Source organism: Dipodomys merriami, unplaced genomic scaffold (assembly GCF_024711535.1).
Source record: "Dipodomys merriami isolate MVZ:Mamm:240054 unplaced genomic scaffold, mDipMer1.0.p SCAF_6, whole genome shotgun sequence".
In the NCBI taxonomy this organism is placed as follows: Eukaryota; Metazoa; Chordata; class Mammalia; order Rodentia; family Heteromyidae; genus Dipodomys; species Dipodomys merriami.
The window spans coordinates 8,352,513-8,424,601 of NW_027206179.1; the positions used below are offsets into that span (position 1 = coordinate 8,352,513).

General features: G+C 37.6%; 2 protein-coding genes across 2 annotated transcripts in view; both read left to right on the forward strand.

Moving 5' to 3' along the window:
- The window catches only part of LOC138814240 (vomeronasal type-2 receptor 116-like), a 19,308-nt gene extending 10,925 nt beyond the window's left edge, over positions 1–8,383 (forward strand). Inside the window, exons 4-8 of the mRNA XM_070003252.1 lie at positions 1,192–1,480; positions 2,359–3,165; positions 4,237–4,464; positions 5,523–5,646; positions 7,461–8,383. Coding sequence (XP_069859353.1) covers positions 1,192–1,480; positions 2,359–3,165; positions 4,237–4,464; positions 5,523–5,646; positions 7,461–8,383 — 2,371 coding nt within the window. The remainder of the gene's footprint in view (positions 1–1,191; positions 1,481–2,358; positions 3,166–4,236; positions 4,465–5,522; positions 5,647–7,460) is intronic.
- Positions 8,384–25,169: 16,786 nt separating this feature from the next.
- LOC138814241 (vomeronasal type-2 receptor 116-like) lies at positions 25,170–55,818 on the forward strand. Its single transcript, XM_070003253.1, has 6 exons — positions 25,170–25,267; positions 40,638–40,926; positions 49,851–50,654; positions 51,729–51,956; positions 53,004–53,127; positions 54,896–55,818. The coding sequence occupies exons 1-6, from the start codon at positions 25,170–25,172 to the stop codon at positions 55,816–55,818; spliced, it is 2,466 nt and encodes an 821-aa protein (XP_069859354.1).
- Positions 55,819–72,089: the final 16,271 nt, after the last annotated feature.

Here is a 72,089-nt window from a genome sequence, read left to right on the forward strand (position 1 = left end):
GGGCAGTTTTTTTAAGGATTTGTTGTTGGGTGATTTAAATCTTTGAGTTCTAGGTGTATTTTAGATATGAGACCCTTGTCTGTTGTATGGCTAGTTAAGATCTTCTCCTGGTCTGTGAGCTTTCTATTAATCTTGCTAGCTATGTCCTTTGCCATTTAGAAGCTCTGCAGTTTCATGATATCCCATTTGTCAAACTTTTCTTTGATTTCTTGTGTTTCTGGGTCTTTATTAAGAAAATTTTGGCTTGTGCTAAGGAGCCCTAGAATTTCTGCTATTCTTTCCTGTAATGTTTGCAAAGTGTCTGTTTTTATTTGGAGTTTTTGATCAATTTGGTATTGATTCTGGTGCAGGGTGTTAGATAAGGATCTAGTTGTCTACAGGTGTTTAACCAATTTTGCCAGCACCATTTACTGAAAAGGCTGTTTTCATACATTCCAATTTTTAGCTCTCTTGTCAAAGAGTAGGTGGCTATAGGTCTGTGGGTTCAATTTTGTGTCTTCAGTCCTACTCCATTGGTCCTCAGGTATATTCTTGTGCCATCTCCCAATTTGGAGGCTCATCTCTTCATGAAGAGTTTCTTTGAATGTATTGGAAGAGAGTAATATGGGAAACCACGTTCTGTTGCATTTTTAAAACATCTCATTTGCTTTCTTACATACCTGAGAATTAAGATCTCTCTTGAGGCTTCAACTATTTTTTTCTGGTAGCTAGTGCAGAAAGAGTTGTTTGATACATTGCGGCTTCAAGGAAAGCCACAGGGCCTTCCTTAAATGACCCTTGTCTGCATCTGAAAGTTGATCTTAAATTGAGACAGTATCTAAATTGCATGGTCTTTCAGATAACCATGGAACTTAAACTGAGTGGCTCAAAAAGCAAATACTTATTTTTCACACATGTGGTGCTAGTTACCCCAACACTAAAACAAAAGAATATTTGGTGTCTCATGAAGATCCACTCCATGCTTAATTGAAGGTATCCTTTTTTTTTTGGTGGGTTACCAATGAAAGTCAGTAAAATCAAGCTCTTTGCGATTTGATATGGACATCCTCCTATGAATACCTCATAAAAGTTGTAGTTTTTCAATGTATTGAATTTGTGGAGAAACAACAATTGAATTGACCATTGTGATTGCATTGATTTGAAGTTAAGTTTTGGATTATTTTTGATAAATTTCTTATGTCTCCTGTGCAGGTTTGTTTTCAAGTACTATCAGCTTGTCCTGGCCTTGGCTTTTGTTGTTGAAGAAATCAACAAAAACTCCAATCTTTTATACAACATGACTTTGGGATTTGATATCTATAATGCTGATTTCAGAGCTTCATCTGCCTTTGAGAATCCTTTTATTTGGCTTTCTGGGCCGAGAAAGATCCCTAACTACAACTGCATAGGAGAAAGTAAGTTTGTAGCAGTACTTGCAGGCACATCAGGAAAGACATCTGTGCAGATTGGAACACTGCTGGAACTCTACAGATTTCCACAGGTGAAGGGGAGAGGGATGTGTAAGATGTCTGCTTTGCTTCCATTTTCAGATGTTTTAAGATAATGTTATTAAAAGTCATAATATAAAAGCATATGTTATTTTAAAATATCCCAAGCTAAGTACTCCAACATACTGGGTTATCCAGACGCTCACTGTTTCAGAAAAAATGGAAAATGTTAGAGAAAACCATAGGATGACCATGAGCTTAAGGCTTGTTGAATAATTTTGTAGAAAGCAATCAGGAAATGGGAAATGACTAAAATGTGAAGTTATTGAGTAAATAAAGTTAAGCATAGAAAAACAAAATGACTACATTTTCTGTAATCTGTGAAAGTTGAATTTAAAATATGAACATGAAATATATAATCAGTATAAGAACCTATAGGTGGCCAGAAACACATAAAAATGATTAAACTGGCTAAATTATGGTATACATAGAAGTGGATTTCCATGATGTAAGCACTTTGGACAATTACCACTAGGAAATTAAAGGTTTAATGTATGAGGGGTATGATACTAAAAGGAAAATGGAGCAGGTTTGAAAAAAAGAGGAATAATGCCAAGTATAGTCAAAATAGTCAAGTATATATGAACAAGTGAAACAAGGAAACAAGGGAACGAGTAGTGTTGGAATAGATGAAGCAAAATAATGGAAATCATGGGATAATTATCAATAGGCATTCTATACATAATTGACATACTCAATTGAAAAATCATTGTACAATGATTTAAAATAAATTTTAATTTAATTTATAAACTTCAAAAATCAAACCTTTTCTTCTATCCAATACCACCTGTTGCTAAATGTAAATCAAGACTGAGATTGTGATATATAGGAAATTTCTGACTTGTAAACCTCCATTTTTCTTTCCCTTTAGCTTACCTTTGGGGCTTTTGATCCTGTCCTGAGTGACCATGGCAAGTTTCCTTCTCTCTATCAGATGGCCCCAAAGGACACATCTCTAGCCATTGCCATGGTCTTCTTACTGATTCATTTCAGCTGGAACTGGGTAGGGTTATTGATCTCACAAGATGAGAATGGCTTATCGATCCTTTCAGAACTGAGAGAAGCAATGGACAAGAACAGAATCTGTGTAGCCTTTGAGCATGTGATCTCTGGCAGTACTGTGACACAAGTACTTAATATCATGGCAATTCAGAACCAGATTAATAAATCATCAGCAAATGTACTTATCATTTATGGGAGTAAGGAATACCTGTTAGACTTAATGGCATTTTTTGGACAATTCTTAATAACAAGCAAAGTCTGGCTCTTGAATTCACAGTGTGATTTATCCATTGGAAGGAAGTATTTCATGTTAGGCTCATTCCATGTGCCTCTCATTTTTTCATATCACCATGCAGATATTTCTGGATTCACAAATTTTATCAGGGAAGTCAACCCTTCCAAATACCCAGAAGACTTTTACCTTGCTAAGTTGTGGTTTCTCTCTTTTAATTGCTCCCATTTTGAGTCTGACTGTGTAATGTGGGAGAACTGTTCACATGATGCCTCCTTGGAATGGTTGCCTGGACAAATTTTTGATTTGGCCATGTCTGAAGAAAGTTACAATATCTACAATGCTGTGTATGCTGTGGCACAGGCTCTCCATGAGATGCTTCTTCTTGAAACAGAAGAGCCAACAATGAGTAATGGGAGATGGAGGGTGCCTTCTCCTGCACAGGTAACATCTTTTCTTTTCAATTCTATACATGAAAACCAAAGTGAATTTTGATACATTCAAATCTTATCCCAATAGCCCAAGTAAATTCTACTTTTAAAAGTATTTATAAGGTTACTACAAACCTCTGTTTATGTGTTTTTAAATGAAAATACCAGCAGAAACTCGTGTCATGTTCCCATCAATTCCTCAAATGACCTCAATAAACTCACTGCTAATGCTTTTACAATCCATTTTTTCACTAGAATCTGCTTAATAGCAAAGGATACTCTGTTCTTTAGGTACCTCTTATTCCAATGATTTTGTTTCTCAGAAAGTAACTTAATAGACTTGGAAGGATTGGAAAAGATGAAGAAGAATGATGAAGGGGTATCATTGAGATGCCTTGTACTCACATGCTGTCTTTGTATGACACATACAGATAAAAAAGAATCATGGACAATTTCCATGTTTAACTCATTAAGAAATTAAGTGAACTGAGTGTCAATGAGTTACTCCTCAAATCTTAGCTACTCAGGAGGCTGAGATGTGAGTATCATTGTTGGAAGACAGTCCAGGAGGGAAAGTCTCTGAGACTATTATCTCCAATTCACTACAGAAAACGAGAGTGCCTTTGTGGCTCAAAGTGGTAGAGCAGTAGAATTGAGTGAACATGCTGGGAGACAGTGCTTAATATCTGATTTCAAACCCTCTGAGCAACAAAAATAAACATTAATTATTAATTAAATGTACATAAAAACAAATGACCTTGTTTATTCTATACCGACTTAGCTTATAAAATTCCTGGGGTATTGATAAAATTATCAGTTCTGCAAAACTCATGTAGCCAACTGAGAATTGTCTTATTCATCATATGTAGAGATGTTTTCTATTGAAAAAATGCCTTGTAGTAACCAGAATTCAGAAGCATGATTTTTTTAGTTCACTATAAATGCTCCTTGGTGATACTTAATGTGATATATGTTAATTTTGAATGATAAAGTAAGGATTAAATGAATGAGGGGTTTGGTTGAATTCAGGATTCTGTTTCAATTCATGAATTCTCTTCACCATGAGATGATGTATCTCTTGTAGCTGCACCCTTTTCTGAGGAACATTCAGTTTTACAATCCTGCTGGAGACCAAGTGGTTTTGGACGAGGAAAGGAAATTAGAGGCAGAGTATGACATTTTGAATATTTGGAATTTTCCAGAAGGCCTTGAGTTCAAAGTGAAAATTGGGAAGTTTTGTCCATATGCTCCTCATGGTCATCAACTGTCTATATCTAATGATATGATAGAGTGGGACATAGGAACTACCGAGGTGGGTTCAAGATAACACAAATGATTGGAATTCAATATAGTAAGCAAAAAAGAACCCATACATATGATGTCCCTTGTGCTCACTAATCATCCAGTATTTTACATTAAATTAGTTTTAACTTTAAATTGTCTGATTCACTGACTCTTGGATGGAAAGAAATGTACTATTTGGACATTGGTAAATGTTCATTTATCATGAAATCTGTATGTCACCTGTTATAATCATATTTTTCTATTAAAACAAAATACATGAAAAGGCAACCATTTCATAAAGTTGAAAAGTTTATTTTGCACCCTCAGTGGATGTTTCAATCCACCCTTAGTTGACCTGTTATTTAGGCATCCATGGTGAGAGGAATCATGTAAGGAGCCTGTACCAGAGGAAAATTCTGAACTCAAATCAGCTGGAAAACAAATAGGAACATACTAGTTGCCTGGGGTCTAGCATGTTATTAAAACTTTCAATAAGCATTTTACTTCTTGTGTCCATATTTCCATATTTCATAATTCAGTAGGATAAAAGTTATTCTATGAGCCAGGCACAGGTTGCTGATGCCTGTAATCCTAGCTACTAAATGGGCTGAGATCTGAGGATCACGGTTCAAGGTCAGCTTGGGCAGGAAATTCCATGAGACTCTTATCTCTAATATACCACCAGCAAACTGGGAGTGGTGATGTGACAAAAGTGGTAGAGTGTTCTCCTTGAGCTGAATAGCTGAGGTACAGTGCCCAGGCCCAGAGTTCAAGCCCCATGCCCAACAAAAAAAAATGCTATGAATTCAAGGTAGTTCCTGCAGTTGGCCAGAAATATCTTACCCTCAGGAACCACCTCTTAAACGTTCCACAATTCTCAGTAGTAGCATGGCGTGAAGTTGAAGGCTATAGCACAAAAGCCTTTGTGGATTGTGTCAGGAAATCTAAAATAGCATCTAATCAATTGATTGGCTTTAAGTATATGCAATAATTATGCTTAATGGTCAAATGTTTAGGAACAACTATTTTTCTTCAATGTCAGATAATAGTCTGAATAGTTACCAACACATATTTGATTTTCCTCAGACACCTCACTCTGTTTGCAGTGAGAGTTGTGGTCCTGGATTCCGGAAATCCTCTCAGGTGGGAAAGGCTGTCTGTTGCTTTGATTGTACATCTTGCGTGGAAAATGAGATTTCTAATGGGACAGGTGAGTCTCTGACTAAAGTAGAAATTCTCTGTCTCATGGTATTATTCCCCAATGTATCGAAGTCCATGGAAAAAGTTTTGTATTTGGATTACAGACCCCGAGTCTTCCATTTTTCAGTACTTAAATTGTAACAATTGATGATACTGTTCTTTGAAATAATATACCTCATGGCCTTAAATGATGTATGGGATTGATTTTGCTATGACATATTACACATATTTATCTAAAGAAAACTCTTTCTGCGCTACTCAATAATGGATTTTTAAATATTTTTATTGTGGTTTTCAAGTTGTTCTATAGAGGCATTACAGTTACATGAAAAAGGTAAAGAGTACAATTCTTTTTCAACCATATCTCCCCTTCCCTTGTCTCTGCCATTTTCTCCCCTCCCATCACCCACCTACAAGATGTTCAGTTAATTTTCCACATAGTGTCTAGTACGTACCACTGTTGTATGTATTTATCTTTTTGTATTTGTTTCACCTTTTCTGTGCCTCTCTACCCTTCCAAATACAAACTAAATAACAAGACAAAAGGAAAAGAAACAAAAATAGAGCAATAACAGCAACTAAAAAAAGCATGTCTTGTTTCCTTTTCTTGGAATTCATTTCATACTACATTGTTTTCTTTCCTTTTTTTCCTGTTGGTCATGGTGCTTGAACTCTGGGCTTGGGTGCTATCCCTCAGCTCTTCAGCTCAAGGCTAGTGCTCCACCATTTGAGCCATATTTCCACTTCTGGATTTTTCTTCTTATCTGGTGCTGAGGAATCAAACTCAGTGACTCATACATGCAAGACAAGAACTCTACCACTGGGTCACCTTACCAGCCCACAATACTGTTTCCTATCATCATTTACACCTAGCTCTGAGCCTTTTTCAGCCACTCCTATGCATATACTCTTTTGACCTAAGTGAATGTCTAGAGTCTATTTAGCTTCCTAAATGAGGTTAAGTATGCATAACTATTAAAGACAGACTCTCCCTTATCTTCCAAATTATATTTATGACACAAAGAACACATAAACCTCGCATATGTTTATTGGCTTATGCAGAATAGTTCTTGCTATAGAACAAGTGCTTAGAAAGCTGAGTTTGGTTTAAGTATTAGACAGAAGTGTTCTGCACAGCATGACTTTAAATCTAAGAGAGAGCCTTGATTCTCTGTTAGCATTGCTTCCCAGGTGGAAAAGGACACAAATAGAGTGTGATGATTTCAAGAATGTAACACGGGTCTCCTTTTAAAATTCCAAACAAACACATACAGCAATGTAAGCTATATTATTCACAATTTTGAATGGCAGTAGCAGAGTCATGCTCACAGTGCTGAGAGCACATATAATAGCAGCATGTAGAAGTCTGGAAATTATTTTTAGTTCATTTGAATTATGTAAAATGGACTATTTCCAACACGTATTTAAGTATGTCTGAGAGAAAGAATGTCTTCTGAATTCATTACTCTTTCTTTCAGGTATTTTGGCCCAGATTTAGAATACTATTAGAACAGATGATGCTTAGATTTTAGGATAAATAAATGAACTTTTAGAAGTGTACAATTAGCATGTTTCTTTCCTACCTAAGAGTCAGCGAGTAAAAATGAGAATGAAAAAACAAAGAATGTGAGCATAAGGATGAAGTTATGGTATATATAGAAAAGGTGCTAAGACCAGTATCAGGCATTTTTATATTACTTAGTAATATGTCATGTTACTAAGGAGTAACATGTCAGAGTTCCTTTTAAGAGGGGAATTACCAATATACATTGAGGCAAAGGAAGTACTGAAGGAAAACAAATGGTAACTCCCCCTTCTTACTAGATATGGAGCAGTGTATGAAGTGTCCAGATGATGAGTATGCCAACACAGAGAGAAACCAGTGCCTCCCCAAAGCTGCAAGTTTCCTGGCTCATGAAGAACCCATGGGAATGGCCCTGGACTGTGTGGCTCTCTGCTTCTCCACCCTCACTGCTGTTATTCTAGGAGTCTTTGTGATGTATCAAGACACTCCCATTGTGAAAGCCAACAACCTGTGTCTCAGTTACATCCTGCTCACCTCCCTCATGTTCTGTTTCCTCTGTTCCTTGCTCTTTATTGGCTGTCCCAACACAGTCACCTGCATCCTGCAGCAGACCATATTCGGGCTTGTCTTCACTGTGGCTGTTTCCACAGTGTTGGCCAAAACTGTAACTGTGGTTCTGGCTTTCAGGGCCACTTCTCCAGGGAGAAGGATGAGGTGGCTGCTGGTATCACGGGCTCCTAACTTCATCATTCCCATCTGTACCCTCATCCAGGTGACTCTCTGTGGACTCTGGCTGGGAACTTCTCCTCCCTTTGTGGACACAGATGCACACTCTGAACATGGCCACATTATCATCCTGTGCAACAAGGGCTCCCTCACTGCCTTCTACTGTGTCCTAGGATACCTGGGTTCCCTGGCCCTAGCCAGCTTCACTGTGGCTTTTCTGGCCAGGAACCTGCCTGACACCTTCAATGAAGCCAAGTTCCTGACTTTTAGCATGTTCATGTTCTGCTGTGTGTGGCTCACCTTTCTTCCTGTCTACCACAGTGCCAAGGGGAAAGTCATGGTGGCTGTGGAGGTCTTCTCCATCTTGGCCTCCAGTGCAGGGCTCCTGTGCTGCATTTTTGTCCCCAAGTGCTATATCATCTTGATAAGACCAGATAGAAATTCTCTGCATGGCTTAAAGGACAAAATTCACACTGGGAGAAAGAAGCGTTCTTAATATAAAACTCAGGTTTGGATCAAATGCTTAAAATGTCCAAACTAAATCCACACTCTTTCCCATTTCATATTATATTATATTGTGAGAATTTCTTCAAAAGTATGTAGATTTCACTGATTTCTCTAGTAGTATTATAGTCACAAAGTTTAACCAAAGCTGCCTAATTTTGAATTATATTCTGCTTGTTTTAGTTTCTCTCTGATCTGAATCCCAATCATTAATCATTCCCAATATTTTTACACCTGTCAATCTCCTCTATTTTCTTTCCAGTCACTTTGGTATATTTTTAGTTATCCTATATCCTGTCTTTGTATCAGTATTGTTTAGTTCTCTAATAAATTTCATTAAATTTTCCTTTTAATTAAGTTCTAGAATGTTTTTTGTGTGTATGCTGCTCATGGTACTTGAACTTAGCCTGCATACTGACCATTTCTTTCTATCTTTTTTTGTTGGTTTGTGGTTTTGAACTGGGCCTGGTTGCTGTCCTTGTGCTCTTCAGTTCAAATTGAGCATTGTACCACTTGAGCCCCTGTGCCACTTCTGGTTTTATTGTTGTGAATTGGAGATAAGTGTCTCATGGCCTCTCCTGCCTAGGCAGGCTTTGAACTGTGATCCTGAAATCTTAGCCTCTTGAGTAGTTGGGATTATAGATATACACTACTGGTGCCCAGCTTACTATTTCTTAAAAGTCATGTGATACACCTACTTCCAAATTACACAAAAACTTTGTCCATAAGGCAGAGACCCAAAATGTTTTCTCAGACTGACTCCTCTTAGCCTTTCTCCATTGGAACAAATTGTATTGTCTGGACCAACTACTTGAAGGCCAAACTAAATTGTTCATGTGTTTATTTCAAGTGTTGTAACACACCTGGAAAAGTAACTGTGATTATAAAGCTCTGATTTCCAAACCATCTTTTTTTTTTTTGCTAGCAAGCATCCTTCCAATAAAGTTACAAGATACCTCCCAATAGACTTTCCAAGTTTTTAATTTTTGCCTTAAAAATGATAGAATCTTTAGAAACAAAATACTTTGAAACTGAATTAGTAAAATAAATGAAAAATAAGAGAAGAGTCTTTTCCTGGAGATCTGTGAATGTTGACTTACCTTAATTCTGGGGTCAACCATTTCATGGACTGGGAGCTGATCTTGCAACACTTGGTCATCTAATACAATCTTTAATTTATTTTGTATTTTTTATTGTGAAAATACCATACAGAGAGGACACAATTACATGGGCAAGGTAATGAGTATATTTTTTTATCAAGCATTGTTGCAGCCTCCTTTGTTTCCCCTTCCCATCCCTAATACAAGTTTAAAAAAAATAAAGAAGCCTAATCTGGGTGCCAGTGGTTCCTGCCAGTTATCCTAGCTAATCAGGAGACTGTTATCTGAGTATTCCGATTTGAAGCCAGACAAGTCAGGAAAAGTCCATCTCCAATAAGTTTCTCAGAAAAAGCTGCAAGTGGCAGTGTGGCTCAAATGGTGATGTGCTAGCCTTGAGCACCCAGGCCCTCAGTACCAAACCTTAAGACAGGCAAAAACTAAGCCTGGAAAGACTGAGGAAATTTAACAGGTCAGAGAGGACAGTGCTTCTCCTCTCACTCCAACCCCATTCACCTACACATGTGTGTCTCTATTTCCAGGAGTTTAGGAAGTCATTAGCAGCATTAAGAAATGGTCTGGGCATAGAATCTACAAATTACAGATCTGACAAATGATTGATAATAGGATGCCATAAAGCTGTGAAAACTCCACTCCTAAAGAATGAAAATGAGCTTTACAACTTTGGTGGGAGGGTGGGGGGAAATGGGAAGGGAAGGGGAAACAAAGGAGGAGACAACAGTGCTTGAAAAGAAATGTACTCATTACCTTGCCCATGTAATTGTAACCCCTCTGTATGGTATTTTCACAATTTAAAAAAAAGCACAGTGACACCCATCCTAGCTACAGATTTGCAGCCAAAGGACTTTTAGACACAACAGTCCACATCATTTCCACGGCAACGACATCTGCATCCACTTTGCTTTCCAGGGATGACACTGATCTCTTTGTATACAGCCTGATTGTCTTTGAGTTTATTAAAATTCTTCCTCATTAAACAAAGAATGAACACCCAATTAACACACTGGCAAAAGAGCATAAAAGATTTTTTTCAAAACAAGAAGTACAATGACCAATAAATACATGAAGAATTGGTCATTTCCCTGGACATGAAAGAAATATAAGCCAAAATGCATTGAATTTTATCTCACTGCATGCATAATTTACATCACAAAGAACATAAATAACAAATGCTTGTCAGGAAAAGGGAACACTTATACACTGTTTTGGGAATATAAATTCATACAACTTGTGTGAAGATCCGTACAAAGGTTCCTTAAAAAACTAAAATTAGGGCTAGGAAGGTGGCTCAGTGGTAGAGTGTTTGCCTTGCATGCTAGAGACCCTAGGTTCAATTCCTTAGCATAACATAAGCAGAAAAAGCCTGAAGTGGTGCTGTGGCTAAAGTGGTAGAAGAGTTGAGGGACAGCGCACAGGCCCAGAGTTGAGGCCCCACAACAGACAAAACAAACAAACTAACTAAAATTAGGTCTGTGATAAGAGCTGAGGGACATTGCGCAGGCCCAGAGTTCAGGCCCCATGACCGGATCAAAAAAACAAAAAAAAAAGATGGTTTAACTCATCTTGGCTTAGTTTCAGCATGTCAATATTTGCTAGGAAAATGTCTATTTCTGCCAAGTTCTCAAACTTATTAACATAAAGTTTTGAGAAGTATTCCCTTAAAATGTTCTGAATCTTGGTTGTTTCTGTGGTGATGTTTCCAGTCTCATTTCTGAGTTTATTTATTTGGGTGTGTTCTCTTCTTTTTCTGATAAGATTTGCTAAGGGTCTGTCAATTTTGTTAATTTTTTTGAAGAACCAACTCTTTGTTTTGTTGATTCTTTCTATGGTCTTTTTTGGATTCTAATTCATTTAATTCTAATTTAATTTTAATTATTTATTTCCATCTACTGGATTGGGGTTTATCTTGCTGCTCTTTTTCAAGGAGGTCCAGATGTCTCATTAAATTGTTACCTTCAGATCTCTCTAATTTGTTGATGTAGGAACTCAGAGCTATAAACTTGCCTCTGAGTACTGCCTTTGCTGTGTCCCAGAAGAGCTGTAATTTGTATGTTCATTTCTGTTGAATAGAATGAACATTTGAATTTCCTTTCTAATCTCTTCCATGACACACTGGTGATTCAACAGTGTGTTATTCATCCTCCATGTGTTACAGTGCTTTCTTTGGTGGCTTTTGGTGTTGAGTTCTAATTTTATTCTATTGTGGTCTAAGAGAATGCAAGGTATAATTTTAATATTTCTGAATTTGGACAAGTTTGTTTTGTGACCTAAAATGTGGTGTAATTTAGAAAATGTACCATGTGCTGTTGAGAAAACCGTGTATTCTGATGCTGCTGGGTGAAATATTCGGTAGATGTCTGTTAAATCTATTTGAACTATGCAGTTGTTTAGATCTGAGATTTCTCTGTTGAGTTTTTGCTGAGTTGATCTATCTAGTGGGGACAGTGGTGTGTTAAAGTCCCCAACAATTAATGTCTTTGCATCTATGTGAGATTTGAGGGAAAGTAGTGTTTCTTGGAAAAATTTGGGTGCTCTGTTGTTTGGCAAATAGATATTTAGAATTGTAATATCCTCCTGAGGGAGAGATCCCTTAATTAGTATGTAGCGACCTTCTTTATCTCTTCTCACTAATTTTGATTTGAAGTCTATTTTATCTGATATTAGGATTGCAACTCCCACCTGTTTATGGAGGCGGTTTGCTTGGTAGATTTTGTTCCAGCCTTTCACTTTCAAAATGTGTTTGTTTTTATGGTTAAGGTGTGACTCCTGAAGGCAGCAGAGAGAAGGATCTTGCTTCTTAATCCAACTAGACAGTCTATGTTGCTTCATTGTAGCATTAAGTCCGTTTTCAATCTTTTCATTCACCTTGCTTAGCTGTAGTGTTTGTAGAGCTTTTGGGGACCTCTCCTCTGGATTATTCATTATCTGTTCTGTCACCTGATTATCATGAGTGGAAATTGAGATACCCGGACTTGCCATTTTTCTTGTGTTTTTCTGGCTTGTTCTGCCAATTTTGTATGAAAGTAACACCAATTTTTCCTAGATCACTATTTTAAGGCACGCATCAACCAGAGCCCTGTAGTTGCACAGTCAAAATGGCTGCAGATACAATCTAGTTCAAAAGATACAATCTATTAGCATCAAATAACTATGTTATTAATGGGCTATGAACAGCAAAGAGGAATTTGGCAAATCAGAAATTATTAGGTTTAGGGAGAAATGTGGGGAAAAATAGGATTAGAGGGATGTGGAGAGGTAAAAGGAGAATGAAATTAACCAAGTCCTAATCTCAAAGAGGGAAATGGATTGGACAGACTATAAGGGAAGAGAGAAAAAAAGAGACAAGAAAAAATGGAAAAACAAAATTTAAATTTCAAAAGTGAAACTTAAAAATTATCTAAGTTTAATGATGATATTGAGAGAAGAAAGGGATAGGATGAGAGGAGGGGAGGGATTGAAAGGAGACATGAAAAGCTTAAAAATAAAAATTCTTAAAAATTGCTGGGCGCTGGTGGCTCACGCCTGTAATCCTAGCTACTCAGGAGGCTGAGATCTGAGGATCGCGGTTCAAAGCCAGCCCGGGCAGGAGAGACTGTGAGACTCCTATCTCCAATAAACCACCAGAAAACCGGAAGTGGCGCTGTAGCTCAAGTGGTAGAGCGCCCGCCTTGAGCTGAAGAGCTGAGGTACAGCACCCAGGCCCAGAGTTCAAGCCCCACGACCGACAAAAAAAAAAAAAAATTCTTAAAAATTATATTGGTATAAAGATAATACTGCTATTAAAGAATTTAAGCCTAAGAGGTTTTGAATTGAGTAATAAATTTCTGGATTAAGTGTGTACACAATTGGGGATAAAGTCTAATAATCGACAATGGGTATTTATCTGAGGATGAGCAGAACAGCAATTAAGTCACGTAAAAAAGAACGAAAGACTCTCTCTTGCTGTTCTTTTCTAGCTCTATCTCTCTTGCTGTTCTTTTCTATCTCTCTCCAGCTCTCTTGCTGCTCTTTTCTAGCTCTCTCTTTCTCTCTGCTCTAGCTTCTTCCTCTCTTTCCCAGCTCTCTCTCATTCCCAGGCCTTTCCCAGCCACGTGGAGTGCCAACCTTGCCTGGTCCCAGCAGGTCTACTGAATAAACCTACCCCTTACCTGAATACCAAAAAAAAAAAAAAAAAAAAAAAAAAAAAAAGAATGAAAGAGAAGAAAAATGAAAAGAATGAAAAAGAAAAAGGACCAAAAGGTCAGTAGAGATTTTAAAAAGCACACACACACACATATACCTAAAATGAAAATTATAAGAGGAAAAAAATTAATAGAAAACAATTTTTTAAATTAAAAATTTTTAAAGGTGCAAAAAAAGAGTTTTTTGATTTTTTTTTGGGGGGGGGAGGAGCGAGGGGATGGGAAGATCCTGTATCTCCCTTGTGTCTGTAACCAGTCTCTTGGTGGAGTATCTTGTCTGCTTGTGGTGCTTGGTTTTCCTGTGGCTTGATTGGTTTCTTATGTCAGTTTGTTTGAGCAGTCAGAAAAATGCTCCACTTGACCCAGGATTTTGTGATTCTCCTCCCAGGCTAGTTCAATGAGAAGGAGATCTGCTTTGAGTATCACAAAAGAGGGAGATGGCTATTTCCTCTAGTTTGGAGATGCTGTGATGAGCCTAGGTTCTGGGTAGTTGAGGCCTTGCAGCAAATAGTAACTTTTCCCTGAGGGGCTAGATTTTGAGATACAGAGCCCAGCCTGAAGCCATTCAATTGATTGTGTAGGCTGATGTAGGGAGGGGCAGCCTCTGGCTCTGTTACCCAGTGTGAAGAAAGCAGCTCCTAGGGCTGGCCGAGCTTGCTAGGCCTGGGATGGGTGACTTTTCCTTGGGTGGAGCTGAGCTTGGCAGGTCAGGTCAGGTTCCTGTAACCTGCAAAATGACTCTTTTGTTTTCTCCCAAGGCCTGATTTTGAGCTAGCTGGGCCTTTGTCAGTATCGAAGATGGAGATCTCCGGTGGTTGTGGGGTGGAGGGGTGGCCTCCCCTTCTGTTCTCCTTGAGATAGGTCAGGATGTTAGGGTTCTACTCACACTAGAGTCTTGGTTCCTGGGTTGTCTCTGGTCTGGATCTGCAGGATGAAGATATCTGCTTCTTGTCAGTTCTTGCTGGTTGAGTAGAATACACTCACCTGCTGTGTCTAGCTCCTTTGTCCCGGACTCTCTTTGTCACAGCCATAGCTACTGGCAAGTGTTGAGATCTGTCTCCTTGCCTGGATTTTTTCTCTCTGGCCAATCTCTCTGTACTGTGATGGCACACTTGATGTAATTCTCTGGCCTAGGACTGTTAACTGAAACACTAAAACTGCTTTCTATGCAGGAGCTTGTTTGGTCTCCAGCTTCTCCTCTACCATCTTCCTTTGACTCCCTCCATAAGACTCTTATCTCCAATAAACCACTAGAAAACCAGAAGTGGCACAGTGGCTCAAGCAGTAGAGCCCTCGCTTTGAACTGAAGAGTGAAGGACAGTGCCCACGCCCAGAGTTCAAGCATGACCAAAAAACAAAAACAAAAAATAAAAAAAACAAGAAGTCAAAAGGGACAATATATACATAAAAATGCTCTATATCTATGGCCATGAAGGAAAGGCAAAACAAAATGACCCTGAATTTTGTCTCACTCCTGTCAGAATGACTATCATGAAGAATACACATAACAACAAAAGCTAGCTAGAATATGTGGGAAGCCAATACTTATAGACTCTTCATGGAAATGTAAGTTCATGCAACCGTTATAGAAATCAGTATGGAGTTTCTCCAAAGAACTAAAAGTAGATCTCTCATGCCAGCCAAATATGTCATCATATGCTGTATATTCAAAAGAATGTAAGTATAGTTACAATAGTCATAATTGGACACCCAAGTGTGCTGCAGAAATATTCACCATAGCCAAACTATGGAAACAGTTCAGATGCTTTCTAAAATATTATTCACAATCAGAACAGGAATATTTTATTGGTATGATAATGCAGATAACTGATGATTATCAAGTTAAATGAAGTAAGCCAGGTTTAGAAAGATAAAGGTCACATGCTTTTTCTAAAATGTGGAAGCCAGACCTAAAAACAACACACACACACACACACACACACACACACACACACACACACACACACTTAAGAAACCCATATACAAGTAAACATTTTTGTAATTATGGGAATCTTTGAAAAAGTTAGGAGGAAGTGGAGGAGGAAGTAGAATTTTTTATAAAATATGTGCAATAACAAAGTACATATGTGGCTGTAGATGACATAACTAAACTTACTACAATCTATTGGTTAAGAGCTGGAGGAAAGATAAGGAAAGAGGGAGTAATATGTAGAGATATTTAGGTTGAAATGTAATACAAGCAGGTGTCAAATACACAGTGAATCTCTTCTAACAATTAATATACATTAAAATGTAGGACACAAGTGCAGTTGAGATCATATTCAATTATAGGCATTATATAGATGAGGCAGGGGCAGTGAATAGAGATGGAGACGAGAAGGAAGTGGACCAAAGTCAATGTACTTTTTGCACATATATGAAAATGGAAAAATGAAACCAGCTGGAATTCTTTTTTTTTTGGAGTTCATTTTGCTTAGCATCATCTTTTTTTAAAAATTTTATTTTATTTTATTTGAGAACATACTGTACAGAGGGGTTACAATTACATTGGCAGGATAATGCATACACTGAAATTCTTTTAATAAGGGAAGGAGTGGATGAGTGTGACATGGGGAGTTTGAATCTGATCACAGCAAATTGCATGTACATCTAGAAATGTCCAAATGTAATTTTTTCTAAAACTAATATACACTACTAAATAACATAAAAATAAGTGTGAAAGTTCTATTTATTGCAATAAGTATTAAAATGATTAAGATCATGTGCAATCTCATTAGCAAATTTTGTATTCTCACAACAAAGACAGGTTGTTGAAGGCCCCATTATATTTTCAAAAGCATTGAATATAAAGTATGAAAGTTTCTGTGAATCCCATAACACATACTTCCATATTTAGCCCTACTAATAACATGCTGTTCTAGCATGCCAGTATAAATATATGACCAGCATGTCATTAGATTGTTCTTTCCTTGATTTATGCTCTCATGCAATTTCTGTCCTGCCCCATATGTTATGATTCTAGGAAAGTGTATCACAGTATGCAATCAACAGAATAGCCTGGAATAGGATAAATTCACTGCACGTTAGACCCATTGTTTTAAGGCCATTGAGGAGTTTGTATAGATTCTATGTCTAATATATTTGAGTTGTAGGAATTATAGAGATAGTTTTGATAGGGGAGAAAGGGTTGTTTGGGCAGGCACAGGTTCTCAGAAAAGTATAAATACAGACACCCAAGGTGGTGAATGTTTCAATGCTTCATGACAGTATATTGACACATTAACTCAAGATGTACAGTGATATTGCCAGGTGTAAAGGTCAAAGTTCAGCATACAATTCTGTAGCTCATGCACTGATCATTGCCCATTGCTGAATTCAGCATGATCATTCATTCTCCAGGAAATCATAGATGGCCACATTTGTGGAATCTTCTGCATGGGATTCTACTGAAACTAACCTCTGTCAACCAGCAAAGTTCTGTGGCTGTTTTGGACATTGGGTTTGTGAGATATCCTCTGAGTGTGATGCACTTTTGGGTTTGGTTGGCATCTCCCTGGCATGAGCTCATGCCAACCATCTCACCTTTCATCTGACATGGCATCTATTGATGCATTCCAGTTGCATCATCCCTAATAGATTTCATATGAATCATTTGCTACTCCAGGCTTGCAATCAAATCTAACAAGAGAACTTCATCCAGGGGGTCTCACTCGCTGTGGTCTTGGATGAAATCATAGTACCTGGGGTGGAGAGAACTTGAAAATATGTTTTCCAACTTGTGTTTATTTCTCAGATGCTGGGCCTCAGATTCAGAACCGCGGGGCTGGGTGTTTTCCACATTCTTACACGGAAATGCAAAAAATTGCAATGACAGAAGCTGAGTAGCCATACCTGCCAACAAAAAGGCACATATACACATAGGCACAAATACAAGATATATATGTCCACCTGATCCCATGGGCTTCACTTCCAGCCAGAATTCCAGCTTGGCAGATGCTTCAGTGATGTTCCCTTTGATTTTCACCCTCCTTCTTCTCCAGCTTCCACTTCTTGTCAGCTCCTTAGAAGGCATTACCTGCTTTTCTAGAATGAAGCACAGGGCATATATGGATGGAGATGTGATGATTTCTGGGTTCTTTCCTCTCTACACTTTGGGAACAGATCGGAGTAACAGTGATGTTTTCCATAATGAAGTAAACACACCATAAGTAATTCCGCCATAATTTGAGTTCCACTTACTCTTTTGTTCCCAGGATTGGAATGCCTGAAGAACCTCTGGGGGGGGCTCACAATCATGCATTCTGTATCCTCCTCCACAAACTCTCATCAGACATGAGATGCAGTAGAAATATTGGTTTTATTAGGTGTGTCTTATGGTTCCAAGTTGGAAGAGAAGTCTCTGGTTTCTTTCCTTGTAACTTCTCCTTTCCAGGGTCATGGTCTCTTCACTTTATTCCAGCATTGCTATTTGATTCATATTGAAACAGATGTCGTTGCCTATAGCAATGGCTCCCACCTCTTTTTCAGTGCTGGGTAACAAAAATAGAACGTGAGGTGGCTGGTCACATTTGGAGGCAGAGGTGACAGGATCAGGAATTCTTTCACTGCTTTATAATAAATTTGTACATATCCTAATCACTCATGACATTTTCACTACCACACTCTTTTTATGAAGCCAGCATAACCCACCCTCATCCCAAAACCAGGCAGGGAATCATCAAAGAAAGAGAAATATACACCCATTACTATGATGAATATCGACTCAAACCTTCTCAACAAAATCTTGGCCAATTGACTTCAACAACTCATCAAAAGAATCATACACCATGATCAAACAGGATTCATTTAAGGGATGCAAAACTGGTTCAATATATGCAATACAATATAATTCATCACATCAAAAAGAGCAAAGATAAGAACCACGTGGTTATCTCAATAGATGCAGAAAAAGCATATGAGAAGACCCAACACCCCTTTATGATGAAGGCTCTGGAAAAACTAGGAATCCATGGAACATTTCTCAATATAATAAAGGCTGTATATAACAAACCTACAGCCAGCATTATACTTAATGGTGACAAGCTAAAGCCATTTCCTCTAAATTCAGGAATGAAACAAAGGTGTCCACTCTCCTCACTTCTCTTCAACCTAGTATTAGAATGCCTAGTGAAGTGCCTGATTTCGGATGTCCCCTAACAGACCACCAGAGACCATGATCAATGCAAGCAGCAAATAATCATTTATTGCAAGCTCGAGTTTGGTCCTCCACGCACTCGGTAACTGTTGATGCTAAGAGGCCCCGAGCATAGAATCAGCACAGCTTTTATAGTATTAAAAAAGTTCACAAGTTCAGGGGGTTTAAGCCCACCCTGACCGCAATTTCCTTTTTCTGGAACACTTAGGCAACTGTTCTGTACCTTTTTTATTTAATTTTATTTTATTTGTGAACATACTGTACAGAGGGGTTACAATTACAAGGGCAGGATAATGCGTACATTTCTTACCAAGCATTGCAGCCTCCTCCTTTGTTTACTCTTCACATCCCTTCCCAGCCTCCCCCAACTGTTCTGTACCTTAAGGGTGGGCAGAGTTGGTAGCAACCTGTGGTTTTTCTGAGAACTATTTTTCTCTTTGTGGGTTACTCTGAGGGCAGCACAGCTCTCTTTGGGGTTTACTCTGAGGGCAGCACAGCTCAGGGGGTTGATCTTAAAATGGAGTTACTTTAGCTCTTCACCTAGCTACAGCAATAAAACAAGATGCAGACATAAAAAGGATCCAAATAGGGAAGGATGAAGTAAAACTCTTCCTCTTTGCAGATGACACGATCTTGTATTTAAAGAATCCCATGGACTCCACTCCCAAGTTACTTGAGCTGATTGGAAGGTTTGAGAAAGTAGCAGGATACAAAATTAATCCTCAATGGCTTTCCTGTATGCCAATAATGAGAAGAGCATGGCTGAAATTAGGAAAGCAACCCCTTTTGTAATAGCCACAAGGGAAAAAGATACTTAGGAGTTAACAAAAGAGGTGAAAGTCTGTATGATGAAAACTTTAAAAACCTGAAAAATGAAATTAAAGGAGAATTAAGCAAGTGGAAAAAACCTCCCATGCTCCTGGATTGGGAGGATTAACAGTAAAAATGGCAGTACTGCCAAAGGTGATCTACAAATTCAATGCCATACCTATCAACATTCCAACCTCATTCTTCAATGAAACAGAAGAAGCAGTCCAAAAATTTATATGGAACAATAAAAGACCCCGAATAGCAAAAACAATCCTTAGAAAGAACAGTACTGGAGGAATATCAATTCCAAACTTCAAACTCTACTACAAAGCCATAGTAATAAAAACAGCTTGGTACTGGCACAAGAACAGACCTGAGGACCAATGGGATAGGACCGAAGACCCAGAAATGAACCCACAGACCTATAGCCACCTAATCTTTGACAAGGGAGCTAAAGAAATAGAATGGAAGAAAGCCTTTTCAGTAAATGGTGCTGGGAAAATTGGCTAAACATTTGTAGAAAACTAAAACTAGATCCCTGCACCAGAATCAACTCCAAGTGGATCAATGACCTCGAAATAAAAGCAGACTCCATGAAAACATTACAGGAAGGAATAGGAGAAACTCAAGGGCTTCTTGGCAGAGGCCAAAATTTTCTTAATACGGACCCAGAAGCACAACAAATCAAAGAAAGGTTGGACAAATGGGATTGCATGAAACTGCAGAGGCAAAGGACATAGCTAGCAAGATCAACAGAAAGCACACAGACTGGGAGAAGATCTTCACTAGCCATACAACAGACAACGGTCTCACGTCTAAAATCTACTTAGAACTCAAACAAACTAAATCCCCCAACAACAAATCCTCAAAGAAACAACTGCCTGATTAACAAACGGGCTAAAGACTTAAAGGGAGACTTCTTTGAAGAGGAAATAAGAATGACCAATAGACACATGAAGAAATGATCAACTTCTCTAGCCATAAAAGAAACACAAGGGGCTAGAAAGGTGGCTCAGTGATAGAGCGCTTGCCTTGCATGCCTGAGGCCCTGGGTTCGATTCCTCAGCACCACATAAGCAAAAAGAAAAAAGCCGGAAGTGGCACTGTGGCTCAAGTAGTAGAGTGTTAGCTTTGAGCTGAAGAGCTGAGGAACAGTGCCCAGGCCCAGAGTTCAGGCCCAGATTCCCAAAAAAAAAAAAGAAAAGAAAAGAAAAGAAAGTAATGCAAATCAAGACAATGCTGAAATTCCACCTCACCCCCTAGAATGGCTATAATCAAGAAATCTAATAACAACAGATGGTGGAGGGTATGTGGCCAAAAGGAAACCATATTGAATTGTTGATGGGAGTGTAAACTTGTTCAACTCTGGAAAGCAGTATGGAGGTTCCTCAAAAGACTCCACATAGAGCTCCGCTATGACCCAGCAATCCCACTTTTGGGCATTTACCTAAAGGATCACAAACAAGGTCATACCAAAGCTACCAGCATAACCATGTTTATTGCAGCATTATTTACCATAGCTAAGATATGGAACCAACCCAGATGCCCCTCAGTAGATGAATGGATCAAGAAAATGTAATATATATATATATATATAGGAATTCTATGCCTCTGTCAGAAAAAATGATATTGCCTCTTTTGTTAGGAAATGGAAAGACTTGGGGAAAAATCATATTAAGTGAAATAAACCAGGCCCAAAAAAACATAGGTCCCATGGTTTCCCTTGTCTTCAGAGACCAGTACATGTCTAGGACAAGCATAGGAGGTAAAAGGCTAAGTACATATGACCATATGAGATAATGTTAAGCAAAATGTACCCCAAGACAGGGACACAATAGGTTTGTTATTTGTTTTTTTCTTGCTTGCTAGTGTTTTTTAATGTACTTACAATAGATTATGTGATTCTTTTGTTTCTATAACCCCTGTTTTCACTGGATTTGATACTGGTGCTCTGCACCTTGTATGTGTGTGTGTGTGTATATATATATATATATATATATATATATATATATATATATATATATATATATATATATATATTTGTAAGGGATAGTGCAGAATGCTTAAATGAGAATGCAGGCTGACCCATTGTGAGGACAAGATGTATCAGACACTATATTGAAAGAGAACTTTACAAGGCCTGGGTGGGGGGAGGAGGGGAGGGCAGTGATGGTAGGGAAAAAACAAAGGAGGAGGTAACAATGCTGGCTATGAAATGTACTCATTGCTCATGTAACTGTACCCCTCTATACAACATTTTTATAAGAAAAAAAAAGAAAAAAAGATTATTTCTGGGCTGCAGGTCTTTGAGATATAGGTCTGCCAGCAGTTGCTAGCACTTCAATAAATACTGCAAATGTGACCTCTCAAAATATGGCTTCTTTGTTCATTGGTGACTGAGTTCTAACACAACACCACAATTTTAGCAAAAAGCTAAGGGGCAGTGTTACAACCATGAGTTCAAGCTCTAGAACTAGCACAAACACACATGTGCCCCCCCCCACATATCCAAACAGAATTACAAAGGAAGTTCTTCACAAATTAAAATAAACCAGAGAAGCCTTTAGGTAGGCTTCAAAGGGACAATAAACTGAAATAAATGAGATGAACCAGCAACTTAGAAACACAAAGGGGTTGAAAAAATAGAGAATCTAGGCTATTGGGAAGACTGGATGAAAACATGAAAAAAATCAAAACATCACAAATCCACAAAATTTTCTTTAGGACAAAATTATGCATCAGATATTACATTGATATAAAATTTTGATGAAGATGTTTGTAGTGTTTACATTTATCGGTAAAATAAACAGAAAGACTTAGATGGAATAATTTACTTTTAAAGATGTTTATGGCTTCATAGGTTTCGTCGTTTCTGGAAGTTAATTTAACATGGAAATGTAATTGGTAGTGGCACTATAAAGTGTAAAACTATAAGTTAACTTCTTGTTGTTAATTGCATTGTTGCCTCAAGAGTGACCATGGAAGAGGGTATTGTTACTCTTAATACAGGTTCACTGAAATGGTATAGAGTTGAGGCTGACAGGTGTTTGTGTGGCCTTCATTATTCTGATGTTATTTTGAGTTAATTAGAATAAACTGATTTCTTCCAAAAAAAAAGATGTTTATACTTTTACACAATAATGTAGAAGACATGGTAAGGAAATGATGGGAGTTCTCTTATACTGAGCATTACATGAATTCAGATGCCTCTTGTAAATAAACAAAGTGTACGTTGCAAAAGTATAAGAGAAAATACATATTAGTATGTATGTATATATGAAGGTTACTTTTCTACTCTTCATTAGAGGGAATATACACTACTCTGATGAGATGTTAACCTTGCTTGTCCTGTAAATATATCATCATAAAGGAGAATGTTTCACTTATAAACACGGAGGGTTAACAGTACATAGAAATGTAGCACATTTTTAAGCATTGTTAAGAAATCTGTGGCATATATTTCATTCTAGTTAAGAACTATTGGGGGGGTCTCACTAATTCCCACAAGTCAAGTTCACCTTGAAACATCTGGTAACAACTCTCAAGAATCCTAGAACCACTTAAATGGCCTCAAGGATTCTAAACTATACATGGAGTGATGTTAGGAAAAGATAATTTTCTCCATTTGTAACTGAGGTCTTATGTAAGTTTCTCTCCTGTTTTTTCTCATTACTTGACATGCATGTACTAGATTGCATATCAACATATGTGAAGAATTTGTGAAGCCTAGATCTGTTAATAGACTACTAATCTTAAGGACTCAAATGGTTTTTCTTCCTTGCTATTGTTTCTAACATATTTATAAGATGATATCTTTGATGCTTTGTATGCCCCTCCCCCACAGTATAACCCCTGTTTTAACTGTATTTGATGTTGGTATAGTTTGGGGAGGGGAAGGGAAAAAACAAATTGTTTAAATAGGGATGCATGTGGACTCATTGCAACAAGGAGATGTACAAGACGTTATGTCGAAAAATGAACTTTAAAACTTTGGCGGGTCGGGGGATGGGAGGGCAGAGATGGGAAGGGGAAACAAAGGAGGAGGCAACAATGCTTGGTAAGAAATAGACTCATTACCTTGCTCATGTAATTGTAATCCTTCTGTACAGTATTTTCACAATAAAAAAACTGATTAATGAAAAAATACATGATATGGAAAAAGGTTTGTACCTCAGAAGCTTTCCTTCTTGCAATAATGGAAGTCACTGTTGGCTGCATGGAGCCTTCTAGACTATGAGCCAGGCATGTTCTCTCAGCCTGCAAAGACCCCAGGTCTTCACATGTGCTGACTCACCTTCTCCACTCATAGGCACCAAAACTTCTCTCCTTATGAACACAATTATGGCCATCTTCTCCTGCACACTATACACAGCTCTGTTAAGATTCTTACACTGTGACTTTTCCTTGTTTTTCCACCTTGAAGTCTTAAATCAAACATGAACTGCTGAAACTAATATAGTAAAGATGAAGGAATAGAATAAATTCACTGCATGTTAGAGCCATTGCTATAGGGACATTGAGAAGTTTGTATAGTTTCAATGTCCAATATATGTAAGTGGTAGGAATTATAGAGGTGGTTTTGATGGGGGAGAAAGGGTTGATTGGGCAGGCACAGGTTCTCAGAAAAGTATAAATACAGACACCCAAGGTAATGAATGTGTCAATGCTTCCTGGCAATATATTGATCATGTACTCACGATGTCCAGTGATAATGCCGTTTGTGAAGGTCAAGTTGAGAATACAATTCTGCAGCTCAACTTCTATGCTATCATCCATTGCTGAATTCAACATGTTCATTCATTCTTCAGGCAAGCATAGATGGACACATTTGTGGAGTCTTCTGCATGGAATTCCACTGAAACTGGCTTGGGTCAACCAGCAATTTTCTGTTGCTGTTTTGTACATTTGGTGTGTGAGATGTGTGCTGAATGGGATGCCCTAAAGAGTTGGGATGACATCTTCCTGGCATGAAACTTTGGGAACCACCTCACCTTTCACATGAGATGGCATCTATTGATGTTTTCCAGTTGCATCATCCCTAACAGATTTCATACAAATCATTTGCTAATCCAGGTTTCCAACAGAATCTAACAAGAGAACTTCATCCCCAAGGTCTTTCTCTCTGTGGTCATGGATGAAAGCATAACACCTGGGGTGGAGAGGACAACTGGAAAACATGTTTTCCAACTTGTGTTTATTTCGCAAATGTTGGGCCTCAGATGCAGAACTGCAGGCCTGAGAGTTATCCACATTCCTACCGGGAAATGCTGAAGTTTGCAATGACAGAAGCTGAGTGGCCATCCTGTCAACAAAAAGGCACATACACACATAGATGTAAATACAAGCTATTTATCTGTACCTGATCCCATGGACTTCACTTCCAGCCAGAATTCCAGCTTGGTAGATGCTTCAGTGATGTTCCCTTTGATTTTCACCTTCCTTCTTCTCCAGCTTCCACTTGTCAGCTCCTTAGAAGGCACCACCTGCTTTTCTAGAATGAAGCATAGGGCACACATGGATGGAGATGTGATGATTGCTGGGTTCTTCCCTCTCTACACTTTGGGAACAGATCACAGTAACAGTGATTCTTCACATGATGAAGCAAACAGAGTGTAAGTAATACCTCCATAGTTTTACTTCTACTTACTCTTTTGATCTCAGGATGGGGAATGCATGAAGAACCTCTGGGGGCTCACAACTATGCTTTCTGTATACTCTTCCTCAATCTCTCATCAAGCAATGAGATGCAGTATCAGTTTTATTTGCTGTACTTATTTATTTATTTATATGCTTCCAAGTTGGAAGAGAGGTCTCTGATTTCTTGCCATGTAGCTTGTCCTTTCCAGGATCATGAGCTCTTCACTTTATTGTAGCATCACAATTTGTTTCCTGTTGCAACAGAATGCCATTGGCTGTAGCCATACTCCCACCTCTTTTCCAGTGCTGGTGTGACAAGGATAAAATGTGAGGTGGCTGGCCACATTTGGAGGCGGAGATGACAGGATCTGGAATTCTTTCACTGCTTTAGAATAAATTTGTAAATGTCCTAATCCTTCATACCATTCCTAGATATTTGTCTTTTTTATGTTCCTCTACTTTTCCACATTCACCTGATTTTCCTTCCCTTGATACCGTAAATTATATTGGAGTGTTTTTGTTAGTGTACTTGTACAGACACATACAATGTTAAGGTTGCAGCTGATGGATGTTTCTCAGCTACTTACCGGTATGCAAGGGCTGCTAAGGGAAATCAGAGAAATCTGGCCTCATTATCCTACGATCTGGTCTATAAAAATTATGTGTTACAAGGTAAAGATCATTGTATGTTATTTATGAAGTCCTTGGTATAGGTAAATGCAGCAGAGCAATTGCATGTCACTGGGAAGAAGAGATGAACTCAGTGTCACACCAGTACGTTTTATGCCAATGTTTTTCAATTTTGACTACAATATAGGACTTGGGGTCACTATCTGTGTTTCTATATTTCATGTCATGTACTTTGACTGTAGTCACCCCCAGTATTTGTTACCATTTATTATGTCTCATCAAACGGTGTTTCTCCTCCCATATCTATAATTTCCTTTTTCTCTTTTTATGTGTTTTTCTTGCAAAAGAAAATGTATGATTCATTCTTCTTTATTGTGGAAGAGAAGTCATCTTCATATACTGATGATATATCCTATCCATTCATCTGTTGTTGGACATCCTGGGTAATTCCATAAGTTGGTTAGTTGATATAAAATGGCATCCATGTTTACACATGCATCTGTACAGAAACCTGAGCTCCATGTATTGGAGAGATAGCTAGAAGTGATATAGCTCTGTCAAATATAAGTTCTAATGTTAATATCCTGAGGTATCTTCATTGATTCTTATTTCTATATATCTTCACTAAATTTGTAATTTTGTGTTTTGAATAAAGCCACTGTGGGTTACATGATAAGGTAATTCAGAATACCTGTGGTTTGCATTGTGATAATTGTTATAATGGTTAGATATTTTTCCTGTTTGGATTTCCTATTTGTACTTTTTCATTTGAAAAAAGTTTTTCACTTCATGTGCCTGTTTCATGGTAGGATTAATTTTGTCTTGGTGTTTAAATTTCGGTGTTGTTTTATACTATGATATTAAGCCCTAACAGATGTATAGCTAAGGAAGGTTTACAGCCATTTATTTGCCTGAGTCTTCACTTCATTAATTGTTTCTTTTGTTGTTCTGGAACTTCAACACTTTTTTTTTGTTTGTGTGCCAGTACTCTGGTTCTGACAAGATTCGTCTCCCTTTTACTTGACACATTTGCTCAAGGTTGAGAGGCATAACTGCACTTTCACCTTATTTCTGGTTCACTGGAGATAAGTCACACAGTACTTTTCTGTCCAGACTGACTTTAAACTATGATAATTGCAGATGTGGGTCTCAATGCCTGGCTGGCTGAAAGATTTCAATTTCATGACATCACATTTAAAACTGTACTGAGGGTGGGATTCTTCCTCTTGTGAGTGAAACAAATGATTCCACCACCGTGCCCAAACCGGAGCATAAATTTTGCTATTATTTTATGAAGCATTTGTGTCCTGTCAGGAATTATTCCTGTGCCTATATCTTGAAGAATTTCCATTATAACCTTATCTGCCATTTTTCAATCCTCAAGTTTCCTATTAAAAATAGTAATGAGGTTTTACTTTTATCCTTTTGGAGAATATGAAAGATCCAGCTTAATTTTTGTCATATGGCTACTCAGTTTTCACAGTTCCACTACTTACTACAGGTGTCAACTTCCACTAATGTAGGATTGCACATGACTCTTAGAATGAGATGAATGTAGTTGATTGGGAGTATTTCTAGGTATCCTGTTGCACTGATATGTTTTTATGAAAGTGCAATTTTTATGTTACTATAGCTCTCTACTACAATTGAAAACAAGTGTCACACTAGTATGGCATAAGTCTTTCACTTCTGGATAAGTTTGGGAAATTGGAGATTTTCTATTTTGATAGGAGTTGTGGGATTGACTTTCTTGTTTCTGTGCAGAATGTGGTAGCAATTTGGAAGATGATTTTTTTAGGTCTTTTCAAAAATAATTTCAAGTTCTCTTTCAAAATAATACAAGGTCCAAAAGGGCTGGGTAGATTGTTGGCATGGTAGAGATGCTGCATACCAATTGGAAGGTACTGATTTCAAACAACAGCAATGTCAAGGAAAAGAGTAAGATATATATGCACATCTACATAATATGTAAATCTATTATATGTACATTATACATTATATAGTTCACAACACACATAGAATATATGTATATTACTGCATATATTATATACTAGATAATATACAATACAAATATGTATGCATGGCCTACCTTATTCATTCCCTTTCCTTGCAGTCTATGTGTAACCTAAAAGGGAAGCAAGGAGTGAGGTTTTAATCAACCTAGAGTTTGTACTTACATCGTTAGGAATTAGGCCGCATTATGTCCTGTATTTTTGTTAATTGTGGGACTTGACCTCAGGGCCACCAGAGTGCTTTCTTTGAGAGTTTCTGCTTAAGTATAATTAATGTCCTACTACTTTAAGCCACAGAGCAACTTCTAATTTTCTGTGGTTAACTGGAGAAAAGTCTGTTGTATTTTCCTGCCTGGGCTGGTTTCAAACTGTGATCCTCAGATCTCAGCCTCCTGAGTAGCTAAAATTACAGGTGTGAGCTACTGGCGCATGGCTCATATAAATGTCATATTATACATACATATATATATATATGTGTGTGTGTGTTTAATAAAAATAATGTTCAGAGGGGTTACAGTTACATGAGTAAGGTAATTCATGTACATTTGCTATCGAGCACTTTTAGCCCTTCCTTTGTTTATCCCTTACCATCCCTTCCCTGCCCATCTCCCCAACTCTTTCCTCCCCCTCCCCCGAAGTTGTAAAGTTCATTTTCAACATAGTGTCTTGTACATCTCATTGTTACAATGGGTCAACCTGTGTCCTTTTGTTATTGCCCTTCCCCTTCCCAAATTATACAAATGTATATACAAGATGCAGGGCACCAAATCAAATACAGTAAAAACGGGGGTTATACTGTGGGGAAAGAACATAGAAAAAACAAACAAAAATCACATAGCAGATTATACATATATTCAAAACAATAAAAAGCAAGAAAAACTACTTGTGTCTCTATCTTGGGGTTCATTTCGCTTAACATTATCTTATATAGTCATATGTACATAGCTTTTGAACTTTTCTTCTTGTCCTAGACTTGTATGAGTTATTGCAAAAAAGGGAAACCATGGGACATATGTTTCTTTGGGACTGGCTTACTACACTTAATATAACTTTTTCCAAGTTTTTCCATTTCATAACAAATGGAGTAATGTCATTCTTTCTGATAGAGGCATAGAATTCCATTTTATATATATATATATATATATATATATATATGTATATACATATATACATATACATATATCACATTTTCTTTTTTCTTTTTTTCCTCTTTTTTCCTTTTTTTCATTTTGTTATTGTGAAAATACAGTACAGAGGGGTTACAATTACATGGGCAAGATAATGAATACAATTCTTATCAAGCATTGTAGCCTCCTCCTTTGTTTCCCCTTCCCATCGCTTCCCATCCTCCCCCCCCACCCACCCAATTCTTCTCCCCCCTCCCCCCACCCAATCCTACTTCCCCCTTCCCCTCCCCCCCCCCCCCCCCCCCCCCCCCCCCGCCAAAGTTGTAAAGTTCGTTTTCGACATAACGACTTGTACATCTCATTGTTCCAATGGGTCCACCTGTATCCCTATTTAAATGATTTGTTTTTTGCCCTTCCCATCCACAAATTATACTGCCATCAAATACAGTGCAAGCAGGGGTTATACCGTGGGGGAGGGACATACAAAGCAACAAAGAAATGATCTTATAAATGTGTTAGAAACAATCCCATGAAAGAGAAATAAAGCATTTGAATACATATCGTAGGGTTCATTTCCCTAACATCAACTTATCTGACCTTTTCTGCTTAACTCAGACATATACTAGATATTGCAGATAAGGGAAACCATGGGACCTATATTTCTTTGGGCCTGATTTACTTCACTTAATATAATTTTTTCCAAGTCTTTCCATTTCCTAACAAATGGGGTAATGTCATTCTTTCTGATGGAGGCATGGAATTCCATTGTGCATATATACCACATTTTCTTGATCCATTCATCTACTGAGAGGATCTGGGTTGCTTCCATATCTTAGCTATGGTAAATAATGTTCCAATAAACATAGTTGTGCTGGTAGCTTTAGTGTAACCTAGTTTATTATTGTTTGGTTAAATGCCCAAAAGTGGAATTGCTGGGTTATAGGGGAGCTCTATGTGGAGTCTTTTGAGGAACCTCCATACTACTTTCCAAAGTGGTTGAACAAGTTTACACCCCCACCATTAATTCGGTAGGGTTCCCTTCTGGCCACATCCTCTCCAGCATCTGTTGTTATTAGAGTTTTTTAATTTTTTATTTTACATTTTTTATTGTGAAAATACCATAGAGAGGGGTTACAATTACATGAGCAAGGTAATGAGTACGTTTCTTATCAAGCATTGTTGCCTCCTCCTTTGTTTTCCCTTACCATCACTTCCCATCTCCCCCCACCCCGAAACCTTCCCCCTCTCCTGCACAGATTCTCCCCTCTCCTCCCCCCCACCAATGTTGTAAAGTTTATTTTCATTTTTTGACATAACTTCTTGTATAGCTCATTGTTGCAATTGGTCCACCTGTATCCCTATTTAAACAATTTGTTTTTTCCTTTGTCTCCCCAAATTATATTAGCCATTCTAACTGGGGTGAGGTGGTATCTCAATGTTATTTTGATTTGCATTTCTTTTATGGCTAGAGAGGTTGAGCATTTTTTCATGTGTCTATTGACCATTCTTATTTCCTCTTCAGAAGTCTCTCTTTAAGTCTTTAACCCAGTTTAATGAGACAGTTCTTTGAGTATTTGTTGTTGGGGGATTTAATTTTTTGAGTTATAGGTATATTTTAGATATGAGACCCTTGTCTGTTGTATGGCTAGTGAAGATCTTCTCTCAAACGGTTGACTTTCTATTGATCTTGATGGCTATGTCCCTTGCCTTGCAGAAGCTCTGCAGTTTCATGTGATCCCGTTTGTCCAACCATTCTTTGATTTGTTGTGTTTCTGGGACTCTATTAAGAAAATTTTGGCCAGTTCCAAGGAGCCCTAGAATTTCTCCTATTCCTTCCTGTAATGGGGTCTACTTTGACTTCGAGGTCTATGATCCATTTGGAGTTGATTCTGGTGCAGAATGATATATAAGAATCTATCTTTAGTCTTCTACAGGTGTTTAACTAATTTTGCTAGCATAATTTACTGAAGAGACTGTCTTTCTTCCATTCTGTTTTTTAGCTCCCTTATCAAAGAATAGCTGGCTATAGGTCTATGGGTTCATTTCTGGGTCTTCAGTTCTATTCCATTGGTCCTCCAGTCTGTTCTTGTGCCAGTACCAAGCTGTTTTTATTAGTATGGCTTTGTAGTAGAGTTTGAAATTTGGTATTGATATGCCTCCAGCATTGATCTTTCTGCTAAGGAAATTTTTTTGCTATTTGTGGTCTTTAATTGTTCCATAAGATTTTTTGGGTAACTTCGTCTATTTCATTAATGAATGAGGTTGGAATATTGAGAGGTATCTCATTGAATTTGTAGATAGCCTTGGGAAGTATTGCCCTTTTCATGATGTTAACCCTCCCAATCCAGGAGCATAGGAGGTTTTTCAACTTCCTAAATTCTTCTTTAATTTCCTTTTTCAGGTTTTTAAAGTTTTCATCGTCAAGGTCCTTCACTTCTCTAGTTAAGTTTACTCCTAAGTATTTTATTTTTTGTGGGGCTGTTACAAAAGGAATTGTTTTCCTGATTTCAGCCATGCTCTTCTCATTGTTGTCACAATAAAAGCCATTGGATTTTTAATCCAATCAAGTAACTTGGGAGTGGGGTCCATGGGATTCTTTAAATACAAGATAATTCCATCTGCAAAGAAGGAAAGTTTTACTTAATCTTTCCCTATTTGGATCCTCTTTATATTTGCATCTTTTCTTATTGCTGTAGATAGGCATTCTGATACTAGGTTGAAGAGCAGTGGAGAGAGTGGACATCCTTGTCTCATTCCTGAGTTTAGAGGAAATAACTTTAGCTTTTTGCCATTAAGTATAATGCTGGTGGTAGGTTTGTATTACATAACTTTTATTTATTTATTTTTATTTTTATTTTTATTTTGGTTCCAGTCCTGGGGCCTGAACTCTGGGCCTGGGCACTGTCCCTCAGCTCTTCAGCTCAAGGCTAGCGCTCTACAACTTGAGCCACAGCACCACTTCTGGCTTTTTTCTTTTTGCTTATGTGGTGCTGAGGAATTGAACCCAGGGCCTTAGGCATGCAAGGCAAGTGCTCTACCACTGAGCCACCTTCCCAGCCCTGCATAGCTGAGGAATGTTCCATGGATTCCTAGTTTTTCCAGAGCCTTCACCATAAAGGGGTGTTGGATCTTGTCAAATGCTTTTTCTGCATCTATTGAGATAATCATGTGTTTCTTATCCTTGTTCCTGTTGATGTGATGAATTATATTAATTGATTTGCCTATAGTGAACCAGCTTTGCATCCCTGAAATGAATCCTGTTTGATCGTGGTGTATGATTTTTTGGATGAATTGTTGAAGTTGATTGGCCAAAATTTTGTTGAGAAGTTTTGCATCGATGTTCATCAAAGAAATGAGTCTATAGTTCTCTTTCTTTGATGAGTCCCTGCCTTGTTTTGGGATGATGGTCAAGATGGTTTCATAGAAAGTGTTTGGTAGAGAATTTTCATTTTTAATTTCATTGAAGATTTGAAGGAGTATTGGTGGAAGTTCTGCTCTGAAGGCCTTGTAGAATTTAGCTGTAATTCATCCGATCATGGGCTTTTCTTGAGTGGGAGGTCTCTTATTGCTGTTTCTATTTAGATGCTTGATATGGGTTTGTTAAGTTGGTTTAAACCATCTTGGTTAATTTTTGGCATGTCAATATTTGCTAGAAATTCTGTGTGGCTTAATTGGAGAATTAAGTCCATTAATATTGAGAATTAAGATTGAGAGGTTTTTGGTAATTTCTGCCATGTTATCCACCTTCTTGGGGGCTGTGACAATTGGGTTTTTCTTATGATTCTGGGATTCTCTGTTTGCGGTTTGTTTCTTGGCCTTTATTGTGCTCTTGTTGGTTTTCTACGTGTAGGACATCTTTGAATATCTTTTGTAGAGCTGGTTTTGTGGAGCTATATTGCTGTAGTTTTTCTTTGCTATGGGAAGTTTTTATTTGACCTTCCCTTATGAAGGAGAGTTTAGCTGGGTACAGTATTCTTGGTTGATAGCTGTTTGTCTTTAGGGCATGGCATAAATCATTTCATGCTCTTCTTGCTTTAATTGTCCCTGCTGAGAACTCTGAAGTTATTCTAATTGGTTTCCCATTTATAGGGGACTGATCTTTTATCATTGATAGCTTTAAGGATCCTTTCCTTGGTCTGAATTGATCCTGTGCAGATAACAATGTGAAGGTGAGATGTGCAGTTCTGGGCTGGTCTATTTTGGGTTCTAAAGGCTTCCTGTTTCTGAATAGGCCTATTGTTTTGCATGTTTGTGATGTTTTCTGCTAGGATCCTGTTAAATAAATTTCCTAGACTGTTAACTTCTGTCTGTAGGTGCTCCTCTACACCCATTAGTCTCAGATTATGCCTTCTGATGGTATCTTGTAAATGTTGACTAGATCTATCATCTTTCTTGGATTTGTCTTGAATAGTTATCTGTTCTTGCTCTATAATATATAGGCTGTCTTCAATCCGAGAGACTTGATCTTCTGCATGGTGTAACCTACTGTCACGATGTTCTACTTGTTTTTTATTTTATTTTCTTCTAATTGGTCAGCTTTGATGGCTTGAAATTCTTTGTTGGAGCTTTGTTTTAGATCTTGTATGAACTTCTTTATTTCCTTAATTTGGTTTCCAGTGTTCATTCCCAAATCCCGTAATTCATTGGTTATGGTTTCATAGGATTCCCTTCTCATCTGATGGGCTTCATTCAGCATTTCCTTTGTGACCTACCTGGATTCCGTCATCTATCTGTTTGTGGATTCCATGAAAGCCTCCATTAATCTTTGTCTATTCTCATCCCACTCATGCAATTCCTGTAATTATCCTTGATTATCTTCCTCTTGCTCATGAAGTTCCTGTAGTAATCTTTTGTTAGCTGCATCATGCTTGCAAAATTCCTATTTCAATTTTGGTTAGCCTCATCACACTCATACTTTCCCCTTTCCCACTCACACATTTCCCTATCAAGCTCACACAGAGTACCTTGCATGCTTTCAGTCTTTTCATTCAGTAGTGTTTGTAGAGCATTTGGAAAACTCTCCTCTGGATTATTCATTAACTGCACTGTCACCTGATTAAAATGAGTTGGAGTTGAGATATCTGGACTTGCCATTTTTCTTGTGTTTCTCCAGCTTGTTCTGCCCATTTGGCATGAAAGAAAAACCAATTTCACCCCATAACACTATTTTAAGGCAAGCATCAATCAGAGACCTGTAGTTGCACAGATTGTTTGATGCAGTCAAAATGAGTACAGATACCTAGCTCAACAACCAACAACTATGGATTAATGGACTAAGAAGTCAAAGAAGGAGTCAGTAGACCACAAATTAATAGGTTAAGGGAGAATTATGTGGAGAAAATAAGATTAGAGGAATGTGAGGTGGGAAAAGGAAAAAGGGAATTTAACAAAGACCTAAAACAGATAGAACGAAAGGAGGAGAGAGATAAAGAAGCAAGGAAAGAGGAAAAATAAAATAAAAAATTTTAAAAAAGAAATACTTAAAAATAAAAAATATAAAGAAATAATACTACTATTAGTAGAGTTAAGGCTGAGAGTTTGTGAATTAAGTAATCAATTTCTGAATTAAGTGTGCATACAATGAAAGATAAGGTTTGATAATCGAAAACAGGTATATATCTGGGGATGAGCCAAATAGCAATTAAGTCACACAAAATAACCCCAAAGGGTCCAAAAGGGAAAAGAGTAAAAAGAGTTTTTAAAAACACACACACATAAAAAATGATGAAAAAAATAGAAAACAATTTTTTAAATTTAAAAATTAGTTAAAAGAGTTCTTTGATTTTTTTTTTTGGGGGGGGGATCTTGTGTCTCCTCTGTGTCCATAACCAGTTTCTTGCTCTGGCCAAGTCTTTGTCAATATCAAAGATGGAGTTCTTCTCTAGTGGTGGGGGAGGTGCTACTTTCCCACGGCTGCTCTGTGAGAAGGAGTGAGGATGTCTTGGGGTAATCAGGCCTATCACTTGGTCCTGGGACATCCACAGTCTGTGACTATCTGTGATCAGCAAGATGAAGATTTCTGCTCCTGTCTGTTCTTGCTGGCAGTGAGTAGAATCTGCTCCCACATTACCTCTGACGCCTTTGCCTTGGGTTCTCTCTATTTACGTGGTGGCCCCCGTGAACACATACAAGTGGTCAAATCTATCTCCTTAACCAAGCTGCCCAGATGTTTCCTCTCTGGCCAAACTTTCTGTACTATGATGGCACACTTGGTGTGACTCGCTTTCTATGCTTTCTATGCTTTCTATGTGAGAACTTGTTTAGCCCCCAGCTTCTCCTCTGCCATCTTCTTCTGGACTCCCATATTATGGTCTTTTAATAAAGATTTTAGGTGTTCACATTCCCAGTAATTGTTCACAGATAATTTCTCATAATACCATTATGTAACTTGGTTAGGTTCCCTGAAGCTGCTTCTACTGTCTTTCCTCTTCACAGCATTCAGTAGTCAACAAATGAGCCCGCTACTAGTGGTCATTTCCAGTATACTACTTTTCATTATAGGTTTACATTTTTGATTCATAGGGGGCTTAAATGTATTTAATTGTAACAATTTACTTTGTAATGACAACAACTATACATGAAGATAAGGCTGAGAAGCAAACAAATGAAGAAGAGTAAATGAAAACAAAAACTTGAGGGTAGATTATGATCAAAGTCCATTAAGTGAATGTAATGAAAGATCACAAGTAAACCCTTCATACCAATAAACTCTCACTTAATTGTATTTTCTCTTCATTTCAAATACTGGATATCCAGGTTTACATTGTCCTCTATTGAAAAGTGGAAATACAGTTGTGAAGTTGATAATACTTTTCTTCTTCTAAGACATAGGACAGCCTAAAAAACTATAGAAAGAATCAACAAAACAAAGAGTTGGTTCTTCAAAAAAATTAACAAAATTGACAGGTACATAGCAAATCTTATCAGAAAAAGAAGAGAACACACCCAAATAAATAAACTCAGAGAGAAAAATGGAAACATCACCACAGAAACAACCAAGATTCAGAACATTTTAAGGGAATACTTCTCAAAACTTTATGCTAATAAGTTTGAGAACTTGGCAGAAATGTACTTTTTCCTAGCAAATATTGACATGCCAAAACTAAACCAAGATGAGTTAAACCATCTTAACAGTCCCATATCAAGCACTGAAATAGAAACAGCAATAAGAAACCTCCCAGCTAAGAAAAGTCCAGGACCAGATGGTTTTACAGTGGAATTTTACAAGGCCTTCAAAGTTGAGCTCACACCAATACTCCTCCAACTCTTCAATGAAATTGAAAGATACAATTCACTACCGAACTTATTCTATGAAGCCATCATAACCCTCATTCCAAAACCAGGCAGGGACTCATCAAAGAAAGAGAACTATAGACCCATTTCTTTGATGAACATTGATGCAAAACTTCTCAACAAAATATTGGCCAACCGACTTCAACAATTCATCCAAAAAATCATACACCACGATCAAACAGGATTCATTTCAGGGATGCAAAGCTGGTTCAATATACTCAATTCAATTAATATTATTCATCACATCAACAGGAGCAAGAATAAGAACCACATGGTTATCTCAATAGATGCAGAAAAAGCATTCGACAAGATCCAACACCCCTTTATGATGAAGGTTCTGGAAAAATTAGGAATCCATGGAACATTCCTCAATACAATAAAGGCTGTATATGACAAACCTACAGCCAGCATTATACTTAATGGTGAAAACTAAAGCCATTTCCTCTTAACTCAGGAACAAGACAAGGCTGTCCACTCTCTCCACTTCTCTTCAACCTAGTATTAAAATGCCTAGCTACAGCAATAAGACAAGATGCAGACATAAAGGGGATCCAAAGAGGGAAAGAAGAAATAAAACTGTCCCTCTTGGCAGATGACATGATCTTGTATTTAAAGAATTCCATAGACTCCACTCCCAAATTACTCAAGCTGATTCAAAACTTTGGCAAAGTAGCACGGTATAAAATTAACCCTCAAAAATCAATGGCTTTTCTGTATGCCAACAATGAAAAAAGTAGGGCTGAAATTAGGAAAGCAACTCCATTTGTAATAGCCCCACTAACTTAACCAAAGAAATGAACGACCTCTATGTTGAAAACTTTAAAAACTTGAAAAAGGAAATCAAAACAGAATTTAGAAAATGGGAAAAAACTTCCATGCTCCTGGATTGGAAAGATTAACATCGTGAAAATGACAATACTTCCCAAAGCTATCTACAAATTTAATGCGATACCTATCCAAATTCCAACCTCATTCTTCAAAGAAATAGAAGAGGCAATCCAAAAATTCATATGGAACAATAAAAGACCCCGAATAGAAAAAAACGCTCCTCAACGGAAAGAACACTGCTGGAGGAATATCAATACCAAATTTCAAACTCTACTATAAAGCCATAGTAATCAAAACAGCTTGGTACTGGCACAAGAACAGACCTCAGGACCAATGGAATAGAATTGAAAACCCAGAAATGAACCTACAGACCTATAGCCATGTAATCTTCGATAAGGGAGCTAAAAGAATAGAATGGAAAAAAGACAGCCTCTTCAGTAAATGGTGCTAGCAAAATTGGTTAGCTACTTGTAGAAAACTAAAGCTAGATCCTCATATATCACCCTGCACCAGAATCAACTCCAAATGGATCAAAGACCTTGGAGTAAAGCAGACACTCTGAAAACATTACAAGATGGATTAGGAGAAACCCTAGGTCTCCTTGGCTCAGGCCGAAATTTTCTGAATAGAGACCCGGAAACACAACAAATCAAAGAAAGGTTGGACAAATGGTATTGCATGAAGTTGCAGAGCTTCTGCATGGCAAAGGACATAGCTAGCAAGATCAATAGAAAGCCCACGGATTGGGAGAAGATCTTCACTAGCAATACAACGGACAAGGGTCTCATATCTAAAATATACTTGGAACTCAAAAAATTCAATCCCCCAACAACAAAATCCTCAAAGAAACGGCTGCCCAATAAATAAGTGGGCTAATGATTTAAAGAGAAACTTCTCTGAAGAAGAAAGAAGGATGGCCAATAGACACATGAAGAAATGCTCAACCTCCCTAGCCATAAAAGAAATGCAAATCAAAACAACATGGAGATACCACCTCACCCCAGTTAGAATGGCTATAATCAAGAACTCTAATAACAACAGATGCTGGAGGGGATGTGGACAGAAGGGAACCTTACTTCCTTGTTGGTGGGAGTGTAAACCTTTTCAACCACTTTGGAAAGCAGTATGGAGGTTCCTCAAAAAACTCCACATAGAGCTCCCCTATGACCCAGCAGTCCCACTCTTGGAGATTTACCCAAATGTTTACAAACAAGACCACACTAAAGCTACCAGCACAACTATGTTTATTGCAGCATTATTCACCATAGCTAGGATCTGGAACCATCCCAGATGCCCCTCAGTAGATGAATGGATCAAGAAAATGTGGTGGAATTTTATGTCTCAATCAGAAAGAATGACATTTCCCCATTTGTTAGGAAATGGAAAGACTTGGAAAATGTTATATTAAGTGAAGTAAGCCAAGCCCAAAGAAACATAGGTCCCATGATTTACCTTATTTGCAATATCTAGTATATGTATGAGTTAAGCAGAAAAAGTCAGATACGGTGATGTTAGGAAAATGAACCCTAAGATATGTATTTTAAATGTTTTTTTTCTTTCATGCATTTGTTTCTAACTCAATTATAAGATTATTTCTTTGTTGCTTTGTATGTCCCTCCCCCACTGTATAACCCCTGCTTTCACTGTATTTGATGCCGGTATAATTTGTGGAAGGGAAGGGGAAAAACAAGTCGTTTAAATAAGGATACAGGTGGACCTGTTGCAACAATGAGAAGTACAAGTTGTCATATCAAAAACGAACTTTACAACTTGGGGGGGGGAGTATTAGGTCAGGGGGGAGGGAGAATTGGAAGGGATGGGAAGGGTAAACAAAGGAGGAGGCTACAATGCTTGATAAGATATGTACTCACTATCTTGCCGATGTAATTGTAACCCCTCTGTACAGTATTTTCACAATAAAAAAAAGAAATAGGACAGCCTTTTGAAGATGAGATAGTGGACAGTTTTCCTAAACTTGGTTTGTTATTGTCTCTCTTAGGACTTGAAATCAAGTACTGGGTGCTGTCCCTGAGTTACTTGCTCTAGGCTAGCACTCTATCACATGAGCCACAGCTCCACTTCCAGTGTTTTGCTAATTACTTGGAGATATGAGACTCATGGATTTTTCTAGTACCGCTGGCCCTGAAATGTGGTCCTGACATCTCAGCCTCGTAGTTAGCATTACGCTCAATGCTACTGTTCTATCACTTGAGGATCAGTTCCATTCTGACTTTTTGGTGATTACCCAAGTCTCTTTGCTTTACTGCCCCTGGCTTGCTTTCAACTGTGATCCTCAAATCTCAGGCTTCTGAGTAGATAGAATTGTAAGTGTGAACAACTGGTGCCCAGAAACACAGTTGCCACTTTCTAATAACTGTTTCACACAATCTATCTCTCCTTCACATATTAAGTTTTGCTTTTGCATTACTCTTCCACATAAGGATTATTATTACTATGATTATTTTTAGTAATACTGAAGATTGAGCTTAGGGGCTTCATGCTTTCCTTAATCTTTTTTGTGCTCAAAGATAGTGTTTTATCACTTGAGCAACAACTCCACTTCCAGTTTTCTTGTAGGTAAATTTGAGATAAGCATCTTCCAGTCTTTCCGGTCAGTGCTGGTTTTTGGAGAGGGTAGAGATCTTTGATGTTCTTACTTCCTGTATCCTTTCTTTTTCATTATTTCAATTTTCATATTATGTGAAGGAAGTACTGATCATCAAGACATTTCCCAGCACTAAATTCACCATAGTGGCCTTGAAACAGGGATTTCAGCCTAAGGCTTTATTTTGTTACAACTCTCTTTCCATCCCCCAGTTTGGAAGCTCATCTCTTCATGAACAGTTTCTTGTAAAGTAGTGGAGGAGAATAATATGGGAAACGACTATCTATTGCAATTTAAAGCATTTTATTTACCTTCTTACATACACGATAATTAGGGTGTCTCTTGAGGCTTCTATTTTTTCTGGTACCTAGTGCAGAAAGAGTTGTTTGATGTGTTGGTGCTGCAAGGAAAACCACAGGGCCTTCCTCACATGACCCCTTGCTCTACCTTTGAAAGTTGATCTTAAATTGATACATTATCTAAATTAGCATGGTCTCTCAGATAACCATGTAACTTAAAGCGAGTGGATCAAAAAACAAAGACTTATTTTTCACACAAGTGGTGCTAGTTACCCCAACATTAAAACAAAAAGAATACTTGGTGTCTCATGAAGATCCACTCAATGATTAATGGAGGGTATCATTTTTTGGTGTGCTACCTGTGAAAGACAAAAATTAAACCCTGTGGGATTTCATATGGACATCATATTACTAATATCTCCCAAATGGTACAATTTTAAGCATACATACTTTGTAGAGAAACAAACATTGCATTGATTTGAAAGTTATTACATTGATTTTCAGATAAGTTTTGGATTATTTTTGATGAATTTCTTTTGTCTCCTGTGCAGGTTTGTTTTCAAGTACTATCAGCTTGTTTTGGCCTTGGCTTTTGTTGTTGAAGAAATCAACAAGAATCCCAATCTTTTATACAACATGACTTTAGGATTTGATATCTACAGTGCTGATTTCAGAGCTTGGTCTGCATTTGAGAATCCTTTTATTTGGCTTTCTGGGCAGAAGAAGATCCCCAACTACACCTGCATAGGAGAAAGGAATTTTGTAGCAGTGCTTGCAGGAACGTCAGGAATGACATCTGTGCAGATTGGAACACTGCTGGAACTCTACAGATTTCCACAGGTGAAGGCGAGAGGGATGTGTAAGATGTCTACTTTGGTACCATTTTCAGATGTTATAAGAGAATGTTAGGAAAAATAGTAACATAAAAACATATGCTATTTTATAATGTCAAAAGCTGAGTAGTCCAACATACTTACTCTATTATCCAGGTTCTCGTTGTTTAAGAGAGGATGGAAAATGTTGCAGAAAATGAAGAGATGACCATGAGCATAGGGTTTGTTGAACAATTATGCAGAAAGCAATCAGGAAGAGGGAAATGACTTTAAAAATGTGAAGTTATTGAGTGAATAAATTTAAGCATAGTAAAGCAAAATGGCTATGTTTTCTCTGATCTGTGGAAGTTGAATTAAAATATAAACATGAGGAATCTCAGGAGGATGGCAGAGGAGAAGCTAGAGGCTAAACAAGCTCTCGGGTAGAATGCAGTTTTAGTGCTCTAGTAAACAGTCCTAAACCAGAGAATCACACCAAGTGTGCCATCACAGTACAGAGAGTTAGGCCAGAGAGGGAAAACCCAGGCAAGGAGACAGATCTGAGCACTTGCCGGCAGCCGTGGCTGCTGCGGCGGCAGCAGTGGCCGTAGCAGCCATACTTGCAACAGAGAGAATCTGGGACAAAGGCACCAGATACAGCAGACATGCAGATTATACTCAACACCAGCAAGAACTGACAAGGATCAGACATCTTCATCCTGCCGTTCACAGATCAGAGACCCAGGAACCAAGACGCTGGCGTGAGTAGAAGCCTCATATCCCCACTCCTCAGGGAACAAAGGAGGGAAGGCCACCCCCCCCCCCACTACCAGAGTTCTCCATCTTTGATAGTGACAAAGGCCTGGCTGAGCAGCTAGCTCAAACTGAGGCCTTGGAAGAAAACAAAAGAGTCATTTAGCAGATCACAGGAACCTAAACTGACCTGCCAGGCTCAAGCTCCACACAGGGAAAAGTAACCCAGCCCAGGCCTAGCAAGCTCTGCCAGCCCCTGGAGCTGTTTTCTTCACTGTGTAAACAGAGCCAGAGGCTGCTCCTCCCTACAGCAGCCTTGACAATCAATTGAAATTCAGTAAACATAAACCCGGAGAAAAGCTCCAGGCTGGGCTCTGTGAGTGTCTCACAAGCTAGCTCCTCAGGGAAAAGCTGCTGTTTGCTGGAAGGCCTCAACATTACCCAGAACCTAGCTTCATCAAAGCATCTCCACACTAGAGAAAACAGCCATCTCCCTCTTTTGTGATACTCAAAGCAGATCTCCCTCCCATTGAACTAGCCTGGGAGGAGGATCAGAAAATCCTGGGTCAAGCAGAGCATTTTTCTGCCTGCTCAAACAAACTGACTTAAGAAACCAACCAAAGACAGAAAAATCAAACACCACAAGCAGACCAGAGACTCCACCAAGAGACTGGTTACGGACACAAGGGAGATACAGGATCTTCCCATCCCCCCCCCAAAAAAAAATCAAAGAACTCTTTTACAAAAAAGAGTTTATAAAATTTTTTTCTAAAACTTTTTTAACTTTTAATTCTTAACTTAAAAAATTGTTTTCTATTAACATTTTTCCACTATAATTTTTATGTTAGCGATTTATGTGTGTGTGGTTTTTTTCTTTTTTGTTTCTTTTATTTATTTTTTTGTTTAGCTCTACTGACCTTTTGATCTTTTTTTCTTTCTCATTTTTTTCACTTTTTCTTCTCTTTCGTTCTTCTTTGCATGACTTAATTGCTGATCTGCTCATCTTCAGATATAACGGTAGGTGAATATTAGACCTTATCCCCCATTGTGTACACACTTAATCCAGAAATTTATTACTCAATTCAAAACCTCTTAGACTTAAATTCCTTAATAGCAGTACTACCTCTTTATACCTATATGATAGTTTAAGCATTTTTACTTTTAAGTTTTTCACGTCTCCTTTCTATCCCTCCCCTTCTCTTATCCTATCCATGTTCTTCTCTGAATATTACGTTTTTAATTTTGCATATTTTTTAAGTATTGCACTTTTTAATTTTTGTTTTTCTATTTTTACTTGTCTCTTTTTTTCTCTCTTTCTTCTTCTTTTTTCTTTCTCTCTACTATCATTCTATCCAAACTATATCCCACTTTGAGATTAGGAGTTAGTTAACTCTCCCTCTGCCTTTCCACATTCCTCTATTCCTATTTTTACCCACATCTCTCCCTAAACCTTATAATTTCTAGTTTACCAAATTCTTCTTTGCAGTTTGTAGCCCATTAATACATAGTTGTTTGATGTTGAATAGATATATCTGTTGAACTAGATTGTATCTGCAGACTTTTGACTGTGCAACTACAGACTTTGGTTGATGCTTGCCTTAAAATAGTGTTTTAGCACAAAACTGGTGTTACTTTCATCCCAAATGGGCAGAGCAAGCCTGAAAAACACAAGAAAAATTGCAAGCCCAGGATCTTATCTCCCACTCATGATAATCAGGGGACAGAACAGATAATGAATAATCCAGAAAAGAGTTCTCAAAAAGCTTTACAAACACTTACTGGTAAACATGGTAAGTGAAAAGATTGAAACCCTGTGAAGGACTCTGTATGAGGGTTATAGGGAGAGAGTTTGCAAACCAAAGGTCAATACAGGAATATCATTAGCAGGAGGAAGCTACTCAAAAATTGATACAGGAATTGAGTGGGCAGCTTGAGAACACTCAAAGAGAAATAAAGGAATGGCTTGAGCAGTATGAGATCAGTCAAAGACATAGACAGGAATTGTGGGATCTGGCTGAGAACAGACAAAGAGAAAGCCAGGAATGGCGTGAGCAGGCTGAGAATACTCAAAGAACTACAGGAATTGGGTGAACGTGAGGAAGTTAATCAAAGAGTAATAGAAGAATTGAAAGAGCAGGGTGAGAATAGAAAAAGATCACTAAAGGCATTCATGGAATCCATAAACAGAGAGCTGAAAGAACTCAGGGAGAACACAAAGGGAATACTGAATGGAATCCAACAGAAGAAAAGGGAATCTAAGGAAAGGATAACCAATCAACTAAGTGATTTGAAAATAAACACTGAACACCAAATTAAGGAGTAAAGAAGTTCATACAAGATCTAAAACAAATTTCCAACAAAGAATTTGAAGCCATCAACGCCGACCAACTAGAAGGAAAAGAAATAAAATAAAAAGTAGAAAGTCTTGATAGTAGGCTAGACCATGCAGAAGATCGAATATCGGGGATTGAAGATAGCCTAGATATAATAGAGGAAAAAACATACAACAATCCAAAACAAACCCAAGAAATATAATAGATCTATTCACACTTGGAAGACACCATCAGAAGGCCTAATCTGAGGATAATGGGTGTAGAGGAGCACCTAGAGACAGAAGTTAATGGTCTAGGAAATTTGTTTAACAGGATCCTAGCAGAGAACTTCCAAAACATGCAAAAAGATAGGCCTATTCAGATACAAGAAGCTTTCAGAACTCCAAATAGACCAGACCAGAACAGGACATTCCACTGTCACATTATAATCCGCACAGGCTCAAATCAGACCAAGGAAAAGATCCTTAAAACTGTCGAGAAAAGATCAGTCACTTATAAAGGGAACCCAATTAGAATCACCTCAGATTTCTCAGCAGAGACAATAAAAGCAAGAAGAACCTGGAATTGCAGTGTGCCATGTCTTACAGACAAACAACTATCAACCAAGAATACTGTACTCAGCTAAACTCTCCTTCATAATCGAAGGGCAAATAAAAACTTTCCATAGCAAAGAAAAATTGAAACAATATATCTCCACCAAACCAGCCCTACAAAAGATTCTTAGAGTTCCTACACATAGAAAACCAACAAGAGCACAATAAAGACCAAGAAACCACACCCAAACTGAGAATCCAAGAAGCATAGGAAGAACCCAGTTTCTGCAGCCCCTACGAAAGTTGATAAAATGGCAGGAACTCCCAAATACCTCTCAGTCCTATCTCTCAACATTAACAGACTTGACTCTCCAATTAAGCAACATAGACTGTCTAGTTGGATTAAAAAGCAAGATCCTTCTATTTGCTGCCTTCAGGATTCACACCTTGCCCATAAAAACAAACACATTTTCAATGTGAAAGGCTGGAACAAAATCTACCAAGAAAATGGCCCCCATAAACAGGTAGGAGTTGCAATCCTAATATCAGATAAAATAGACTTCAAATCAAAATTAGTGAGAAGAGATAAAGAAGGTCGCTACATACTAATTAAGGGATCTCTCCTTCAGGAAGATATTACAATCCTAAATATCTATTAGCCAAACAAGGGAGCAGCCAAATTTATCCAAGAAATACTACTTTCCCTCAAATCATACAGAGATCCAAAGAAATTGATTGTTGGGGACTTTAACACATCACTATCCTCACTAGATAGATCAACTTGGCAAAAACTCAACAGAGAAACTGCAGATCAAAACAGCTGCATAAATCAACGAGTTAACAGACTATTTCACCCAGAATATTTCACCCAGCAGCATCAGAATACACGTTTTTCTCAGCATTACATGGAACATTATCCAAAATAGACCACATTTTAGGCCAAAAAGCAAACTTGTCCAAATTCATAAATATTGAAGTTATACCTTGCATTCTCTCAGACCACAAAGGAATAAAATTAGAACTCAACACCAAAAGCCACCAAAGAAAGTTCTTTAACACATGGAGGCTGAACAACACACTGTGGAATCACGAGTGGGTCATGAAAGAGATTAGAAAGGAAATTCAAATATTCATGATATTCAACAAAAACGAGCACACTAAATACCAGTTCCTCTGGGACACAGCAAAGGCAGTAATAAGGGGCAAGATTATAGCTCTGAGTTCCTACATCAACAAATTGGAGAGATGTAAAACCAACAACTTAATGAGACATCTGAGCCGCCTTGAAAAAAAGCAGCAAGATAAACCCCAATCCAGGGGACGGAAAGAAATAATTAAAATTAAATCAGAATTAAACGAATTAGAATCCAACAAAAAATGAAGTCAGAATCAATGAAACAAAGACTTTGTTCTTTTAAAAAAATTAACAGATCCTTCACAAATCTAATCAGAAAAAGAAGAGAACACAACCAAATAAATAAACTCAGAGATGAGAATGGAAACATCACCACAGAAACAACGAAGATTCAGAACATTATAAGGGAATATTTCTCAAAACGTTATGCTAATAAATTTGAGAACTTGGCAGAAATGGATCTTTTCCTAGCAAATATTGACATGTCAAAACTAAACCAAGATGCATTAAACCATCTTAACAGGCCCATATCAAGCAATAAGAGACCTCCCATCTAAGAAAAGCCCAGGCTCAGATGGTTTTACAGCAAAATTCTACAAGGCCTTCAAAACAGAGCTCACACCAATACTCCTCCAACTCTTCAATGAAATTGAAAGAGAAAGCTCACTACCCAACACATACTATGAAGCCATCATAACCCTCATCCCAAAACGAGGCAGGGGCTCATCAAAGAAAGAATTATAGACCCCTTTCTTTGATGAACATTGATGCAAAACTTCTCAACAAAATTTTTGTCAATTGCCTTCAACAAATCATCCAAAAAATCATACACCAGGATCAAACAGGTGTCATTTCACGGATTCAATGCTGGTTCAATATACACAAGTCAATTAATATTATTCATCACATCAACAGGAGCAAGGATAAGAACCAAATGGTTATCTCAATAAATGCAGAAAAAGCTTTTGACAAGATCCAACACCCCTTTATGATGAAGGTTCTGGAAAAACTAGGTATCCAGGGATCATTCCTCAATACAATAAAGGCTGTATATGACAAACCTACAGACAAAATTATGCTTAATGGTGAAAAACTAAAGACATTTCCTCTTAACTCAGGAATGAGACAAGAATGTGCACTCTCTCCACTTCTCTTCATTCTACTATTAGAATGCCTAGCTACAGCATTAAGACAAGATGCAAACATAAAGGGGATCCAAATACAGAAAGAAGAAGTAAAACTCTCCCTCTTTGCAGATGACATGGTCTTGTATTTAAATAATCCCACAGACTCCACTCCTAAATAACTCAAACTGATTCAAAATTTGGCAAAGTAGCATGGTATAAAATTAACCCTAAAAAATCAATGGCTTTTCTGTATGTCAACAATGAGAAAAGTGTGGCTGAAATCAGGAAAGCAACTTCATTTGTAATAGCCTCACAAAAAATAAAATATCTAGGAATTAAATTAACCAAAGAAGTGAAGGACCTCTATGATGAAAACTTTAAAAACTTGAAAAAGGAAATCAAAAGAGAACTTAGAAAGTGGCAAAAACTCCCATGTTCCTGGATTGGAAAAATCAACATCGTGAAAATGGCAATCCTTCCCAAGGCTATCTATAAATTCAATGCGATACCTATCATTATTCCAACCTCATTCTTCAAGGAAATAGAAGAGGCAGTCCAAAAATTCATATGAAAAAATAAAAGACCACGAATAGCAAAAACGATCCTCAACAGAAAGAACAGTATTGGAGTGTTGGAGGAATATCAATACCAAATTTCAAACTCTAGTACAAAGCCATAGTAATTAAAACAGCTTGGTACTGGCACAGGAACAGACCTCTGGACCAATGGAATAGAATTGAAAACCCAGAAATGAACCCACAGACCTATAGCCATCAATAAGGGAGCTAAAAAAATAGAATGGAAGAAAGACAGCCTCTTCAGTAAATGGTGCTAGCAAAATTGGTTAATCACTTTTAAAAACTATAGCTAGATCCATATATATCACCCTGCAGCAGAATCAACTCCAGATGGATCAAAGATCTCAGAATCAGAGCAGACACTCTGAAAACATTACAGGAAGGAATAGGAGAAACCCTAGGTCTCCTTGGCACAGGCCGAAATTTTCTAAATATAGACCCAGAAACACAACAAATCAAAGAAAGGTTGGACAAATGGGATTGCATGAAATTGCAGAGCTTCTGCATGGCAAAGAACATAGCTAGCAAGATCAATAGAAAACCCATGGATTGGGAGAAGATCTTCACTGGCCATACAACAGACAATGGTCTTATACCTAAAGTATACCTAGAACTCAAAAAATTAAATCACCCAACAGCAAATCTTCAAAGAAACAACTGCTCAATAAATATGTGGGCTAACGACTTAAAGAGAAACTTCTCTGAAGAGGAAACAAGGATGGCCAATAGACACATGAAGAAATACTCACCTCTCTAGCCATAAAAGAAATGCAAATCAAAACAACATTGAGCTACCACCTCACCCCAGTTAGAATGGCTATAATCAAGAACTAATAACAACAGATGCTGGAGGGTTTGTGCACAGAAGGGAACCTTACTGCATTGTTGGTGGGAGTGTAACTTGTTCAACCACTTTAGAAAGTAGTATGGCCGTTCCTCAAAAGACTCCACATAGAGCTCCCTTTTGACCCAGCAATCCCACTTTGGGGCATTTACCCAAATGATCACAAACAAGACCACACTACAGCTACCAGCACGACTATGTTTATTGCAGCTAAGATATGGAAGCAACCCAGATGCCCCTCACTAGATGAATGGATCAAAAATGTGGTATATATACACAATGGAATTCTATGCCTCCATCAGAAAGAATGACATTGTCCCATTTGTTACGAAATGGAAAGACTTGGAAAAAATTATATTAAGTGAAGTAAGCCAGGCCCAAAGAAACATAGGTCCCATGGTTTCCCTTATTTGCAATAACTAGTATATGTCTTAGTCAAGCAGAAAAGGTCAGATAAGTTGATGTTAGGGAAATGAAACCTAAGATATGTATTCAAATTTTTTTCTTTTTCTTTTTTTTTTTTGGTCCGGTCGTAGGGCCTGAACTCTGGGTCTGGGCGCCTTCCCTCAGCTCTTCAGTTCAAGGCTGGCGCTCTACCACTTGAGCCACAACACCACTTCTGGCTTTTTTCTTTTTTTGCTTATGTGGTGCTAAGTAATTGAACCCAGTGCCTCGTGCATGCAAGGCAAGCACTCTACCACTGAGCCATCTTCTCAGCCCCTCAGTTTTTTTCTTTCATGCGATTGTTTCTAATACATTCATAAGATGGTTTCTTTGTTGCTTTGTATGTCCCTCCCCCACTATAGAATCCCTGCTTTCACTGTATTTGATGTCAGTATAATTTGTGGAGGGGAAGGAAAAAAACAAATCGTTTAAATAGGGATACAGGTAGACCCATTGCAACAATGAGATGTACAAGTCATTATGTCGAAAACGAACTTTACAACTTTCATGGGGGGGGGGAGGAGGATTGGGTAGTTGGGCGAGAGGAGGACGGGAAAGGATGGAAGGGGAAACAAAGGAGGAGGCTACAATGTTTGATAATAAATGGACTCATTCTCTTGTCCATGTAATTGTAACCCCTCTGTATAGTATTTTCACAATAATAAAATAAAATATAAACATGAAATAAAAATCAGTATAAGAACCTATAGGTGGCCAGAAGCACATATACATGATTAAATTGGCTAAATTATGGTAAACATAGAAGTGGATATCCATGATATAAACACCCTGGACAATTAACACTAGGAAATTAAATATTTAATGTGTGAGGAGTATGATATTAAATGGATTGTTGAGAAGCTTTGAAAAAAAAGAGGAATAATGGCAAGTATACTCATAATATTCAAGTATACTTGTGCAAATGAAACAAGGAACAAGGGACTAAGTAGTGTTGGTACAGATGAGGAAAGAATAATGGAAACAATAGGATAATGGTAAATAGGCATTATATACATAATTGACATGCTTAAATGAAAAATCATTGAACAATGATTTAAAGATAAGCTACAATTTTACTTAAAAATTTAAAAAAATCAAACCCTTCCTTCCACCCAATTCAACCTATTGCTGAATATAAACCAAGACTGAGGTTGTGATGTATATTAGATTTCTTACATGTGAGCCACCAATTTTTTTCCCTTTAGTTTACCTATGGGACTTTTGATCCTGCCCTGAGTGACTATGGAAAGTTTCCTTCTCTCTATCAGATGGCCCCAAAGGACACATCTCTAGCCATTGCCATGGTCTCCTTACTGCTTCATTTCAGCTGGAACTGGGTAGGACTATTGATCTCACAAGATGAGAATGGTTTATTGATCCTTTCAGAACTGAGAGAAGCAATGGACAAGAACAGAATCTGTGTAGCCTTTGAGCATATGATCTCTGGCAGTACAAAGGCACAATTATTTAACATTATGGCAATTCAGAACCAGATTAATAAATCATCAGCAAATGTAGTTATCATTTACGGGAGTAAGGAATACCTGCTGGACATAATGGCATATCTTGGGCACTATTTAATAAGAAGCAAAATTTGGCTCTTGAACTCACAGTGTGATTTATCCATTGGAAGGAAGTATTTCATGTTAGGCTCATTCCATGTACCTCTCATTTTTTCACATCACCATGCAGACATTTCTGGATTCACAGATTTTATCAGGGAAGTCAACCCTTCCAAATACCCAGAAGACTTTTACCTTGCTAAGTTGTGGTTTCTCTCTTTTAATTGCTCCCATTTTGAGTCTGACTGTGTAATATGGGAGAACTGTCCACATGATGCTTCCTTGGAATGGTTGCCTGTGCAAATTTTTGACATGGCCATGTCTGAAGAGAGTTACAATATCTACAATGCTGTGTATGCTGTGGCACAGGCTCTCCATGAGATGCTTCTTCAAACAGAAGAGCTAGCAATGTGTAATGGGAGATGGAGGATGCCTTCTCCTGCACAGGTAACACCTTCTCTTTCAATTCTATACATGAAAACGAAAGTAAATCTTAATATATTCAAATCTTATTCCAATGGCCTAAGAGAAACTGTACTTTTAAAAATATTTGTAAGTTTACTCCAGACTCTGTTCATGTGATCTTAAAGAAAAATACCAGCAGAAATTTGTGTCATGTTCCCATCAGTTCCTGTGTTACAAATGACCTCAATAAATTACATTGAATACTTTTACAATCCATCTTTTCACAAAAAGCTTCTTAATAGCAAAGGATGATCTGTTCTTTATGTACTTAATTATTCCAATTATTTTGTTTCTTAGAAAGTAATTTAAAGGATGGAGGGATTGGAAAAGATGAAAAAGAATGATGAAGGGGTGCCATAGAGATGGCTTGTATTCACACAATGACTTTGTATATCGCATAAGGATAATGCAAAGAATCATTGACAATTCCATATTTAACACATTAAGAAATTTAATGAGCTGAATGCCAATGAGTCACTCCAATAACCCTAGCTACTCAGGAGGCTGAGATCTTGAGATCATGGTTAGAAGCTCATCCAGGCAAGAAAATCTGTAAGACTCCTATCTCCAATTTACTACCAGAAAACCAGAAGTGGTTTTGTGGCCCAAAGTGATAGAGTGGTAGCCTTGCGCATACAAGCTGAGGGACAGTGCCTAGGCTCTGAATTCAAGACCAATGGCATACAAAAATAAAAAAATAATTAATTAAATGTACACAAAATAAATAACTTTTTATTCCACATTATGTATCATGTACTTCGCTAATAAAATATCTGGGATATTGATAAAATAACTCTTATGTAGTCCACTGAGAATTGTCTTATTCATCATTATGTAGAGGTTTTTCCTCTTGAAGAAAGCCTTGAAGTAATCACAATTCAGAAGTATGACTTTTTTAGTTCCCTCTACACCTTCTTTAGTGAGACTTCATGTGATATTTGTGTTAATTTTGAATGATAAACTAAGAATTAAAGAGAATAAGGGGTTTGGTTGAATTCAGGATTTCTGTTTCAACTCATGGATTCTCTTCATCATGAGATGATGTATCTCTTGTAGCTGCACCCTTTTCTGAAGAACATCCAATTTTACAATCCTGCTGGAGACCAAGTGATTTTGAACGCGGAAAGAAAATTAGAGGCAGACTATGACATTTTGAATATTTGGAATTTTCCAGAAGGCCTTGAGCTCAAAGTGAAAATTGGGAAGTTTTCTCCATATACTCCTCATGATCATCAATTGTCTATATCTAACGATATGATAGAGTGGGCCATAGGAACTACCAAGGTGGGTTCAAGACAACACAAATGATTAGAACTTAATATAGTAAGCAAAAAGAACCCCTAGATATGATGTCCCTTGTGCTCACTAATCATCAAGTATTGTACATTTAATGAGTTGTAACTGGAAATTGTCTGATTCACTGACTCTTAGATGGGAAAAAGATACACTAATTGAACATTGATAAATGTTCATTTATCATGAAATCTAGATGACATCTGTTATAATCATACTTTAGTATTAAAACAAAATGCCGGAAAAAGCAATCATTTTGTAAGGTTGAAAGGCTTGTTTTGCTCCCCTCAGTGGACCATCCTTAGTTGACCTGCTATTTAGATATGCATGGTAAGAGGAATCATCTAAGGAACCTGTACCAGAGGAAAATTGTGAACTCAAAGCAGCCAGAAAATAAATAGGAATATACAATGGCCCTGGGGTCTAGCATAGTATTAAAAGTTTCAATGAGTATTTTACTTCTTGTTTCCATATTTCAGTATTTCACAAATCAGTAGGATGAATGTCATGCTATGAGCCTGGTGCCAATTGCTCATGCCTCTAACCTAGCTACTAAGGAGGCTGAGATCTGAGGATCATGGTTCAAAGCCAACCCGGGCAAGAAAGTCCATGAGATTCTTATCTCTAATAAACCACTATCAAACTTGAAGTGGCACTATGGCTCAAGTGGTAGAGTACTCTCCTTGAGTTGAAGAACTGAGGGACAGTGACCAGGCCCATAGTTCAAGCCCCATGTCCAACAAAAAATAAATGCTACAAATTCAAGGCAGTTCCTGGAAGTTGGCCAGAAATATCTTAGCCTTTGGAACCACCTCTTAAAGGTTACACAATTTTCAGTAGTAGCTTGGGCTGAAGGTGAAGGCTATAGCACAAAAGCCTTTGTGGATTGTGTCAGGAAATCTAACATAGCATGCAATCGATTGATTGGCCTTATGTATGTACAATAATTATGCTTAATGGTCAAAAATTTAAGAACATCCGCCTTTTTTGAATGAGAAGTAATGGAATACTTACCAACACATATCTGATTTTCCTCAGACTCCTCACTCTGTTTGCAGTGGGAGTTGTGGTCCTGGATTCCGGAAATCCCCTCAGGTGGGAAAGGCTGTCTGTTGCTTTGATTGTGCACCTTGCATAGAGAATGAGATTTCTAATGGGACAGGTAAGTCTCTTACTAAAGAGGAAATTCTCTATTACTATCCTAGTATTTCCCAATGTATCCAAGTCCATGGAAAAGGTTTTGTATTTCAATTACAAACCCAAAGTCTTCCATCTTTTAGTAATTAAATTGTAACAATGGATAATATTGCTCCTCATGGCCTTAAATTACATATGAGAGTAATTTTGCTATGACATTTTATACATGTTTATCTCAAGAAAACCCTTTCTCCGCTACTCAATACTGAATTATTAAATAGTTTTTATTTTGGTTGTCAAATTGTTCTACAGAGGCATTACAGTTAAATGAATCATGTAAAGAGTACAATACTTTTTGAAACACATCTCCCCTTCCCTGGCTCTCTGCCAATTTTTCTCCTCCCCTCCCCAAACAACAAGACGTACAATTAATTTTCCACACAGTGTCTAGTAAGTACCACTGTTGTATTTATTTACATTTGTTGTATTTGTTCCACCTTTTCTGTGCCCACCTTACCCTTCCAAATACAAACTAAGTAACAATAGAAAAGGAACAGAAAACAAAAAAACAGCAACAACAGCAACTAAAAAGCATGTCTTGTTTCTGTGTCTTGAAATTTATTTCATACAACATTGGTTTCTTTTTTTCCTTCTTTTTTCTTTTTTTTTCTTTTTCTTTTTGGTCTGTCATGGAGTTTGAACTCTGGACCTGGGTGCTGTCCCTCAGCACTTCAGCTCAAGGCTAACCCTCTACTACCTGAGCCATAGCTCCACTTCTGCTTATGGGGTGCTGAGGAAATGAATCCAGGGTCTCATACAACTGACCCACGTTTCCAACCCACAACATTATATTCTATGATCATTTACACCTAGCTATGAGCCTTTTTAACCACCTCTATGCATATCCTTCTTTGGCCTAAGTTAATGTCTACAGTTCATTTAGCTTCTTCATTGAGGTAAACTATGAATACATACAAAAGATAGACTGTCCATTATCTTCTAAATTATATTTTTGCCACTATGAACACATAAAACATGCATATCTTTATTTATGTATGCAGAATTGTTCTTGGTATAGAGACAGTTTTTAAAATGCTGAGTTTGGTTTAAGTATTAGACACAAGTGATCTGCACAGAATGTCTTTAAAGCTAAAAGAGACCCTTGATTCTCTGTTAGAACTGCTTTGCAGGTGGAAGAGACACAAATAGAGTGTTATGATTCCAGAATGTAACACCAGCCTCCTTTTAAATTTTCAAACAAACACATATAGCACGTAAGGTACATTATTCACAATTTTGAATGCCAGTATGCAGTCATGCACACAGTGCTGAGAGCACATACAATAGCAGCATAAAGAAGTCAGGAAATTACTTTTAGTTCATTTGAATTATGGAAAATGGTCAATTTCTACTTTGTCTTGAAAACAGTATGAATTCATTACTCTTTCTTTCAGGTATTTTGGCCCAATTTTAGAATACTATTATAACATTATGCATAGATTTTATGATAAATAAATTAACTTTTAGGGATATACAATTAGCATGTTTCTTTCCTAAGAGTCAGTGAGTAAGACAATCACAATGAAAACACAAATAATGTGAAAATGAGGATGACCTTATGGTATAGACAAGGTGCAAAAGATCAGTTTCAGGCATTTTTATATCATTTGGTAATATATTATGTTAATGAGTAGTAATATGTTCAGAGTACCTTCTAAGAGGTGAACTACCAATCTACATTGAGACAAAGGAAGTGCTGAAGCAAGACAACTGGTAACTCCCCCTTCTACCAGATATAGAGCAGTGTATGAAGTGTCCAGATGATGAGTATGCCAACACGGAGAGAAACCAATGCCTCCCCAAAGCTGCAAGTTTCCTGGCTCATGAAGAATCCTTGGGAATGGCCCTGGACTGTGTGGCTCTATGTTTGTCCAAACTCACTGCTGCTATTCTAGGGATCTTTGTGAAATATCAAGACACTCCCATTGTCAGAGCCAACAACCTGTGTCTCAGTTACATCCTGCTTATCTCCCTCATGTTCTGTTTCCTCTGTTCCTTGCTCTTTATTGGCCGTCCCAACACAGTCACCTGCATTCTGCAGCAAACCATATTTGGGCTTGTCTTCACTGTAGCTGTTTCCACAGTGTTGGCCAAAACTGTGACTGTGGTTCTGGCTTTCAGGGCCACTTCTCCAGGGAGAAGGATGAGGTGGCTGCTGGTATCAGGGGCTCCTAACTTCATCATTCCCATCTGTACTCTCATCCAGGTGACTCTCTGTGGACTCTGGCTAGGAACCTCTCCTCCCTTTGTGGACACAGATGCACACTCTGAACATGGCCACATCATCATTCTGTGCAACAAGGGCTCCCTCACTGCCTTCTACTGTGTCCTGGGATACCTGGGTTCCCTGGCCCTGGCCAGCTTCATCATGGCTTTTCTGGCCAGGAACCTGCCTGATACCTTCAATGAAGCCAAGTTCCTGACCTTCAGCATGCTGGTGTTCTGCAGTGTGTGGCTCACCTTCCTGCCTGTCTACCACAGTGCCAAGGGGAAGGTCATGGTGGCTGTGGAGGTCTTCTCCATCTTGGCCTCCAGTGCAGGGCTCCTGTGCTGCATCTTTGTCCCCAAGTGCTACATCATCTTGTTAAGGCCAGATAGAAATTCTCTGCATGGCTTCAAGGACAAAATACACACTGGGAGAAAGAAGCCCTCTTAAGATAAAAATCATCAAATGCCTAGAAGGTCTAAACTAAATCCACCCCCTTCCTTAAATCTTGTATTATTTTATATTGTAAAAATTACTTCAACAAATATGTAGTTCTTATTGATTTCTCTAGTAGTAGTAGTAATATAGTTACACATTTTAGCAAAAAGGGCCTAATTTTGAATTTTATTGGGCTTGGTCTTTGTTTCTCTCTGCACTTAATCCTATCATCCCAAATTTCAAGTTTATGTATACAGCTATCAATCTTCTATATTTGATTTTGCAGTCACTTTTGTATATTTTTAATTATCCTGTTTCCTGTCTTTATGTCAATATTGTTTAGTCCTCTAATACATTTCAATTAATTCTCCTATTGATTAAGCTCCAAGATGTTTGTGTGTGTGTGTTGGTCCCTGGGCTTGAATGTGACCTATGTGCAGATCATTTAATTATTACTCTGTTTTTGATGGTTTGGGTATTGAACTGGGCCTGGGTGCTGTCCTTGAGCTCTTCACTTCAAGGTGAGCACTGTACCACTTAAGGCAATCGTTGCCTCTAGTTTTCTGGTAGTCAGTTGGTACAGAGTGTCTTATGGACTTTCCTGCCTGGGCTGGCTTTGAACTGTGATATTGAAATCTCAGCCTCCTGAATAGTTAGGATTACAGTCATGAATGACTGGTGCCAAGCTGACCATTTATATATATATATATATATATATATATATATATATATATATGTATATATACATATATATGTATATATATACATATATACATACATACATATATGTTTTTTATTGTGAAAATACTGTACACGGGAGTTACAGTTATCTGACCACGGTAATGAGTACATTTCTTATCAAGCATTGTTGCCTCCTCCTTTGTTTTTCCCCACTATCCCTTCTTTCCCACCTCCACAACTATACTCCTCCCCCACCTAAATTGTAAAGTTTGTTTTTCACCATGTTTTGTACATCTCATTGTTACAATGGGTCAACCTGTATCCCTATTTAAACATTTTTTCCCTTCCCCCCCCAAATTATACCAACATCAAATACATTGAAAACAGGGGTTATGCTGTGGGGGAGGAACATACAAACAACAAAAAAACACATGGTACCTTATAAATACATTAGACAACAGTAGCAAGCAAGAAAAAGAAAACACTTGTGCCCCTATCTTGGGTTCATTTCTCTTAACTTCATCTTATCTGGTCATACGTACATAGCTTTTGATCTTTAATACTTGTCCCAGACGTATACTAATTATTGCAAAAAACGGAAACCATGGGACCTATGTTTCTTTGGGCCTGGTTTACTTCACTTAATATAATTTTTCCAAGTCTTTCAATTTCCTAACAAATGGGGTAATGTCATTCTTTCTAATGGAGGCATAGAATTCCATTGTATATATACACCACGTTTTCTTGATCCATTCATCACATTAAGGGGCATATGATTGGTTCGATATCTTAGCTATGGTAAATAACCCTGCAATAAACATGGTCGTTCTGGTAGCTTTGGTATGGTCTTTTTTGTGATTATTTGGGTAAATGCCCAAAAGTGGGATTGCTGGATCATATGGGAGCTAGCTCTATGTGGAGTCTTTTGAGGAACTTCCATACTACTTTCTAAAGTGGTTGAATGTTTACACTCCCACCAACAATGCAGTAAAGTCCCCTTCTGTACATATCCCTTGAAGTATCTGTTGTTATTAGAGTTCTTGATAATAGCCATTCTAACTGGGGTGATTTTGATTTGCATTTCTTTTATGGCTAGGGAGGTTGAGCATTTCTTCATGTGTCTATTGGCCATCCTTCTTTCCTCTTCAGAGAAGTTTCTCTGTAAATCTTTAGCCCACTTATTTATTGGGAAGTTGTTTCTTTGAAGATTTGTTGAAGGATTTAATTTTTTGAGTTCCCAGTATATTTTAGATATAAGACCCTTTTTCACTGTATGGCTAGTGAAGATCTTCTCCTGATCCATGGGCTTTCTATTGATCTTGCTAGCTATGTCCTTTGCCTTGCAGAAGTTCTGCAGCTTCATGCATTCCCATTTGTCCAACCTTTGTTTGATTTTTTTGTATTTCTGGGTCTCTCTTAAGAAAATTTTGGACTGTGCCAAGGATACCTAGGTTTTTCTCCTAATCCTTCCTGTCATGTTTTCAGGGTGTCTTTTTGTTCCATTTGGAGTTGATTCCTCTGCAGAGTGAGATATGAGCATCTTGCTTTAGTTTTCTACAGGTGATTAACCAATTTTGCCAGCAGCATTTACTGAAGAGGTTGTCTTTCTTCCATTCTATTTTTTTAGTTCCCTTATTGAAGATTAAGTGGCTCTAGGTGTATGGGTTCATTTCTGGCTTTTCAATTCTTTTACATTGGTCCTGAGGTCTGTTCTTGTGCCAGTACCACGCTGTTTCAATTCCTATGGCTTTGTAGTAGAGTTTGAAATTTGGTATTGACATTCCTCCAGCACTGTTCTTTCTGTTAAGGACTGCTTTTGCTATTCGGGGTCTTTTATTGTTCCATATGAATTTTTGGATTGCCTCTTTTATTTCCTTGAAGAATGACGTTGGAATATTGATAGGTAACACATTGAATTTGTAGATACCCTTGGGAAATATTGGCATTTTCAGGCTGTTGATCCTTCAATCCAGGAGCATGGGAGGTTTTTGCCACTTTCTAAGTTCTGCTTTGATTTACTTTTTCAGGCTTTTAAAGTTTTCATCATAGGGACCAGTTGACTATTTCTTAAAATTCATGTGATACACACACTTTCAAGTTACACAAAAACTTTCTCCACAAGGCAGAAATCCAAAATATTTGTTAGAGTGACACTTCTCAGTCTTTCTTCATTGGAACAAATTGTACTGTCTGGACCAACTACTTGAAGGCCAAACTAAATGTTTCACATGTTTATTTCAAGTGCTGTAACACCTGGAAGAGTAACTGTGATTACAGAGCTCTGACTTCCAACATTTCTGTTTAGAAGCTTCATGGAGATAGCAAACATCCTTCCTCTAATGTTACATGGTACCTCCCAATAGACTTTCCAAGTTTTTAATTTTTGCCTTAAACTGATAGACTCATCAGAAACAGAATACATTGAAACTGAGTTAATAAAATAAAACAAACAAAAAACAAGCAGAGGGTCTCTTCCTGTAGCCCTGTGAATGTTGACTTACTTTAATAATAGGGAAGACAATTTCCTGGCCTGGGATCTGATCTTGCCACTATTTGTCATCTAGTAAAATTTAAAAAAAAAAATAAAGAAGCCTAGTTTGGTTCCCAATGATTCCTGCCTATTATCCTAGCTAATCAGGAGACTGTTATCTGAGTACTCCACTTTGAAGCCAAACCAGTCAGAAAAAGTTCCTGAGATTCTTATCTGAAATAAATTTCTCAGAAAAAGCTGGAAGTGGCAGTGTTGTTCACATGGTGGTGTGCTAGCCATGAGCACCTAGACCCTCAGTTCTAAGCCTTAACTTAGGCAAAAAAAGCCTGGAAATACTGAGGAAAGTTAACAGTTTAGAGAAGGCAGTGCTTCTCTTCCCACTCCAACCCCATTCACCTACACCTGTGTCACTCTATTTCCAAGAGTTTGGGCATCATTGGAATCATTAAGAAATGGCCTGCACAGAGATTCTACAAATTATAGATCTGACAAATGATTGATAATAGGATGCCATAAAGCTCTGAAAGCTCAACTACTAAAGAATGAATACCCAATTAACACACTGGCAAAAGAACTTACTAGATTTTTTTCAAAAAAAGAAGTACAATGACCAATAAATACATGAAGAATTGGTCATTTCCTTGGACATGAAAGAAATATAAGCCAAAATGCATTGAATTTTATCTCACTCAATGCAGAATTTCCATCACAAAGAACACAAATGCTTATCAGGAAAAAGGAACACTTATACACTGTTTTGGGAATATACATTCATACAGCTAGTGAGGAGATCAGTGGAGAGGTTCCTTTAAAAAGTAAAATTAGGGTTAGGAAGGCGGCTCAGTGGTAGAGTGCTTGACATGCCTGCATGAGACCGTAGGTTTAATTCCTTAGCAACACATAAGCAGAAATATCCAGAAGTGGTATTAGGGCTCAAGTGGTAGAGAGTTAGCCTTGAGCTGAAGAGCTGAGGGACAGAGCATAGGCCCAGATTTCAGGTCCCACAACCGACCACAAAAAAAAAAAACAACTAAAATAGGTCTATGATATCATCTTGAGAAATCACTCGTTGTTACATCCAAAGGAATATAAGTCAATATATAATGGAGATGCTTGTACACTAGTGATTTCTATTCAGAATGGGCAACTTATGGAAATAGCTCAGCTACCTGCTGAAAGATTACTGTAATAAAATGTGGTTCATACACACAGTAGAGAATTCTTTACACAGAATATGAATCTAACATGTTTGGTGGCAATCTAATGGTAGCACCAAAAGTCATTTTAAGTAGTACAGCTTCAGAAAGACAAAGGTCAACATGTTTTTTTCTCACATATATGGAACTTGGAAGGAAAAATAAAAATACATAGACATTTACTGTGAATACACAAACAGACTTATATAAAAAGTGTATAATTATTAGACTGTTTGAAGAGTTTATGGGGAAGGAAGATAGAAAAGACAAAAAAAGAGGATGAATGTTATCGAAGTACAATATAGATTTATATTAATTTGGCTTCCTTACACTAACTGAAAGTTGCTTGAAAAATAAAATAGGGTAGATGAGGAAAGAGAAAAATCCTATAAAGTGTAGGTAGGTTAAACTGTAGCCTCCTTGGGCCCCAAAACCATATTGAATCCTTTTGTAAACATGACTTGCATACTTGAAGTGAATAAAGTACAATACAGGAGCAGTCCATTTGTGGACACTAATTTATGGGAGAGTCTGAATGGAGATGGTGACAATGGCTCAACTGGTTCTTAATATATGTATGAAAATATTTCACATAGATATATTAAAGTAGAGGAATGAAACCTGTTGTTGTTTTAAGAAAGTGGAAAGTGGATGAGTGTGTTAGAGAGGGTGTGAATCTTATCAGAGAACCATATGCATACAGAAATATTCAAATGTAGTATTCTTTTTTAATATATATTTTTATTGTAAAGATACTGTACAGAGGTGTTACAGTTACATAAGTAAGGTAATGAGTATATTTGCCATCTATCATTGTTATCCCCTCCTTTGTTTTTTCCCTACCATCCCTTATTCCCCACCTCCCCAAACCCTCCCTCCCCAACAGGTTATAAAGTTTGTTTTCAACATAGTGTCTTGTACATCTCCTTGTTATAATGGGTCAACCTGTATCTTGATTTCAGCATTTTGTTTCCAAATATAACATTATTGTACAAATAATAGGTGCTTTTAAATGCATTAAGTAAACACTAAAATCTTACAAATTTAATAAATATTAAAAATGATATGGAACCAACCCAGATGCCCCTCAGTAGATGAATGAATCAAGAAAATGTGGTATATATACACAATGGAATTCCATGCCTCCATCAGAAAGAGTGACATTACCCCATTTGTTAGGAAATGGAAAGTCTTGGAAAAAATTATATTAAGTAAGCCAGGCCCAAAGACACATAGGTCCCATGGTTTCCCTTATTTGAATATCTAGTATATGTCTGAGTCAAGCAGAAAAGGTCAGATAAGGTGATATTAGGGAAATGAACCCTAAGATATGTATTCAAATTTTTTTTCTTTCATGTGATTGTTTCTAACACATTTATAAGATTATTTCTTTGTTGCTTTGTATGTCCCTCCCCCACAGTATAACCTCTGCTTTCACTGTATTTGATGTCAGTATAATTTGTGGAGGGGAAGGGGAAAAACAAATCGTTTAAATAGGGATACAGGTGGACCCATTGCAACAATGATATGTACAAGTCGTTATGTCGAAAAATGAACTTTAGGGGCTGGGAAGGTAGCATAGTGGTGAATATTGGGTGGGGGGGTGGGGGGAGGATGGGAAGCTACAATGCTTGATAAGAAATGTATTCGTTATCTTGCCCATGTAATTGAAACCCCTCTGTACAGTATTTTCACAATAAAAAAATAAAAAATAAAAACTATATCAATGGTGATCTGATTAGAAAGTGTGATTTCTGTAACAGCTACTACAATATCTTTTCAGACCTTTATTGGCTTTAAACAAAAATTGAAGGTCCTGGTTCATCACATCTGTGATCCTAGCTGCTCAAGAGCCTGAGATCTAAGAATGGCAGTTCAAAGCCACTATAGGTAGGAAAGTCCACAACACTTACCTATTAAGTAACCACTATAAAAACCAAATATGGAGCTGTGCTTGATAAGAAATGTACTCATTACCTTGCCCATGTAATTGTAATCCCTCTGCATGGCATTTTCACAATAAAATAAAAAAAATAAATAAAATTTAAAAAATGTGACATGTATAAACAATGGAATTTTACACAGACAATAGAATGAATAAAATAATGTCATTGGAAGGGAAATGGATGGAATTAGCACAAATCATGTTAAATGAGGTAAGCCAAGCTCAGAGAAACAATCAGTGTGTGTTATCTCTGACATGCAGAAATTAGATCTAAAAGACACTGAAATATGATAAAATATACTGGATTCTAGATACTCAGATATATTGAGACCTAAAGGAGACAGTCGTGAGAAATAAACACAGAGGCACATTGCCTACTTGGCTCTTCATAGTAAGATGAAAATTTATATATATATGTATATTTCATGCATAAATTAAATATATTTGTATATATTTATTTATAATTATAAAATATATTTATTTTATATATTAAATTATTGAATAAATAATTATATTCATATACACAAATTACATATTATATTATGTATCAATTATATATCATATATACATTGTATATTGTAGATCTATATTCTATATAATATATACACTACATATATACACATTATATATAAATTTGTTTTTTGGGGGAGGGTCCGGTTGTGGGCCTGAACTCTGGGCTTGGGCGCTGTCCTTCAGCTCTTCAGCTCAAGGTTAGCACTCTACCACTTGAGCCACAGCGCCACTTCCAGCTTCTTTTTCTCTGCTTATGTGGTGCTGAAGAATCGAACCCAGGGCCTCATGCATGCAAGGCAAACACTCTACCACTGAGCCACCTTCCCAGGCCCGACATTATATATAAAGTTATATATGTATATATCAAGCAAACTTCAAGATATGAAAACTAGAGAACACTTCATTCTAAATTTGTTTTTTATTTTCTATATTTATTTTTTCATGCTTTTGTCTCCCTATTCTTTTTTTTTCTTTTTTGCCAGTCAGGGGCCTGAACTCTGGGCCTGGGCGCTGTCCCTCAGTTCTTCAGCACAAGGTTAGCACTCTACCACTGGAGCCACAGCGCCACTTCTGGCTTTTTCTGTTTATGTGGTGCTGAGGAATCGAACCCAGGGCCTCATGCTTGCAAGGCATGCACTCTACTGCTGAGCTACCTTCCCAGTCTCCTTATTCTTATGTATGTCTCCTTATTCTTATGTATGGTATTTTCAAGTGAATATCTTCAGGAGGGTACAGAACTCAGGAGAAAAGGGTGAAACAGTACAGCACTGAAACTCATTGAAATAGATCTTGTCAGTGGCGTTGGGAGCAAAGGACTAGTGAACAGTGGGTAAACAAAAGTAACTGTATGAAAGAAAATGTGCTCATTACCTCACATAATTGTTCATGTAATTGTAATCTCTCTGTGCCTCACCTGTATAATAACAATAAAGTAAATTAACTTTAAAAAAAGACCTCAATATCAAGGTAGGTTCCAGTGTATCATGCCTCTAATCCTCGCTGAGATCTGAGGATTGCAGTTCCTAGCTAACCTAAGCAGGGAAGGGAGGACTCATCTCCTATAAATCACCAAAAAGACAGTAGCAGCTCAGGTGAGGCAGCCACTGAAAGAAGGAGACTGGGTTTAAGTTACATGGCCTTGTTCTCACAGCCATCCTAGTGCCTTGCTGGGTGGAGGGGGCTTTCTACCCAGCTCTGAAAAGCCTAGGGGTGAGAGAGCCCATGTAGCTTAACCTTTGGTAGGAAAGCTTTGCTACACAGAATGCTCTGATTCTGCCTTGATTATCTCACTGTTTCCCTATATGGAAATTGTGAAGGATGTCTTCCTATGTGAAAAGAATTAACCTGACCATTGAGCTACTTTCCGAGATGGAAAGTTCTGCTGGTACATGATCCTTTTGCTATATGGTCTGTTTCAGTTGGATTTGGATCTTTGAGACAGGAGTCCACCAGCAGACTCCGGCACTCTAATAAATACTTCCAATTTGACCTCTCAAAATGTGGCTTCTTTGTTTATTGCCAACTCAGTTCTGGCTGCAACTTTAGCAAAAAGCTTATCTTGGGGTTCATTTCGCCTAACATCAACTTATCTGACCATTTCTGCTTGTCTCAGACATATACTAGTTATTGCAAATAAGGGAAACCTTGGGGGACCTATGTTTCTTTGCACCTGGCTTACTTCACTTAATATAATTTTTTCCAAGTCTTTCCATTTCCTAACAAATGGGGCAATGTCATTCTTTCTGATGGAGGCATAGAATTCCATTGTGCATATATACCACATTTTCTTGATCCATTCATCTACTGAGGGGCATCTGGGTTGGTTCCCCCACCCCCATGGTATAACCCCTGTTTTCACTGTATTTGATGTTCGTATAATTTGTGGAGGGGAAGGGAAAAAAACAAATTGTTTAAATAGGTATACAGGTGGACCCATTGCAACAATGAGATGTACAAGATGTTACATTGAGAAAAGAACTTTACAACTTTGGCGGGGGCGGGAGGATGTTTAGGGGGGATGTGAAGGGATGATAAGGGGAAACAAAGGAGGAGGCAACAATGCTGGATATGAAATGTACTTATTACCTTGCTCATGCAATTGCAAACCCTCTGTATGGTATTTTCACAATTAAAAAAAGGTAAGGGGCAGTGCTACAACCTTAAGTAAAAGCTCTACAACCAGCATAAACACACACATGATCCCAACATATCCAAAAATAAATACAGAGGAGGTTCTTCATAAATTAAAATAAACCAGAGAAGCCTTGAGATAGTCTTCAAAGGAACAGTAAACTAAAATAAATGAGATGAAACAGCAAGTTAGAAATACAAAGGGTCTGAAAAAGAGAGAATCTAGGCAAATGGATGAAAACAGATGAAAAATATCAAAACATCACAAATCCACAATATGTTTTTAGGGCAAAATTATGCAAGTTCCACAGCATCTGATATTACATTGATATAAAAATTTTGATGAAGATGTTTATGCTGTTTAATATTATAGGTAAAATAAAGTGAAAGACTTAGAGGGAATAATTAACTTTTAAATATGTGTTGATATTTTTACACAACAAAGTAGAAGACATGGTAAGTAAATGATGGGAGTTCTTTAGTACTGAGGTCTACATGAATTCAGATGCCTCTTGTAAATAACCAAGGGGTACCTTGCAAAAGTCTAAAAGAAAATACATTAGTAGGGATATATGTACATATATATACATGTAGATGAAGGTTACTTTTCTACTTTTCATTAGATAGGATTTTTCAATATTCTGATGAGATGCTAACCTTTCTTGCTTAGTAAATAAATCATCATGAGGGAGAATGTTTCACTTATGAACCTGGAAGGTTAACAGTAATATAGAAATATGGTACATTTTTCTTAAACATTTTTAAGAAATCTGTGGCATATATTTCATTCTAGTTAAAACATATTTGGGTCTCACTAATTCCCACAAGTTAAGTTCACCTTGAAAGACCTGGTAACCACTCCACTCAAATGGCCTTAAGGATTCTAAACTACAGATGGAATGATTCTGGGAAAAGGTAATTCTCTCCATGTGTTAGTGAGATCATATTTAAATTTCTCTCCTGTTTTTTCTCATTACTTGACAGGCATGTACTAGATTGCATATCAGCATATGTGAAGAATTTGTCAACTCTAGATCTGCTAATAGACTACTAAACTACTAAAATACATGATATGAATAAAGGTTTGTACCTTAGAAGCTTCCCTTCTTGGAATAGTGGCTTTCACTGCTGGCTGCATGGAGCCTTCTAGACTGTGGGTCAGGCATGTTCTCTCAGTCTGCAAAGATCCCACTTGTGTGTCCACAGGGCCTCACATGTGCTGACCCCTCTTCTTCACTCATTGGCATAAAAACTTCTCTCCTTATGACTACAATTATGGCCGTATTCTCCTGCACACTATAGACAGCTCTGTTAGGATTCTTACATTGTGACTTTTCCTTGCTTTTCCATCTTGAAGTCTTAAATCAAACATGAAATGTTGAAACTACGATAGTAAAGATGAAGGAATAATGGAAACTTGTGGCCAAAAGGGAACCCTGCTGCATTTTTGGTGGTAGAGTAAACTTGTTAAACCGTTCTGGAAAGCAATATGGAGTTCCTCAAAAGACTCTACATAGCGCTCCCTTATGACCCAGTAATCCCACTTTTGTGATCACAAACAAGGTCCTACCAAAGCTACCAGCACAACCATGTTTATCCTAGGATTATTTACCATAGCTAAGATATGGAACCAACCCCGATGTCCCTCAGTAGATGAATGGATCAAGAAAATGTGGTATATTTGTACAATGGAATTCTATGCCTCCGTCAGAAAGAATGACATTCCCTCATTTGTTAGGAAATGGAAAGACTTGGAAAAGATTATATTAAGTGCAGTAAGAAAGGCCCAAAGAAACATAGATCCCATGGTTTCCCTTGTTTGCAATGACTAGTACACGTCTAGGATAAGCAGAGAAGGTCAAAGGCTATGTACATATGACCACATGAGATAATATTAAGCAAAATGTACCCCAAGACAGGGACACAAGTGATTTTTTTCTTGCTTGCTAGTGTTTCTAATGTACTTACAATGCACTATGTGATTCTTTAGTTTCTTTTGTATGTTCTTCCTGCACAGTATAACCCCTATTTTCACTGGATTTGATGCCAGTGTTCTGCATCTTGTATATACATTTTTGTAATTTGGAGAGGGGAAGGGATATTGCAGAATGCTTAAATGGGGATGCAGGCTGACCCATTGTGAAGATGAGATGTACAGGACACTATGTTGAAAACCAACTTTACAATTCAGGATGGGGAGTGTGGGAGGAGTTGGGGATGTAAGGAAGGAATTGATGGTAGGGGGAAAACAAAAGAGGAGATAACAATGCTCACTACAAAATGTACTCATTACCCTACTTATGTAACTGTAACCCCAACATTTTTACTATATACATATATATCATATATATATATGGAAATTTTGGTCATAACTTCTTGGTTAAAATGTCAATAGTTCAATAAATAGGACTGCTAGGATTCCATCAACCTAGAAATCTTCACTTGGTAAAGCTAAAAGTCATTAACTAAAAAGTTGACCTACAGATTACAGCTAAAATACAGTGAATAAGCTGAATAAATAGGAAGCACAGACAACTAAACTCCTAAAGAATCAAAAACCCGATTAACAATTTGATAAACGAGTTTAAAGATTCATTTCAAAACAAGAAGTCAAAAGGGTCAACATATACATGAGGAAATGATCTACATCTGTGTCCATGAAGAAAAGGTAAACCAAAATAACCTGAAATTTATCTCACTCCAGTCAGAATGACTATCATGAAGAACACACATAACAGAAAAGGCTAGTTAGAATGTGAGGAAGCCAACACTTATGTACTGTTCATGGAAAGGTCAATTCATGCCACCATTATAGAAATCAGTATGGAGTTTCTCCAAAGAACTAAAAATAGATCTCCTATGCCAGCCTGTTATGTCATACTAGGCTGGATATTCAAAAGAATGTAATTGAAGGTACAATAATCACACTTGGACACCCAAGTATACTGTATAAATATTCATATTAGTCAAACTATGGAAATAGTTCAGATGCTTTCTAAAATATTATTCACAATCAGAACAGGAATATTTTATTGGTATGGCAATGCAGATAACTGATGATTATCATGTGAAATAAGCCAGGTTTAGAAAGACAAAGGTCACATGCTTTTTCTCAAATATGGGAGCCAGACCTAAAGACAACATATATACATAGTTAAGAAACACACATACACACATACACACACACACACACACACACACACACACACACACACACACACATTTTTGTAATTATGGTATTCTATGAAAAGGTTAAGAGAAGCGAGAGGAGAAAATAGAATTATAAAATACATGTAAGAACAAAGTACATGTGTGGCTGAAGATGGCATAACTACACTCAATGCAAGCTATTGGTTAATATCTAGAGGAGAGATGAGGAAAAAGGAAGTAATATGTAGGGATATTTAGGTTGAAATATTACATATGCAGCTGTGAAATACACAGTGAATCTATTCTAACAGTTATACATTAAAATGAAGGACAGAAGTGTAATTGAGATCATATCCTATTATAGTATTTTAAAGATGAAATGGGGCAGTAAATGGAGATGGAGAAGGGAAGGAAGCGGACCAAAGTCAATGTACTTCTTGCACATATATGAAAATGGAAAAATAAAACCAGCAGACATTCTTTTAATAAGAAAAGTAGTGAATGAATTTGTCATGAAGGGTTCGAATCTGATCAGAGCAAATTGCATGTATATGTAGAAATGATCATAAGAAAACTTTTACAACTGGGGCTGGGAAGGTGGCTCAGTGGGACAGTGCTTGCCTTGCATGCCAGAGGCCCTGGGTTAGATTTCTTAGCACCACAAAAGCGAAAAAGAAAAAAAGCCAGAAGTGGTGCTGTGGCTCAAGTGGTAGAGCGCTAGCCTTGAGCTGAAGAGCTGAGGGACAGCGCCGAGGCCCAGAGTTCAGGTCCCACGACCGGACCCAAAAAAAAATATTTAAAAAAAAAAAAGAAAACTTTTACAACTGATAGACAGTACTAAAGAGTATAAAAATGTGTTAAAATTCTATTGACTGCAATAAGTATCAGAATGATTAAGACCAAGTGTAACCTCATTAGAAAATTTTGTATTATCACCACAAAGACAGGTTATTCAGAGCTCCATTATGTTTGCAAAAGCATTAAATAGAAAATATGGAAAGTTTCTGTGAATTCCATAACCCACACTTCCATTGTTAGCCTTACTAATAGCATGCTGTGTTAGTGTGGTCCTTGGTACAATATATGATTAGCACATCATTAGATTGTTCTGTCCTTGACTTATGCTCACATGCAATTTCTTTTCTGTCCAACATATTATGACTCCAGGAAAGTGTATCACAGTGTGCATTCCACAAAATAGCCTGGAATAAAATAAAATCACTGCACTTTAGAGCCATTCTATAGGGCCATTGAGAAGTTTGTATAGATCAATTGTCCAATATATTTGAGTGGTAGAAATTACAGAGATGGTTTTGATAGGGGAGAAAGGATTGTTTGGGCAGGCACAGGTACTCAGAAAAGCATAAATACAGACACCCAAGGTAGTGAATGTATTGATGCTTCATGGCAGTATATTGACCCATGAACTCCGGTTGTCCAGTGATATTGCCAGTTGTGAAGGTCAAGTTCAGAATACAATTCTGCAGCTCAACTTCTGCACTATCAGCCATTGCTGAATTCAACATGATCGATCACTCATTCTCCAGGCAAGCATAAATGGACATATTTGTGGAGTCTTCTGCATGGGATTCTACTGAAATTGGCTTGGGTCAACCAGCAATTTTCTGTTGCTATTCTAGACATTGGGTGTGTGACATGTCCTCTGAGTGCTAAAGACTTGGGTTGACATCTCCCTGGCATGAACCTTTGCAAACCATCTCACCTTTCAGGTGACATGGAATCTATTGATGTTTTCCAGTTGAATCAGCCCTAATAGACTTCATACAAATCATTTATTAATCCAGGTTTCCAACAGAATCTAACAAGAGAACTTCATCCCCAAGGTCTTACTCTCTGTGGTCGTGGATGAAAGCATAACACCTGGGGTGCAGAGGACAACTGGTAAACATGTTTTCCAACATTTCTTTATTTCCTGGTTGTTGGGCCTCAGATGCAGAACCGCAGGGCTGGGAGTTTTCCACATTACTACCAGGAAATGCTAAAGGTTGCAATGAAAGAAGCTAAATAGCCATCCCTGTCAACAAAAAGCTACATATACACATAGACATAAATAAAATCTATATATCTGCACCGGATCCCACAGGCTTCACTTCCAGCCAGAATTCTTGCTTGTCAGATGCTTCAGTGATGTTCCCTTTGATTTTCATCCTCCTTCTTCTCCAGTTTCCACTCCTTGTCAGCTCCTTAGAAGGCACTGCCTGCTTTTCTAGAATGAAGCACAGGGCACACATAGATGGAGATGTGATGATTGCTGGGTTCTTCCCTCTCTACACTTTGGGAACAGATCGCAGAAACAGCGATGCTTCCCATGATGAAGCAAACAAAATGTAAGTAATACCTCCATAGTTTTGTTTCCAGTTACGCTTTTGTTTTCAGGATGGGGAATGCCTGAAGAACCTCTGGGGCCTCACAACTCTTCCCCAAACTTTCATCAAGTGACTAGATATACTATTGGTTTTATTTGGGGCTTTATTTATTTATTTATTCATTTATTTATATGATTCCAAGGTGGAAGAGAGGTCTCTGGTTTCTCTCCATGTAGCTTCTCCTTTCCATGGCCATGGGCAATTTGCTTTATCCCAGAATCGCTCTTTGATTCCTATTGCAACAGAAGGTCATTGTCTATAGCAAATGGTTCCCACCTCTTTTCCAGTGCTGGTGTGACAAGGATAGACTGTGAGGTGTCTGGCAACATTTGGAGCAGAGATGACAGGATCAGGAATTCTTTCACTGCTTTGGAATAGATTTGTATATATCCTAACCCTCCATGCCATTCCTAGATATTTGTCTTTCTTATGCACCTCTAATTTTTCACATTCACCTTATTTTCTTTCCCTTGATACTGTAAATTATATTTGAGTGTCTTTGTTAGTGCACTTACACAGAGACATTGAATGTTAAGGTTGCAGCTGAAGGATGTTTCTCAGCTACTTACCAGTATGCAAGGGCTGCTAGTGGAAATCAGAGAAGTCTGGCCTCATTATCCTATGATCCAGTTCCTAAAATTTATGTGTGTTACAAGTTAAAGATCATTATGTATCATTTATGAAGCAGCATGGCAATTGGATGTCACTGGAAGGGATGAACTCAATGCCACACCAATAGGTGTTATTTCAACGTTTTCAATTGTGACTACAATGTAGGACTTGGGGTAACTATTTGTTTTCTTACTATGTTTCTTTATTTCATGCCATGCACTTTGTAGTCACCCCCACTATTTATGACCATTTATTATGTCTCATCACATATGCTGTTTCTCCTCCCATATCTATAATTTTCTGTTTCTCTTTTTATGTATTTTTCTTGCAAAAGAAAATATATGATTTATTCTTCTTTTTTCTGAAGAAAACTCATCTTCATATACAGAAGGCATATCCTATTTATTCATGTGTTTTAGACATTCTGGGTAATTCTATAAATTGGATAGTTGGTATAAAATGGCATCCATGTTTACACATTCATCTGTATAGAAACCTGAGCTTGATACATTGGAGAGATAGCTAGAATTGATATATATGTGTCAAATATGAGCTCTTTTGTTAATATCCTGAGGTATCTTCATTGTTCTTATTGGTATATATATTCACCAAATTTGTTACTTTGTGTTTTGAAGATAGCCATTCTGGGTTACATGATAAGGTATTTCAGAATACCTATGGTTTGCATTATGCTGATTGTTATAATGGTTCGATATGTTTCCTGTATGGATTTCCTATTTGTACTTTTTCATTTGAAAAAAGTCTTTCACTTTATGTGTCTGTTTCATGGTAGGATTAGTTTTTGTATTGGTGTTTAAACTTCAGTGTTGTTTTATACTATGATATTAAGCCCTAATAGATCAATAACTAACAAAAATTGATAATCATTTATTTGCCTGTGTCTTCGTTAAATGTTTCTTTTGTTGTACTGAAAATTTAAAACAAAAATTTTTTATTTTGGTGCTAGTAATCTGCTTTAGACAAGATGTTTCTCCCTCTTGCTTGATATGTTTGCTCAAGGATGGTACTTTACCAATAGAGGCATAGCTGCAGTTTTACCTTATTGCTGGTTCATTTGAGATAAGTCTCAGAGTACTTTTGTGTCCAGGCTGGCTTTAAACTGTGATAACTTCAGACATGAGCCTCAATGCTTGACTGGATGAAAGATTTCAATTTCA

Bases quoted from the DNA above. Each gene is read 5' to 3' on its own strand.
- LOC138814241 (XM_070003253.1), top strand. From the start codon at position 25,170: ATGGATGGAGATGTGATGATTGCTGGGTTCTTCCCTCTCTACACTTTG. The intron at 50,655-51,728 runs GTAACACCTTCT...TATCTCTTGTAG, and splicing joins GGATGCCTTCTCCTGCACAG to CTGCACCCTTTTCTGAAGAA. The intron at 53,128-54,895 runs GTAAGTCTCTTA...CCCTTCTACCAG, and splicing joins TGAGATTTCTAATGGGACAG to ATATAGAGCAGTGTATGAAG.